Raw genomic sequence first — 54,411 nt, 5'->3', positions numbered from 1 at the left:
GTTGATATTAACCCTTAACTACACTTTCACCTAGGATGTGAAACCCCTAAGCGTTGATTTCAGTACGACTTCGTACTAGTAAGAGCGTTTAGGCTGCAACTTAAAGCTGTGAACACAGTAAACGATCTTCGTGAACGATCGCTGTGTCGAAGGCGGGAGACTCGTTGTTGCCGCCAGTTCTCAGAGGGGTAGCTGTGTTGGGGTATTGCAGCAAAAAGAACGAAGAGTTTTGTGGCACCTGAAAGACTAACAAATGTATTGTAGCATAAGCTTTCGTGGACTTTAGTCCACTTCATGCGTCTGATGCTAGAATACATGTTAATCGTGCCAGTGCCACAAGGCTCTTTGTCGCTGCTGCCGGTATCCACTGCCTTGTTGTGGCGAAGGGGCTTGCGTAACTCAGTGAAGCCATAAGCTATGCCGTGCAGGGCCACCCAAGACGGACAGGTCATGGCAGAGAGTTCTGACAAAATGTGGTCCACTGGAGAAGGAAATGGCAACCCACTCCAGTATTCTTGCCAAGAAAACCCCATGGAACGTATCACAAGGCTAAAAGATATGACGCCGGAAGATGAGCCCCTCAGGTCGGAAGGTGTCCAATATGCTACTGGGGAAGAGCAGAGGGTATTTCCAAGTAGCGCCAGAAAGAGTGAAGCGGCTGGGCCAAAGCCGAAAGGACACTCAGCTGTGGATGTGTCTGGTGGTGAAAAGAAAATCCGATGCTGTAAAGAACAATATTGTTTAGGAACCTGGAATGTCAGATCAATGAATCAAGGTAAGCTGGAGGTGGTCAAACATGAGATGGCAAGATTGAACATCGACATCTTGGGAATCAGCGAACTAAAATGGACAGGCATGGGCGAATTTAATTCAGGTGACCATCATATCTACTATTGTGGGCAAGAATCCCTTAGAAGAAATGGAGTAGCACTCATAGTCAACAAAAGGGTGGGAAAAGCAGTACTGGGGTACAATCTTAAAAATGATAGAATGATCTCAGTACGAATCCAAGGCAAACCATTCAACATCACAGTAATTCAAGTCTATGCCCCAACCACTGAGGCCGAAGAAGCTGAGGTTGATCAGTTCTATGAAGACCTACAACACCTTCTAGAACTAACACCAAAAAAAGACGTCCTCTTCATCATAGGGGATTGGAATGCTAAAGTAGGAAGTCAAGAAATCACCGGGATAACAGGCAGGCATGGCCTTGGTATACAAAATGAAGCAGGACAAAAGCTAATAGAGTTTTGCCAAGAGAACATGCTGATCATAGCAAACACTCTTTTCCAACAGCACAAGAGGCGACTCTACACATGGACATCACCAGATGGTCAATATCGAAATCAGATTGATTATGTCCTTTGCAGCCAAAGATGGAGAAGCTCCATACAGTCAGTAAAAACAAGACCTGGAGCTGACTGTGGCTCAGATCATGAGCTGCTTCTTGCAAAATTTCGGCTTAAATTGAAGAACGTCGGGAAAACCACTAAACCGTTCAGGTATGACCTAAATCATATCCCTGATGAATATACAGTGGAGGTGAGGAATAGATTTCAGGGATTAGACCTGATAGACAGAGTGCCTGAGGAACTATGGACGGAGGTCCGTAACATTGTTCAGGAGGCAGCAACGAAATCCATCCCAAAGAAAAAGAAATGCAAGAAAGCAAAGTGGCTGTCTGATGAGGCTTTACAAGTAGCTCACGAAAGAAGAAGCGAAAAGCAAGGGAGAAAGGGGAAGATATACCCAACTGAATGCAGAGTTCCAGAGAATAGCAAGGAGAGACAAGAAGGCCTTTTTAAATGAACAATGCAAAGAAATCGAGGAAAACAACAGAATGGGAAAGACTAGAGATCTCTTCAAGAAAATTGGAGATCTCAAGGGAACGTTTTGTGCAAAGACGGGCATGATAAAGGACAAAGAAGGCAGGGACCTAACAGAAGCAGATGAGATTAAGAAGAGGTGGCAAGAATACACAGAAGAACTATACAGGAAAGATCTGAATGTCCCTGATAGCCATGATAGTGCGGTCACTGAACTTGAGCCGGACATCCTCGAGAGTGAAGTCAAGTGGGCCTTAGGAAGCATTAGTAACAACAAAGCTAGCGGAGATGACAGTATTCCAGCCAAGCTATTTAAAATCCTAAAAGATGATGCTGTTAAAGTGCTGCATTCAATATGCCAACAAATCTGGAACACTCAACAGTGGCCACAAGACTGGAAAAGGTCAGTTTACATTCCAATTCCAAAGAAGGGCAACGCCAAAGAGTGTTCAAACTACCGCACAATTGCGCTCATTTCACATGCCAGCAAGGTGATGCTCAAAATCCTACAAGCTAGGCTTCAGCAGTATGCGAACCGAGAACTACCGGAAGTACAAGCTGGGTTTAGAAGAGGCAGAGGAACTAGAGATCAAATCGCCAACATTCGCTGCATCATGGAGAAAGCAAGAGAATTCCAGAAAAACGTCTATTTCTGCTTCATTGACTACGCTAAAGCCTTTGATTGTGTGGATCGCAACAAACTGTGGCAAATTCTGAAAGTGATGGGAGTACCAGACCACCTTACCTGTCTCCTGAGAAACCTGTACGAGGGTCAAGAAGCAACAGTAAGAACCAGACATGGAACAACTGAGTGGTTCAAAATTGGGAAAGGAGTACGACAAGGCTGCATATTGTCACCCTGCTTATTTAACTTATATGCAGAGTACATCATGAGAAATGCCGGGTTGGATGAATCAGAGGTCGGAATTAAGATTGCTGGGAGAATTATCAACAACCTCCGATATGCAGACGATACCACCCTAATGGCAGAAAGCGAAGAGGATCTAAAGAGCCTCTTGTTGAGGGTGAAAGAGGAGAGTGCAAAAGCTGGTTTGAAACTCAACATTAAAAAAACTAAGATCATGGCATCTGGCCCCATCACTTCCTGGCATATAGAAGGGGAAGAAATGGAAGCAGTGACAGATTTTACTTTCTTGGGCTCCAAGATCACCGCAGACGGTGACTGTAGCCATGAAATTAAAAGACGCTTGCTCCTTGGGAGGAAAGCTATGGCCAACCTAGACAGCATAGTAAGAAGCAGAGACATCACCTTGCCGACAAAGGTCCGTCTAATCAAAGCTATGGTTTTCCCAGTAGTAATGTATGGATGTGAGAGCTGGACTATAAGGAAGGCTGAGCGCCGAAGAATTGATGCTTTCGAACTGTGGTGCTGGAGAAGACTCCTACGAGTCCCCTGGACTGCAAGGAGGTCAAATCAGTCCATCCTAAAGGAAATCAACCCTGAGTGCTCATTGGAAGGACAGATAATGAAGGTGAAGCTCCAATATTTTGGCCACCTAATGCGAAGAGAAAACTCCCTGGAAAAGACCCTGATGCTGGGAAAGACTGAAGGCAAAAGAGGAAGGGGACGGCAGAGGATGAGATGGCTAGATAGCATCACGGATGCAATGAATATGAACTTAAGCATGCTCCGGGAGAGAGCGCAGGACAGGAAGGCCTGGCGTGCTATGGTCCATGGGGTCACGAAGAGTCGGACACGACTGAACGACTGAACAACAACAACAACAAAAGCCAATGACGGTGTTCAGTCACGCAGGCCACATGGCCACGGAAGCGTCTTTGGACAGCGCTGGCTCTTCGGCTTAGAAACGGGGATGAGCACCGCACCCTAGAGTCGGACACGACTGGGTGGGGACACCTTTACCTTTAAAAGCCAAAACTAGCTGCGTGCGCGTTTTGGTGCGGGATCTGACCAGCAATTCAGCCACCCGCATCACACTGGATGGCAGCACAGTTTTGGAACCGGTTTATTCTTTTGAATTCATGATGTGCATAACTCTCCATGCTTTCACATCACATACATGCAGTGCTTTAATGGGGGCAGGGGAGGAGACCATTAGGGCTGCAATCCTATACCTACTTACCTGGGAGTAAACCTCACTGAACTCAATGGGGCTTACTTCTGACTCGTGGCATACATAGGAGGGCAAAGTAAAGAGCTTTCTTCGTCCCACCCACCCCTTTCCTAAGTCACTGGAAGACGAACTTTCAAGATAACGTGTGACCACATGTGCAACTATAATTGCAAGTCGCTGTCATTTTGCATATAAGCTTTCCATCCTGTTAACAAGGGACCGAAAGCTGCTCGTAATTCATGTTAGTCAATTTCACCTCTCCATTGGTTCATATCGGAGTATGGGAAGCGGCTGGAACTGGAATAAGAACGAAGGCGAGAGAAAGTGTGTGTTCTGGTCCTACATCCGTTTACTGCTCCCACCCACCGCAGCCTTTTTTTAGGCGAACTGAGACAGGCAAGAGCCAGAAAATGGGGGCAATTGGAGGGTGTGCAAATAACTGGATGGAATCCAAGCAGTTTTTTTTTTCCCCCGGGTGAAAAAGCGCGGGGGAAGGGAGAGAGATTTTAATGGGGAAAGATTTAAGCAGCTCGGTTTGAATCCAGACTTCGCCCTCCTTCGAGTAGATCCACCGAAATCAATGGGACTTAAATCATGATTACAACCCCGTGCCTTCAATGGGTCTACTCGAAGCATGTCCAAGTCTGGGTCCGCAGACACAACCCCCATTTTCTCCCCCGTCGCAGCTTTTCATTTCAACCTACAGCCTTCCAGAAGCGCCTGTGACACGCGTTTGCCCTGGAAACGTCTCTTCGGCTCTAAGGCCTCTCTCCCTTACTTGGAAGGAAGCCCCGTTGGCTTCAGCGGGGCTTCCTTCCGAATACAGACACGCCTAGGACCGGGCCGCGCAAAGCGTGCGCACTAGGAAGAACGGGCTTGAGTAGCCCGGCACGACCGCTCCCCCGGCCACACGGCTCTCGGGCGGCCGCCGCCGTCCACACGCGCCGCGCCGCGCCGCGCCCCGCCCCCTCGTTCGCATGCAGCGGCGGGCGGGCGGCGGCGCGCGCTTAGCCAATCGGCGGCGGCATCTCATGGTTATGCAATGAGGGCTTGACCGGCCATTGCGAAGCCGCCCGGGTGACAGCGCCGAGCGCGCGGCCGAAGGGAGGGCGTTGGCTGGCGCGAGATGGCGGCGGCGGCCTTGTACCTGGAGCACTACCTGGACAGTGAGTGAGCGCGGCGTGGGCCGCAAGGGCGGGAGCGCAGCAGGCCCGGCCCGGCCCGGCCGGGCGGGGGCCACGCCGGCAATCGCGTCTGCGTCACAGTCCCGGGTGGGGGACTCCGCGGGCGAGGGCTCTTGCTGCGTCATTGCTGCGCGTGAGGAGAGGTCTCCGCGCCGGCTTCCGAGGCTGCAGGGGCCGCCCGTGACCGCCAGGGGCCGCTTCGACGCTGCCCTCGCTCGTGCCGCCTGCATGCCTGCAAGCCTGCGCGAACCTCCCGTGGCTTGCGCTGTGCGGCGGTCTCCGGGGTCATCGCCGCCTCTGTTTTCCCCTGCTGGCGGGGCTCCTCTCTTTCAGCAGCCACGTGGCCTGTAGCAGGTCAGCAGCCCACGCGCTGCGGTTCTGCCTTGTCAGCGCGGCCCTTTCACGTGGGAGCCTTGCCGAGCCCCCGCAGTGGCCACCTTGACGTTCTCTGGTGTTCGGCCCCACGGCTACTTGATTTAGTACTGCTAATCAAGTGGCAGTTCTCTCAACTGACTAAGTGGGGCTGCACCCTATTGATGGATTGCGTTTCTCTACTTTCCGGGGCCAACCGGGGGGGGGGGGGGGGGCGTGACAAAAAATTCAAAACATAAAAGCCAGAATTAAACATTTAAACAACACAAAAAAACATAACAACTTGAAAACCGTCATCGTGTCATTGTTACATAGAAAAACAATTATAATGATTTATATCTATCTCTAACATTGCATAAAAGGAGACCAAGACATTTAAAATTTTCTAATTGCTGCTTGCCGTCTTTCAAGTGGGCATATTCAGTTAGCTTAGACATCTCTGCAAATGTCCATATTTTCATTTACCACTATTTTAATGTTGAATGAGTTCACGCTATTTATTTGCAATTAAGATTTTTGCTGCTGTCAATAAATGTCATACAGGTTCTTGATTATCATGTGTTAACACATCCCCTCACGTAACCAATCAGTATCAGCCAAGGGCCCATTGGGATGGAATACCAAGTATTGAAGATACTGGGTAGAGAACAGTTTCTGAAAACATCTGGATTGTGGGACAAGTCCACCATATGTGCAGGAAATTTGCCCCGGCAACTCCCATCTCAAACACTGAAGTTGCCAGGGCCATGAATACTTGTGATAGGAAGGAGCTGGGTAACAATTTTTTTTCATATGTGCTGCTTTTGTTACCTGTAATAGTGTAAGAGAGCAGAAGAGCCCTTTTGTGGCCTCCAAGACCACCTGTGTATTCAGAGATTCGAGGCAGAGAAAATGTCTCTTAGGATCCATCAATATTTGTTTCCCAGACTCTGGCACTAGAACCAGTGGGATCAGCCAGCTCAGTATAACATGTGCAACAGGGAATAGATAAGAAACAAGATGTGATGGGAGCAGGTAATCATGGTAGCCAGCATGGTTTGTGAAGTTTTGTTTTTTGTTATATATAGTTCATCTGTGAGTAAACCTTTTGTATTAAGAGGCTTACAGTACAGAAGGAACCAGATTCTTTTTGTTTTTATATTTCAGGCATTGAAAACCTCCCTTGTGAGCTACAGAGGAACTTCCAGCTTATGCGTGAGCTGGATCAGAGAACTGAAGGTATGTTCAAGTATTCTGGTTCCCAGATCTTCTTGACTAAATTGTAAGTTGCCTTGGGGTGTCTTTTTGGGCTAAAAGGTGACTCAGAAATAATTTTATAAATAATAATGTTAGATTTGGGCACATCTGAGGATATAGGTGTGTGACTCAATTATGTTTTTTTCCCAAGTAAGGGCACAATCCTATGTATGTCTAGACAGAAAAAAGTCATACAATTCCCAGCATGCCCCAGCCAGCCATGCTGGCAGGAGGATGCTGGGAGTTGTAGGACTTTTCTGTCTAAACATGGATAGGATTACGCCCTAAAGGTCTGAAGCAGCCCTTAATAGTTTCCTCAGCTTTGGAATCCTAGCTATTTCAATGCAATGGTGCTGAATGAAAGGGTGGGGTGGTGGAGTCATAATATGACCACTTCCAGTGTTTCATTGTATGTTGCATCTGACAAAGCTTCTAAGAGCAGAATAATCTGGCAGAATCATGTTAAGGGCCCCAGGTGTGGATTGACAGGCCTTTCAAACAGAGATGGGCATCTGCCTAACAGTCCTACCTCTGTTATGCCCCACACCTTCTCCCATTGGGGAGACGATGTATAGGAGGTGCAGCATTTGGTCCACAGCAGGTGCATAAGGAGGATGATCGTCCTGGTATGCCTGCCAGGGACCAGCTTCACTCCGCATGGGTCTTCTCCCATCAGAGAAGGCCAGTGCACAGCTAAGCCACTTCACCTGCCCTGTGCTTTCCCCCTCTGGGGAGAGGATGCAGAGCAGGCCAAGCTGCCACTCACTCAAGGGGTTGTTATCTCTAATCTGTGATGAGAGGTAACAAGGGGATTTCCCTGCGCACTGCTCACTCTTCACTGAGAAGGGAATGGCATACAGGGGGATCCCCTTATTATATTTGATCACAGATTGGAAATAAGGGGATTTGTCCTTCCACCCCCTTGCAAAGCCAGGCCAAGGGGCAAAGCTTGAGGAGAGGGTGGGGCTTGCAGAGGGAGGGAGCCGAAACCTCCACAGGCCAGATGGACAGCCTCCACGGGCCAGAGGTTGCCCTCCTCTGTGCTATTGACTAGCACAAATCGTGGCACTGGAAGTAGTCTTGGGTTTCGGTCGTATGTGAGCATATGTGCATTACTTCTATCTGAATTAATGGGACTTCTTTCTGAGTAAATGTGCCCAGGATTCAGCCATTAAAGCAGTGATTTCAACCTGTAGTTGGCTCCCTGAGAAAGTTCCAATAAGAGGAACTTGAAATTGCAGGAAGGGAATAGAAAGCAGAGGCTGCATTGAGATGTCATGATAAACAGTTTATTGTGATGAGAACAAGCTGCAGCAAGCCTTGGGTTCCCCCCTCCCCTCTCCTCCAGTACGGCCACAAGGAGATTGGAAACTTTTGCTTCCATGTTTGATTAACTGCGGTTTAGCCTTACAGTCAAACCCTAAACCATGATTAATTTTAAATATAGTTAGTTGAAATAAGCCACCTTCATAGAATAAGGTTTGATGTTGACTTGTTTTGAACAAACTATAGTTAAGGTTCAGGTTCGGATGAAACAACAAGCTGCACTTAATTAAAAACAAAGGAGAACTTCTGAACTCCTTCAAGAAGCTGTGCCAGAGGAGGGGAAGGGGGACGTTTGTGAGCCTGAGACTCATTGCAACTTGTGTCTGTCATGATAAACTAGTTTACTGTGACATCAGAAAGGCTTCTTCCCAAGACCAGAAGCTTAGTGTTGCAATCATTAGAACAGCTATGCTAGCCACGGACACTGCAGAGAGTCGGGGAACATACAGCAGTTCCTCTCCAGTCAGCCTCTTTCCCTGGCTGGCTGGTTCTAGGAGGCAGTCTGAGGTTCCCTGTTCTAGTTCTCTTCTAATGCCAAGATCAGATTAGTGCCCCAAGCCACAGATCCTGATGTCCACAGCAGCAAGCTGCATCTATGCAACTGTGTGAGGATTTTGTGCATGCACTTGCTAAAGAGATGGCTGCCAGCAGTTAGGGAGCTTGGAACGTAGGGTAAATTTAGAAGAGATGCAAGTTCAAAAAGTCTCAGAAACCATATGTTAAAGTTGCTTTTTATTCCAATGTGTTCTACTGAGGTTGTGTGGTCTGTCCACACTGGAACTCTCAGAAGCTTAAGGATGTAATCGGCACATGTGCTTTGGTTTAGTTAAACTGTTAGAAAGTGTTGGATGGAGGGATGCGTCTTTCATGGTTTCTGAAAAGGTTTTCAATTGTGAAATGTACAGTTTCATTCTAAACATGTTTACTTGGAAGTAATCTAATTGAGTTCACTAGAGAATAGTAAATATGCTCAGGACTGCAGCCTCACAGTGCAATCCTATACATGTCTACTCAAAAGTAAGTCTCATTGAGTTCAATTAGGCTAACTCCCAGGTAAGTGAGTATTCACTTGCAGTCTCTATCTCATACACATCCTGTATCCCATTGCCCTTCAGACAAGAAAGCAGAAATTGACAGTCTTGCTGCCCAGTATATTTCAACAGTGAGGAGTCTGTCATCGGAGCAACGGGTAGAAATCCTGCAGAAGATCCAGAACGCTTATGCAAAATGCAAAGAGTACAGTGATGACAAAGTGCAGCTGGCCATGCAGACCTATGAGATGGTAAGATTTGATAGTTGGAGTACTTGTACTGCAGACAGAATAAGCCACCTATGTGTTTCTGATTTTAATATTTTGGGGTATCTAGTAGTTGTTGACTGACCAAGCAATGGAGGTTCCATGGTCCAGAGTTCAGTACGAGATAAAGAAAATAACAGGCAGGCTTACCTTATAAATTCTCCAATTCAAAAAAATCCTGACTTGGACTGGGATTGTGCACATACGAGGCTGAGAGCTTTCCCTGATTAATCTTTAACAGTCTGGGAGCAATAGGGCAAGAACTTGAAGTTTAGAGTGCTGAATACTGGCAAGTTACTGGATTTGTTAGCAGTGCATTTATCACAATTGTCTCTGGCTACATTTTCTAAAACAGGCTTATTTGGTGGAATATTACATTGGGGAGTAAGTTTAAGTGTTGTGAGGCAGCACAGGGATCCTCGCTGTGTTAAGATTCCACACTATGGGAATTGTAGTTCTGGAGGACCAATACAGTTCCATTCATGGAAAGGGCGTGAGGTGGTCAAGGACCTAGCACATTTTAGTAATCTTTTTATGGAGATGATCAAGATTGCAAATTGGGAGATGGTTGTACTCGATAAAAGAGGGTCCGTTGTGCTGGTAGAAGAATAGCAAGTGGAGGGAAACTGACTTCCTAATCTCCTGAAATAGTCTGCAATTAGCATATGTATAAATAGTCATGAGCTCTCAGGAAAGCTAGCCAGTAGCCAAGGCTAATGTGCATACTAACCACAGACCAACAGGTGAGGAAAGTGATGGGGTATATTGGGGAGTCTAATACAGGAAAAGGTGTGTTGTGAGTTGAATTACCCAGGACTCCACTCAACCGTGGATCCTACAACTGCTAGAGATACTAGTCAGGAATACTAGAGGGTTTTATTTTCTTCAGCTGTAAGCTCTCTCTCTAATGTAGGTAGATAAGCACATTCGACGGCTGGATGCTGACCTGGCACGGTTTGAAGCTGATCTGAAGGATAAGCTGGAAGGCAGTGACTTTGAAAACCCTGTGGTACAAAACCTAAAAAGTGCGTACATTAGGACCAGTGTGGTCTCACTGTGAGGAAGCTGTTTTGGCCTGAAATGTGTAAAATAAATAATAGAATTTGCCAGTTCATACACTCTGCCTTTCTTTCCCAGTGGAAACTTTTTCTCATGCATCAGGAAAGTCTGCTATAAAAAGTGCATTTGTGCCTGCAGCGAGAAACAAAGGGAGAAGTAATCAGGGAGGGAGCGGGATTGAGCTGGATTGCAACAGGCCACAGCTTTTATTAAATACAGCTTCCGTAATGCTGGCATAAAGCAGGCAGGGACTACAGTGTTAACAAGAAGAGCCCTGCTGGATCATATCAAAGGGCCAACTAATCCAGCATCCGGCCTCCCATAGTGGCCAACCAGTTGCCTGCAGGGCATAAAGTCAAGGATCCCCTCCTCTGTTCTTCCACAGCAACCTATTGTGGCCAGTAACTATTGATAGACACCTCCTTGGACTTGTCTAATCTCCTTTTAAAACCATCATAGCAAGTAGCTGTCACCAAATCTTGTGGCAGGGAATTCCCTTGTGGCAATAAAGGGATTATTGATTTATTTGTTAAATTATTTTTATTATATTTCTATACTGTCCAGTAGCTGAAGCTCTCTGGGTGGTTCACAGCAATTAAAACCACAAAATACAGCATAATATACATCATAAAAATGTCAAAGCTTAAAACTACAGTATAAAATACAAATAAAAACCAAAATAAAACCTAGCAGCAATGCAGAGATTTAAAATACAATAACAGAACAGCATTTTCAATATAAGATCATGTATAGAACAAGGCTTGCACTATAACCACTGTGCAACCAGGTCTGGCGCCGACAGATAACAGGAAAAAATGTATAGTCATTTTTTAAAAGATTCACCATTTAAACAGCCGAGGGTGCTTTGCCAGTGATCAGGGATCTGTGAGCTGTTTTTCACTTGTATTATTGGGGGCATGAGGCAAATTTCACAAACATTAGTTTACTAGGCTGCAATCCTAAAAAGACTTAAAAGGAAGTAAGTCTCATTGAACTTACTGGGACTTACTTCTGAGTAAACTTGTATAGGATTGCACTGTTAAGACACTTTTTGAATGTACATAGGAAAGTATATTTATTTGAATGTCCTGGAAGACAGCCAAGAACAAACACAAGCATACATTAAAATAGATACAATTATTGTTCAACTGGCAATACTTCAGAAAATTTGGGTAATTAGGAATTTTAGGGCACAACCCTGTGCATATTTAGACAGAAAGTCCTAGAACTCCCAGCATTCCCCAGCCAGCCATGGAATTTTTAGGACTTTTTTCTGTCTAAACATGCATAGGATTGTGCCCTTACATAAGTAAGGTTCAGATAATAGGGGTAGATTATGTGGTGTTGTGTAAAGTTCTAGGAGTTTTCTGTATGTAGTTCTGTGGGATTGTTTTCCTTGTGGGTTTCCAAATGATACCGAAATGGGAAATGGTTCTCTTTGTGTCATACTATTTGTCATTTTTTCCATAATGAGTAGAAGGAGTCTTGTGGATTCCTTGCCAAATTACGTGTGTGACTGCTCAATCCAGAGTGACACGGGGGATTGAGAGGAGGGCTGTATCAGAGGTGGAAATGACATGTGGCTTTTGAAAAACAATTGCTTTCCATTTTTTGAAGTCCCAGAGGGTGCAATCCTATCGGGATAGGTGGCCGCCTCTGAACTCAGAGGCGACCGTCTATCCAGTGTGGGGCAGAAGAAGCACGGAGGAGATCATCCCCTCTGCACTTCAGCTGCCCTGTATTTACGGCTAGACAGCCGATTTTGGCTGTCTAGCTGTAGGACCTTGGAGCATGGGAAGCAGCAGCTGGACGACATGTAAGATGTGTCGTACTGGCATTTCCGACTTCCCCGCCCCGACATGCCCCCAGGAACGCCCTGTTTTTGCTGCTTCATGCGCCTCTTCTGAGCACGGAGCCATTCCGCACTGCCTACAAGGCAGCACGAGAGTGGGTGGAGGTCAGTTCTCAGGGAACCAACCTCAGTGTACGGGCTCCGAGGTTGGTTCCCGGGAACTGACCTATGCTATGGTCGTCTAGCTGCTGACTAGTGGCCATAGGGTTGTGCCCTTAGTATAACCTCTGTTAGCACGCATGTCTAATGAAATATCTAAACAGTGTCCTTTTGGAATCACTAGTGATGTTTCAAAATAACAGTAGTATAAAAACACTAATGTTTTCTTCTTACTGTGTAGTTAACTAAGGGTGTAATCCTTTGGACTGCACTCCTGAGTTTGGAGGCCTCTGCCTATTCTACACCCTGCCGGCAACAGCCAGGCAGGTCAAGAGGAGGACAGAGGTGGTTTCGCCTTCATTTAAAATGCAAAAATTATTTAGATGGGCTTCTGAGCCCATCTAGCTGACCCCTTTCAGCAGGAGGGGAAGGGACTGGAGAGGCCATAGGATACTGCACAACCCGGCCTCTTCTCTCCTCTCCTCCCCTCCCCTCCCATCAGCACACCCCCTTTTCTCCCTCTCCAACTTCTCTTAAGAGAAGCTTTCTGCAGTGGCTGTGAGGGGCGAGGGATTGGGAGAGGGAAGACGCGCAATTGGATTTCCTCCATGCTTGTAGCTCTGTCTACAGACATGGAGGAGGAGATCTGCAGCATCCTATGGCACCCCGGGCACTATCTAGGGGCCATAGGATTGCTCTCTAAAAGTAACTTTCTTTCAGAGGGGCGAATTCCAAAAGAAAAGAAAAGCTCCCGGGGTCGAGGCCGGCGAACGTCTGAGGAAGATGCTCCAGTAAAAAAGAAACCAAAACGAAGGTAAGGATCAGGGCCTGCAATCTATAGGCAGTTTGCTCCAAACCTGCCTTGTAGTAGTTGCTACATGTTCATTGGGGGCTGTATGAAAGTCCTCTGGCGTGAGTGGTTTGTGGGTTGCGGCCAAAGAGCCCTTACATAAGTCATTAGTGGAAGTGCTGTGTAAGTTTTAAAGATACTAACCAAAACCCCATGGCTCTTTTGCAGCCTCTCCTAGATGTGTAACTTTAATTCCTAGAGTTGTTCTCCAAATGCAGTCTTCTGTCCCATCCCCTACTTTCTCCTAGCCATAATTACCACATATTCACATTCACTATTGCTTTTATTTATTTTTAGTTGAAGTATTTATATTGCTCCACTGTGTTAAAGGTGACAGCATGTTGCCTTCATGTTCTTTTGAATAAATTACTTATACTTGAGATACTTTTTGCATTTTACTAACAATGATGATTTCTCTTGATCTCTCTATTCTGAGGATATTGATGTTACATCACTTCCTGATAAATTGGACCCAGTGTCCGGGTCCTAGTATTATGATTTTGTTAATCATGAGCAATCTAAGGACACTTTATCCACGCCTTTGTGACAAGCACACAAAGCTGATCTGATTCTCCAGTCCACTGTTTATTCAGAGGACATTGCTAAAACATCGTATTTTTTTCTTGTTATGTGCGTACAGTTCAAAGTGTCTATTTTTATTTAAACGTAAGCATTCTTTATTAATACAATCTACTGGGAACTTCTCGAAATGAATACAAGAGACAGTATCCAATGTTAATCCTACTTAGAGTAGAGCCATTGAAATGAATGAGAATTAAATTAGTCATGACTAACTTAAATACCATTCATTTCAATAGGTCTGCTCTAAGTAGGACTAACATTGGATACTACCCAAGATGTACAACCCTACATCTGTGCTTTTTAGCTGCTCCTGTTTGTTTCAATGCAGTTTGTATAGCAAAGCCCTGATAGATGATAGCCATAAGTTTTAAACAATGGCCTGTGTGGCACCTTTTAAGCAACAGCGCTGATTGCATGCAGAGTGTCACCATTGCTCAATTTCATATGAATTGAAAAACTGTATCAACATTCTGTTCAGTTCTTGGAAGCACAGCATCTCTCAATTGCTTGTGGCTTGATCAGAAAGCTCAGTTTCTTAACAACCTCTCTCTAGAACAGGGATAGGCAGCCTGGAATCCTCCAGATATTTTGGGCTACAGCTCCCATAATCCATGACCATTAGTCATGCTGGCTGGGAGTTGTGGTAGAACATCTGGAGGGCCCCATGTTGCCTAGCCCTGCTCCAGACTATTCTGGTTAACTTCTGCATTCAGCAGCACCCACTGCCATGCCATCGTGAGATTGGTAGCAACCACACACTGGAGCTGTTCACACAACATGCTAACCCACACTCAGTGGTTGAGTGTGGGTTGTTCTGAAACGTGGGTTGTTTGTTGAAATGTGGGTTATTTATTGTGTTGTCTGAATGCAGCCAGGGTGGCTTGTTAACCATGCAGTGCAGCTTATTTGTCCTCGAACAAGCCACCTTGAGAACCATGGTTTGTTGGATTGTTCACTGCATAGTTAATAAGCCGCCCTGGCTGTGTTCAGACAGCACGATAACCCACCCTGCAGAAAATGTCCTGCGCTCAGACAGTACGATAACCCAAACAACCCATGGTTCAAAACAACCCACACTCAACCACTGAGTGTGAGTTAGTGTGTTGTGTGAACAGCCCACTGACTGCACTCTGCCCACCACTAAAGCAGCTTTGTGTGTGTTTGGTTTTGTTTAGAACACCATAGGTGGGGTGGGTGATGTCTCCATTTGCTAGAATTTCAGTAAGCCATGGAGTTCACCACAGTTTGTTGGAATTTCTGAACCCTCAAAAAAAGCACCCTGTATCTGCTGGATGGAGAGAATTGGAACTAGAGAGGTAGTCAGAGAATGCGGGGGGGGGGGGGGAGACAGTGAAAAGTTTTATGTTCCTCATTTGTCTTTAATCTGGTGATTACTGCTGCTCATTTTCCAAAGCATGGGTTGGGAGATACCCCTGTGAATAATTTACAGGTAGATTTTCTTTTCTATTTGAAAATTAGATGGAGGACAGTTATTTGAACAGAAGTAGCTCATTAACTTCCTTTAAAAAGAAACACCTTAAAACACCTTTCATTTGAGTTTTCCCAGTGTCCCGTAGTAACCAGATCCATTGGTATGCTTAGTTTCACATATTCAAGCTAAAGATGACCTCACAGTACATGAACATCTGACAGAAGATGCCCTTACAAAATCCAAAGTATTGAACTACCAAGAGCCACTGGCATACACTCGGTATTTGTTTGCATTGCTCCCATTGCAGATCTGAATTAGCTGATACCATCCTGTCGGTTCATCCTTCGGATGTCCTGGACATGCCAGTGGATCCCAACGAACCCACATATTGCTTGTGCCACCAAGTATCCTATGGAGAAATGATTGGCTGTGACAACCCTGATGTGAGTTATCTCAGTAAACCAAAAGTATGCGGAGGGCTGCACCTGCTGACCCCGCTTCAAAATCTGTCACAAAGTAATTCCTGTAGCCCAGGGGGACGGCATGCTGCACATAAAGCTGGGGACTCAGATGTGCTTTCCCTATGCTGACAGGGAGATGGAACTCCACCCTCTCAGTATGAAAAAAGGCAAAATGGGGTGGGGGGCATGACACCAATGGGTGTGGCCCTGCCCCTGACATCTTCTGGCCCATGTAGAGCCTGTTGGGGGGAAATTGGGCCTCCTAGCTGCAAGATACTTCTCACCCCGGCTTTGGAGGGTGAGGGGTGGGAATGGCTGTGTTTACATAAGAGCCAGATCCCATTAATCCCTGCTGTGGCACAGTGGCTTGCATTGGGGTATCTAAAGCAGACTCCTACGCTGGGAAAAGTATGTAGAGCTTTCCAACTTTGTTCTACCTGTCTGGCTTTACTATAGATCTCACCCTCATTAACAGGCACTTATTTGTGCCATCATTTAGCTCCTCTGGCCTTCAGATGCCATATATGGAGGTTGTCCCAGGTTCCCTCTGTGTCCTGCCTTATAAGTGCAACATCTTTAGTCTGCAGTAGAGAGAAACTGCCAGTGCAGTAGTTCAGGAACACAGTCAGGATCCAATGCAAGAGCACAAAATCCCAAGCCTATTCCAGGATTCTTAGCAGCCAGGTGCTGGAACATAGGATCAGGTTATACATTTCATAACTGGGAATGCAATATTTGAGTTTTTGAGAATGTGCAATTTATTTGGCAAGAATGTGTATCTGAATAAAGTGGAAGAAGGGGCAGTGCAATAGTTGTGTGAGGGCACTGGGATTTGGAGGTGTAGAGGAGAGAAAGGGTGCAAGACAAAAAAAACCCATACAAGTGACCACTAGAAGGTGCCTCTAGACTTTTTCTGGTTTCTAAAGCTTTCATAGTATACTTGGAAGCACTTTTCTACAACAAAAAAGTTGTATAACTATAGTTTAGTTTTTGTTTAATAAAAAGGGAGATCTGGATCCAGGGATTCACTGGATTTCATACTTTGTTCCGGATTCCATGCTGTTTGTGCAGTTCACACATACACAAAGAATACACACAATCCTGAAGTCATGCCTGCACTGCAAACTAACTTGCTTCTTTTTTGTTACCTGCCTCACAGTGCTTTGTCTGAAGAAATACATCTTGTGTGAGCAGAATTTGGGCACTTTGCAAGGAAGAAGGGGCTGTTGAGGCTTCATGTTACATGGACTGTACTGTGACATGCTGTTTGTCCCTTTCACTATCAAGGGCCAGGGACTTGTGCACCAACCAACCTCCTGTTGCTAATAAGTCAGATAAGAAAAATCAGTATTGTCAAGCTCTCTCACAAAAATAGTTACCATCTTATTTTCCCTCCCCAATATATAGTGTCCCATTGAATGGTTTCATTTTGCTTGTGTGGACCTCACCACCAAACCCAAAGGGAAATGGTAGGTGCCATGAATAATTGCTTTCTGCTCTTCTATTTTATTCACAAATTAAATACTCTTGTTGAGTGCTATGTCTTGATTTAGGATTCTTTTTCTTATTAACATGCATCTATATCTTGAAAATTGAGGTTATAACCTAAGGCTACAATTCTAAGCATGTTTACTAGGAAATAAATCCCATTGAATGCAATCAGACTTACTGTTAACATCTTTAAGATCAGGCTGGAGTTTCAAGTACATTTATCTGGAAGTAAGTTTCATTGAAATCAGTAAGACTTTTAAAAATAAAGATGGTTAAGACTGAGGTATAATTTGTTTTTGCAGAAGAAATCTTTTAATTGGCAAAAGTCCGCTACCAAAGCTGAAACACAGTGATATCTTATGCCAGCAGAACATCTACACTGCATTCTTGTGCAATATTACATTTTTGTTTTAAATATATATTTCAGGTAGGATAGCATGAAAGCGCATTTTAAGCTTCTGCCTACAGTGGCACTTCTATCTTTAAAATCCTTGGTGTCAGGAAGTTACCTGAAATTTCTTGTATTCCACATTGACAATCATACAGTAAATTTGTGCAGTTTGGCACCTATGACATGTATCTATATTGTACCAAACTGATGTATCACTTGATTTGCTGCCTAATTTTAAGCCATATTCTGAACAGATAAAAACAAGGTGTGTTTAATTCCCAGGCATATCTTGTTTATTTATTAAAATACTTCTATACCGCTTAATGTATTAAAATCCCTAAGCAGTTCACATTCAAATACAACATAATATAACAGCCAAGATCAAATAATAAACATTTAAAAAACATTCCATTACTATAACAATAACAACAGGGTAGTAACAGAGTCCCTCACAAGTCAAGGAAAGCCTGTGTGAATAGGAGTTTAAAACATGCCACTGTTTCTGCTTCACAAACTACATATGGGACAGTGTCCCAGAGGGTGGACGCCACCGCTGAGAAGGCCCACTTACACACCGCTAACTGGCAACATTCCGTTGACTGTGGAATGGCCATTAAGGGGTCAACTGGGTATATTTAAGGGAAGATGGTTGGCTAAGTATACTGGTCCCAAGTCGATTAGGGCTTTGTATGTCAGCAGCAAAACCTTGCACATGACTTGGTAGCTAATAGGCATCTTAAACGAGATAGAATAGCAATGAAGTGGCATATGCCTTTGGGATCCTTTTGGATTAACTAGTGAAGAAGCTAGAGAGAATTGCTGGCCACACATCACTTATGCTCATCTCTTTAGAAGATTATTGGCTGAAGTTGAAGCACTGAAAGAAGGAGCCAGTTTCCTTAAGAATATTAATTGTGATGTGTTGGAATGCAGCTAATAAACAAAGCTCTAGTTCTAGAGTAGTAAGATTTGGGTAGATTAATGTTTCTGACATAAGCTTCGTCACTTACGTTTACTGATTTTACAGCAGCAGCATAAGAAAGTATATCTACAGTTGGTTATTTCCATCTTAAACCTTGGGTGGTTCCAGATAGATGGCACCTAGCTCTAATAAATAATTGCTCTTCTGCTGTAACCTATAAATGGAATTGCAATTGACTTTCCACATTATTGGGAGATACTGTGCTTTTCTGTGTGTATACACCTGATCTTCTGTCCAGACCAATGCCCTTACCATGACTTTTCTGTGGTAGGCGGCAGTATTGCAACTGAAACTCTCCCCACGACCTGAGTTCGATCCCAGCAGAAGCTGGGTCTCGGGTGGCCGGCTCAGGTTGACTCAGCCTTCCATCCTTCCGAGGTTGGTAAAATGAGTACCCAGCTTGCTGGGGGAAAGGTAGGCACGACTGGGGAAGGCAATGGCAAACCACCCCGCTATAGTCTGCCATGAAAACGCCAGCGCAAGCGGCATCCCTCTAGGGGTCAGTAATGACCCGGTGCTTGCACAGTTCTGATGCAGGTTGTGATTTATTGAGTGACTCAGCTTAGCACAGCTCAGCACATATTCACTACACCCTTGGCAGTGGGTGCCATTTTTATCATCTATTTTATTTATTAATCTTTTGAGTAGCATTACAACATTTTTCTGGTTACATAGATTTTTAGAATATTGAAATAATAACAAGATACCACTTATACCACAAAGTGTTATAGTGCTATACCCCTATAATGCTTTAAAAAGATGGGGAAGCCAGCCATCTACTGGCTGTAGATTATGGGAGTTGTAGTCCAACACATCTGGAGGGCACATCTGTTTGGGAAAGCTGATCTATAATCTTGGGGGTACAAAACGTAATTGGGAGGTAAAGAGAACTATTTTTGGGAATTCAGACACTAGACTCAGGCCAGCTAGGTAAGCAGTCTGATGAAGTCCTATTGATTTGCTCTTTCTGAGTGAAGCACTTCTTAACTCTTCCAATAAAATCAGTGTAACTTACATGTGCTTAATGTTGGCTGCATCATGCCCATTAATTTTTTTAAAGGTACAACTATTTTCCATTGTTTGTTGATTGTCTTGATGTATTTTATTTATCATAATACCTTATATGTAGGCACTTTACAATTTCCAGCAACCTTTACAATTACCTGACTAAAGGCCTTCAATCTAAAAGAGATGATAAAGGAGAGTGAAAGGGGAAGGGACAGGGAGTTAAAGGCGCAATTGTTCAGTCATGTTAATACTTTCCCATATGTGAAACACTCCTGAAGTACTGTACTGAGCTAAATGTTGTGCTTTGCTGCCCTTAGGTTTTGTCCTCGCTGTGCTCAGGAGAAGAAGAAGAAGTAGAAATGACGGGACTGTGTAGTCTGAAAGAAGAAGTTTAATATATTTGTACATGTTGAAATATTTTAACTTTTTTTGGTCACCAACCTATTTTGTTTAACCTGATCTGTAATAGCGGCCAGTTATAGTTCTCCTTATCACAGAGGGAGCCATCCTAATGAGAAAAGGGGGATGTGGAGGATGTTCACTGGTGATGTTTACCTGGGTTACACTTCCGTGGCACCGTAATCAATGTTATGAAATACTAAGAGTAGCCCTGCACTGGAATTTCCGCTCACATACTGAAGTCTGTGAAATTGCCTATGAGCTTGCACGTGAAGAAGATACCATTTTTTGTTATGAAAAGCGTAGTCATTCTATTCTGCACAATATTTATGAAGGATTTTAAATCTGACTGCACCTTTCTAAAATCTTATAAATGCTGACAAGGAGGGGGGTTCTATTTTTGAATGTGCAGTTCTGCTCCTTTGGAAGCAAGTTGCAAAGCAATGAATGCTTTCTTACAAAAGCAGAAGAAAAGTAGTATGTATTCTTTAGATAAGGTGTGTTCCGTGAGTAAAGTTCAGGAGTTATACACCTGTACTCATTGTTTCTGATTTGTCCACTACTGCCTTCGGGTTTCATTCTGGTCTCACTGAAATCATACGTCCACTCCCGATGGTAAGCAATACAGGCTTAACAAAGGCACGTGTTGTCGAGAAGACGAGTATGATATCAGCATAGTCTGATTCACTTATGAAAAAAGTTTATTTTTAGCTATTAGGTGTTGAACATTAACAAATAATCAGGAAAAGTAGCTTTAAGAGAACAACAGTTTTAAGAAAGGAGAGTTTCCTGAGACTATATAGCAGCTGAGCTATTTGATGTAATTTTATACTGTACAGTGTGAAATGTTTCTGCTCTGATTTCTCTGAGATGCTTTCCAGTATATAATGTAAATGTCAGTATCGCCAAGTATCTCAGGTTGGAGTCAGACAATAGTTGTTTTTCAGAAATTGGAAAGTTGCTTGATAGAGCCACCAATACCTATAACATGTGCACTCATATGACTGTTTGTAGATTTATTGTGCTTCAAAAACCTGCAAATTCTGTTTGACCACTGTTTTGACCAGTGGGACAAAAGATAGAAGTGTATACACCATAGATAATGAAGGGGTATCATACCACCTTCAGCTCTTGAACATGATCATCTGTCTCCAACCATACATTTCTCAGCTAAAGGCGTAAAAAGAGGGCTGTTCAGTGGGGAAGAATGAATAATATTCTGTACAAATGGCCAGTTCTCTCATTTGTCTTAACTGTGCTTGTATTGTAAAGATGGTGGTTTGCATATAGGGATTTAAAAACAGCCAGAGTATAGCACACACAGCTATGCTAGCTACTGCAGTAGTGTGAAGTTTAAGAATTACCCTTATTCCTCCAAATTACAGTGATGGGTTATGCACGCTTTGAACAACTGGCACTACTGAATGTCTGCAATATCACAGTGAATCTCACTTTCATTCTGGAAAATAAAGGGAAGATTAATCGCAAACTAAACACATAAAAAACATTTTAGCTTTAAATTAAGGAAAACTGTGTTACTGAAAGAACTTAGTTTGCTTTTTGTTAGGAAAGAATGTAACTTCTAGCTGCTTATTTCACATCATATTTCTTTAGTTTACAACTTTGTAGACAATGCAATTCAATGACAGTATTCTTTATATCATATTAGGTTTTCTATAGCTGCATTTACTTTTTGATGTTCATATGCACATTTGCATTATCTTTATAAGATGTAGGGAGGGAAATGATGTTGGACTTCTGGTGCCCAGCTGTAATAACTTGCTCCCAGAACGTTGCATACTGCATAACGTTCTGCTGTTGTCAGGCTTAAATATTTTCAGGAGAACTGTCATTCTCGAACAGTTATCCCCTACATATCGTGTGCACAAGTGTGGAACAATGCAAAAAAGGGTAAGGGGATTAGATCCTATAAATCATGGTAAATTACATAAGGGAGAGCATTTTCATATAAAGCTGAAGTTGGGGATAAACTAATCCCCTTTTAATGTAAAGTAAGCCTGCACAAATTGTGACCCACCAATCTGAATACAGCCTACCAGACTTTTATTATGGTTTCCTAGATGCTTGACAATCACCTCAGTTTTTGCAATCCTAGTTGGACTGCAAAAATAGGAGATTAATTGATCACATGATGGGTTTTATTGAGCAGCCATACATAATGGTTTGCATGTGAGTGACAGCTTTTGCAGCGTACATTAAAGCTTTCTTAGTAGATCTGCTTTTCCATAGAGAGCAAACTTCGTGTATTTCAGCAATTAATGAGTAATGCTCATGGCTTTAACCTGTTACTCTGGACCATAAGGCAAGGTGGCATTAGTTTCTACTATAATAGCAATGTCAAGATCTGTTTTCCCTTCTTTCCAGTTATGTTGTATCTTAGATAACAAAGGAATAATGCTATAGGTTGACATAAATTTTGGAAGCCCTTAAGATGTTTCTGGATAGGCAATTAATGCTGCTATATAGCTGTTGAAGCAAACTAGGCTGTTACTTTACCATAAACTAAATTCTTCATCAGTCCCAAGGAATTAGTCATTTTTCTTAGCGAGTTCCAGAACAGTAATGAACATAAATACACCCCCATACATATATACATCTTTCACAACCTAGTTTCTGGAATATCGCCTTGGACTGAGCAATAAAGGCATGTAAACATTGCTGTTTTGAAGAGAGGCTCAATGCTGATTGTCAGTTTGTTCAAGGTTTTTAAGTCCATATTGATACTGATCTGTGGAGAATGTATTCTTTTGAATTTTGAATGTATCCTGTTTCATAATTGTTACCTTTGATTGTCAGGATTTAGAGCACAGGAAAATTTGAAGATGACTCAGTCTTCTTCCTCCACCCCCAATAACCTACATATTTTGTGGTGGTCACCTTTTCCCCATAGAAACAACTGTCACAGCCTACATTTTCTTGTCAAGGAATTAGATTTATGTTTCCTTTGTAAATGGAAGAGAATGTTAGAAAACTTTTTATTACAATGTGAAAATGTATATCTGTATTTTTGATCATGTTATAGATATAATAGGTATATTGTTATAAATAAAGTATTTTTGGGAACAAACATCTGAACTGCATGTTTTGTTTGTTTCTGAGGTAGAACATAGCACACAAATGACATTCAAATACTGCCAACAAAATTTACTTATACATACATCTAGTATAATTTGGTCTTGTGGAAAACACTGTTTGTTTCATTGCTGACTCCAATCTGGGTATGTGGGAAAAGAAGTAGTATGGCATGGGTAAAAACCTAGATCATATAAAATGTCAAACCAAAGTAAAAGCACACTAGGGCAACATGTAGTAATGAAAGAACATTGCAATAATTTAGTTGATCTATTATTCTGAACCAAGAAAAAAGAATTGAAATGGAAATATATCCCAAAATCCACTGCTGGGCAATGCCATTAGTAGGCCTAACCAAAGTGACACAAAATTGAGAGCAGGCTTTCAAGTTTCCAAGAACTCTTAATTAGATTGGATGTTAAGCAAAATGCAGGCAGTGGATTGGGGCGGGGAGGGGGGAGAAAGAAGCTGGTTTGATGCTAAAGCCACAATACAGCTTCGTTCCTCTGCTTTTAAGGGAATTCTGTTACTCCGGGGCAAACATTGGCACCAAGCTGCGAAAATCTAGTATGTCACCACCATCGAGCTAGGGCAAATGCATTACACTAGAACCTTATGAGCAAAAAGGTGTCCAGTTCTAGGCGTTCAGTACTCACCTGTGCGCAGAGTTCCTGTCGCTGGGCGGTGGTCTGTGGTGCTGTCATTACGTCTGACAGGGCTAATCACCCTTTTAGGGCGAGGTTGGGGTAGATCCCATTCGCCCTCCTCCTGTAGGCAGGAGCCGGTGGTGGGTGGGGCAGGTAGGCTTGGCTTTCAGGTGCATCCTCCATCCCAAACAGATGATCAGCTGTGTCAAAGCTGTCGGCAGCACCGGTAGTCTGCGGGAGGCGCCCGGGCGAGTCTATCTAGATTGCCGCCACTATTTTAATCCGCGAGGCGGACACTCTGGAAAGGTGGAACTACTACACCTGAGGGCTGGCGGAAGGAGCAGCCCGACCTCCGTGGGAAAGGCCGCCAGCGCGGGATTTGACGCGCCCGGCTGGGATCCTCTCCCCATTCTCCGCACGAAGACGCCGGGCGCAGCCTAGCCCAGGCGGCGAGCCTTCCGCGCCGCTTGGCTACGCCCACAGCCCGCCTCGCTCTCTCGCTCTCTCTTTCTCTCTCTCAGCTGCTTGGTTCGGGAAAGACGGGGAGGAGCTATCGGCGGACCGCCTGGATCTGCCCGAGGAGGAGCGAAGCGCAGGAAATCTTGTCGGCCCCCGTCAAAGGTGAGTGCGCACAGGAGGGCCACTGCGGGCCCGGGGCGCGCGCGCGGCGGAGACGTCTCCGCGACGTGTTTGCGCGCGTTCCTTCCCAGCCCTGCTGACGGGCGACGCTATCGCCTCTGCTGCCTGGCATTGCTCCCCGCTCCTCTGGCCCTAATCTTCCCTCCCGCCCCAGAGAGAAGCAAAAAGAGTCAAGTTCCGCCCATATCTCTCGGGCTAACACTAGTGGTGCAGCGAGGTCATTTTAGACCTTGGACTTAATGGTCGGCGGGAGGCTGTTGGTGGCCACAAAAAATCTATTTGCCAACTCTGTTTAAAAAAAAAAAAGGAAGGAAGGAAGAAAGAAAGACTCGAGCACGTGCAGTTTCGCATTGCAAACTCACTGAAATCATAGCACCCTCATGACTACAGGAATAAAACGGATTTTGCTTCTGTTGCTAAACACGTTTAGGGCGCAATCGTATGCAGGTTTAGACAAAATAAGTCCCGCAACTCCTACAACAAAAGCCCTACATGCATAGGATCACACCCTTCCTTTGGAAGAAGCACCATTTCGTTGCAGGAAAGGATAATAGGTATTTAAAATAATAATAATTTAAAAAATTAGCATCTGTAGCCCTGTTGGCTGCCCCCTGAGTATAAAATGTTTTTTTTTAAAAAACACACAAAGTATGGTGAGGTGAGCAGTGTCAGCCCCGTGGGCCCCAGCATGCCCTTGCCAGCCCAGGGTTTGATGCCAGGCCTGTTTGCTGCTGTCCCCATCATGCTGCTCTCTGGGTGGTCATTTGGGGTGGGGGCAGCTGGTCTGCGGCCCCTGGACTTCAGCCCTGAAGTCCAGCCCTGGCTGCACCACTCCCGGTCTCTCATCTTCAGTGCTTAGTGTTGCACCCCAAAAATGCCTAGACTGGAAGCTCCTCCCCGCAGTGCCCCTCTACGGAGATATTGCTGGGCAAGGCCGTGTCTAACATAACTTCAAAAGGAGTAGCCATGTTAATTTGTTGCAACTTGCAATAAAATCAACAAAGTCCCTTGTGGCACCTTAAATTCTCTATAATAATAAAAGATTATTTATGTCTATCTGTCCATCCATTGGCACCATAGTGCCAAGACCATGAAACCTCGATACCTGCAACTTGACATGCATACTAAGGGGCCCCTGGGGTGTGCACCTTGAGGTTATTTTGTTTTTAGAATTCATTCATGAAGCCAGGTCCATTTCCTAGTTATTTATATCGTGCTATCAGTGTACATGATGTTTTACAGAGTACAAGAAGGCAGGTCCCCACCCCTAGGCGCTTACAATCAAAAGTTTGACACAGGGAAATTAAAAGAGGAAGGGGAGGGGAGGCAGGGTGAAATGGGGGGAAATGCATCAGTTATATATGCTTAGATTAAGTGATAGGGCCAAAACAGGCATTACTTGTCTGTGCCTAGATCTGTGCCTAGTAGCTACACTTCCCTCCCCCATGTTTACTCTAGAATAGGTGCAGAGGGCCCAGTCTGGAACAACTTCACGATGCCACCTCTTACTGCATTAGAATCCCAGCCCCAAACCCACCTTTTCCATGACGCCTTTTGGCACAATCCTCTAGTTTCCATGCCTTAATTCCCTGTACCACAGGTTTCCAGACAAGGCTTTTATTGGGACTCTAGTGTGAAGGGTAGGGGCTTTTAAGACCCAGATTGGGGCCCTGTGCCTACTCTAGAGTAAAAATGAAGGTGGAAAATGTAATTGCTAGACACCGTTTTAAAATAATGTCTGTTTTGACCCATGGACTGATGATGGTTCAGATGACATCGTGCAGCTATTCTGTCCTTCCCTCCTTAACAGACTTCTGTGGGTGCATCTGGATGAGGCTTTTATCATGCCATCGCCCTGCTTCGTTCATGGGATTTTACAGGGGATCCAAATGATATCATCTTCCACTCATAACCCTCCTGTGTTTTTCCACTCTTCTGTCCTTTTTCTTACCGTGGAAAATCTGTTAAGGAAAAAAGGACAGAGTAGCTGTGCAATGCCTTCTGACTGTTAGTGCAAAGAGCCTTTCATCTGGAAGCATCCCATGGTAAGAAAAAAGTCAGAAGAACTGATGGGAAGACAACAGAGGATTACAAATGAAAGATGATGTCATCTGGACCCCCATCAAATTCCATGAATGAGGCAGTGCCATTGCACAATAAAAGCCTTGTCTGGAAACCTGTGGTACAGGGAATTAAGGCATGGAAACTAGAGGATTGTGCCAAAAGACGTCATGGAAAAGGTGGGTTTGGGGCTGGGATTCTAATGAAGTAAGAGGTGGCATCGTGGAGTTGTTCTGGAAGGCAGGTCCAAGCCTACTGCTGGATTCAGAGTAGCACTTTGCAGAGTTCCGCTCATGCTGGAGGAAGGGGGCAGGGAGGCGAGGCAATCTTCATGAGGCACCAGCTGAGTTGCACACCAGCTTCATTTGCCGCTCACTTTCCCAATCAGGATGACAAGGCGTAGGCAAAGTGGACAAAGTCAGCACCTCACAGAGCCACTCCTGGAGGCACTGGCTGAGTCCCAAGCCAGCTTCACTTACCCCTTCCCTTCCCTAATTGTGGAAGGTGAGGGAGAAGTTAAACTGACTGAACCATAGCTTCAAGGCACACTCCTTGAGGGTGCTGCTCAGTCACTCTCCAGCCCCTTCCCCCTTCTCAGTGGGGCCTCACCCAAGGCCTCCGTGGGCCAGATGGGGCAGCCTGGTGGGCCTAATTCAGCCCACAGGCTGGAGGTTCCCTGTTCCTGCTTTCCTGCTTTTAAAAAATACTGAAAAGAAAAATCTGTAGTCGAGTGCCTTTTGCGGGGAGAGAATCAAAACTGGATGTTTATCTTACTTTTGGACTTCAGGTTAATCATGGCTGTTTCCAGCCTTATCCGACATTGCCCATTTGGACTCCTTTGGACCTTACCAAGGTGGCAGATCAGATGCCAGAGAAAAGCCTTGAGTGTGTGGATCAGAGCGGCCCCCCAGTCTAAGATTAAGAAGAAAGTAACAGAACCACTGAAGAGACGAGCGCTACTGCCATCCACCCAATGGAGCATCAGGAGAAGTCTGCATGCTACCCAGCTTCACCTTCAGGAAGTGATGCTCACCAGTGAACGATATGGGGTGCAGAGATTGCCCTTTGCACATGTTTCTGATGCAGACATGTCTTTCTTTCAACAACTTATGCCTGACAGGGTGATCACAGATTTAGACGAACTGAAATTCTTTAATGTGGACTGGCTGAAGTCGGTGAGAGGTAGGTTATCTTAATGATACCCACTCTAGTAGCTACCATTATCGCAGGGCACCACTGTAAATTGCATAGTGCAAGCCTTCTTTTCAAAACTGCACTCCCAGTGATAAATCTGCAATCGACATTTCTATACCTGCATATCAGTGGAAGCTGGTGACTCTGATGTCAGTGGGGTATTGAATCTGCTCCAGATTTCAGTCAGAACTCTAAAGGAGCTATTCAAGGTGTGAAGCCTCTGCTGCTGCATATGATGTCTTATCTTTCTTATTTCTAGCTAATTCCAAGGTCCAGCATGGGTGTTTTGAGGGGAAAGGGAAGTGTGGGCCAGCCACAATATGAGCTTTGAATAGATATTCTCACATATTGTTTACATGACAGGCTGCAGTAAAGTGTTGCTGAAGCCACGGACAACAGCGGAAGTCTCTGAGATTCTCAGGTAAGATAAACTGTGTTTACATAAACTCAACAGTGTTAGCGACTTCGGTATACAGGAGAAAATGCTTTACTTCTGTACTGTTCACACACATTTTAAGAATAGGAATACATGGTGCTGTTTTTCCCAGTGATAACCCAGAGTTCTTCTTTCCTCTGTGGTCAGAGGGACCTGGGAAGGGGAAGAAAGCGCGAATGCTTGTTACAGTCACATGAAGAAACAGTGCAAGAGTTAGGAGTCTGTCTCTCGTTCCTCTGTGGTGCTGGAGAAGACTCTTACGAGTCCCCTGGACTGCAAGGAGGTCAAATCAGTCAATCCTAAAGGAAATCAACCCTGAGTGCTCATTGGAAGGACAGATACTGAAGCTGAAGCTCAAATATTTTGGCCACCTAATGCGAAGAGAAAACTCCCTGGAAAAGACCCTGATGCTGGGAAAGACTGAAGGCAAAAGGAGAAGGGGACGGCAGAGGATGAGATGGCTAGATAGCATCACTGATGCAATGAATATGGACTTGAGCACACTCCGGGAGAGAGCGCAGGACAGTAAGGCCTGGCGTGCTATGGTCCATGGGATCACAAAGAGTCGGACATGACTGAACGACTGAACAACAACTCTCGTTCCTAACTTTGCTCTCACTGTGAGCAACAGCTAAAGAGCATTTAGCATTAAGGGTTTAAAGTGCATTAATTAAACTGAAAAACTGTCTATGTAAACATGGCCTTGAGTTTTTAATACTGAAGAATTAATTGATGTTAGGTGCGACGGGTTTCAAATAGAAGAAGGTTCCTAATGTGGTGGACATAGTGTGAATCTGAAATATATGAGTTATTTTTCAGTTCTCCCTTCTGGGGGCCCTATGAAAAACTCCTAGGGGATGAGATGTAGGAACACAGTGAAATCCTGTGTACTTTTCAGCTGAATCAGTCAGGAAGGAAAAGCCTTCAGAAGCACTAAGAAGACCCCAGGAAGTTTTTGTATTAGTCGTGCACTTATACAAAGAAACATCTGAAACTGAAGCGCAGCCCTTAGAGGGGGCTAAAAGGAAACTCTGCCATCAAAATTCTGCCTGCAGGTATGTGACCTTCCAGTCCAAGGGTGCTTCCAGACAAGGTTTTTTATTGTGCAATTACTCTGCCTCAAAAATTGAATTTTACGAGGGGTCCAGCTGATGATGTCTTCCACTGGTAACCCCACTCTATGTTTTCCCCACTGTTTCGTCCATCTTTTTAATTACATCTTAATTTTCTGTCTGGAAGCACCCCAAGTCAGACCATTCTGTATACTAGTACCCCCATTAAAGAGATGCATGGCATCTCAGGATCCATTCACACATGCACAAATATAGGTACATAACTATGTGGGGAAACAGTGAGAACTGAAAGCACTGACAGCTGAACTGAGAGCTGGCACCCACTTTTGAGATTGTGACTGCACTTTTCCCCATCACTGCTACCATAGCAATCACTGTGACTGCAATAACAGGAATCGCACTGGGTAAGTTAATAGGCTAGATTCAGGAGAAGCTGTCAAGTTCACCCTGATCCAATCTAGAACTTAGGGTGGCCTTTATATCTTAAACCGTTTTTAGTTTTGCAAGTACAACATTTTCAGAGGCATAGCATGTGCTGTTAGGAGCAAGATCCCCATGGGCAAAATGTGTTCCCTTTCAGGTACTGCAGTGAGAAGAACTTGGCTGTGAACCCTCAGGGGGGTAACACGGGCCTCGTTGGGGGCAGCGTCCCTGTCTTTGATGAGATCATTCTGTCCACAGCTCTTATGAACCAGATCATCAGCTTCGACCATATTTCTGGTAAATATATTTTCCTAGGAAAAAAGTGGCTCATGTAGTAACCCTCTAAAGCAGGGATGAGTAGAAAGTAGATCTCCAGATGTTTTGGACTTCAACTCCCAGCATTCCTGACCATTGGCCCTGTGGCTTCTGGGAGCTGAAGTTCAAAGCATCTGGAGATCTACCATCTGCCCACCTCTGCTCTAAAGCTTAGCATCCTCATTAGTGTTCTTACAGGGAGGACAACATGGAAGGTTCATGGATCCAGAAAGCTTGGCAAAGTTGTTCTCCCCCCACCCCCATAGCAGTAGGAGGCAAGCCTAAAACAAAGTTGGGGGGGAGAGGAGAATGCTGTTTGTTCTGTAGTGTTAGTAGGACACTGCCTAATGCAAAGCACAAGGCATAAACAACATCTGCATTGCAAAAAGCAATACAGCAGGGCCAGCCCTACCTGTAGGTAGAGTGAGGTAGCTGCCTCAGGCAGCAGATGCCTGGGTGTGGGGAGCAATAACCAGATGTTGGAGGACACAGCTGTATGGGCCATGTGACTTGCCCTGCACTCCTAAGCCACCAGGTGCAGTGCAGCACAGTCCCCTTGCCAGTGCTGAAGTAAAATCCAGCTTCTAGTTCAGTCATCTTTTGCACAAGGAATGGGTCCTTCTTGTCCATCTTGTCCTTCACCTCAAGCAGCAAAAGGCCATCTTGTCCTTCACCTCAGGCAGCAAAAGGCTATCTTGTCCTTCGCCTCAGGCAGCAAAATGTCAGGGGTTGGCCCTGAGCATCTCTACTTCTGGGTATGTTGCTGGCAGTAAATGAGGAACAAATTCAACAATGGTGCCACTGAGGGATAAATATGGGAAACAAGGAAACCTCTCAGGTTCTTGAATATCCTCCTGAGGCTGCTTTAAGGGAGATAAACGTTTAATATTACTTTGTGGTCAAGCATCTGATCCTCCTCTGAGAGAAGGAAGGGGAAAGGACAGACCCCAACATCCTAAACTGATTTCTTCTTCTTACTTATTTCTGTTATATCCTACCTTTCTTCCAAGGAGCTCAAGATGGTGTCCATCAGGGTCACTGAACCTCTTTTTACCCGAGGGCCAAATTCAGTTTCAGAGAAGCTCTTGAGAGCCACATGCCACTAGTGGGCAGGGCCAAAGGGAAAATGGGGCAGGGCCAAAATACAAAAAATGCCATCATCTTGTAGCTTAATGCTCTCACTGCCAGTAAGTAAGCCTTAGGAGAGTCATTTCAATCTTTTAGAATGGGGGAAAACACCAGAAAACCAACAAACTATTGGTGGTTCAGAGAAGGAGGCAGGGCCAGGGGAGGGGTGTGGCCATCTGAGGAACCCTGGAGATCTGGATTGTGACCTCAGGCAAGCTGGATTCAGCCCGTGTGCTTGCGGTTCAACACCCTTCGCGTACATGGTTCTCTCCCCCACCCCCATTTCATCTTCTCGACAACTGTACAAGGTATGTTAGGGTGACTGATAAGTGACAGGCCAGAAGTTAGCCAGTGAGCCTCATAGCTGAAGCTGGGGAGCATTCCACTATCGAAAAGGAAGTTTGCATTCAAGTGTCAGACTGTGACTTGATGCTTATGTCTCAGGAATCCTGGTTTGCCAGGCTGGCTGCATTTTAGAGAACCTCAACCAGTATCTGGAGCAGCTGGATTTCATCATGCCTCTTGACCTAGGAGCAAAAGGCAGTTGTCACATTGGAGGGAATGTAGCTACAAATGCTGGGGGCTTGCGACTTCTGCGATATGGCTCTCTCCGAGGGACAGTCCTGGGACTAGAAGTGGTAAGATCAAACTCTGAAAGCTGCTCCCTATGTTTAACTTTTTGTTTGTTTTTTGAGGCTTTTTAAAATATACACACATGGATTTGTATATATCATAGCAATGAATACATATAAAATGTGCATGTGTGCGTATGTGTGTGTGTGTGTGTGTGTGTGTATATATATATATATATATGAGAAAATACAACTTCCTAGTAATTATACATAAAGGTAAAGGTGTCCCCAACCAGTCGTGTCCGACTCTAGGGTGCGGTGCTCATCCCCGTTTCTAAGCCGAAGAGCCAGCGCTGTCCGAAGACGCTTCCGTGGTCATGTGGCCGGCATGACTGAACACCGAGGTGCACAGAACGCTGTTACCTTTCCCGCCAAGGCGGTACCTATTTATCTACTTGCAATTTCTTGCTTTCGAACTGCTAGGTTGGCAGAAGCTGGGACTGAAGACGGGAGCTCACTCCGTCACGCAGCACTCGGGTCTCGAACTGCTGACCTGCCAACCTTCCAGTCTGCAGTTCAGCGTCTTAACCACTAAGCCACCGCGGCCCCTAATTATACATAGGCTTCAACAAAAGCAGACCAGATATCCAAATAAGTATCCATTTGAAGGTGGTATTTGCATACTACCTGTTCAGATGTTGAAAATATTGTAAGGTCCTCAATCCATTGCATTATAGGAGGTGAGTGTTTCTCCTTCCAGTTTTTATCCTTCCAGTCAGTCTTTTAGCTGTCAAAAGAGCACGGAGAATCCATTTACACTGACCATTCATTAATTTCCATGAAGCAGGCAAATAATTTAAAAGAGCATGTACATCAGCAAATATTAAAGACTGTTCTAGTACAAAATTTATTTATGCAAGTTCCCCACTTCTGTCCTAAAGAAAGAAAAAAAACCTCCATTGGCGTTAATGGAGGGGTTTTTTTGTTTTCTTTAGTTCTTGCACAGGGGGCAGTGTATTTAAGCAGGGGAAGCAGCTGGGTGGGAAAATGTAACCCTCGGTACCTGCATATAGTAGTTCTGATCCAGATCAGGGCCCCAGAGGCTAACATGAGTTTTTTTTTTTAAATGTTAGGGTAGGCTACATGCCATTTATTTAATGTATATAGCTTAGCCCTACGTTTGTCCTCTTCCAGGTGCTGGCTGGTGGCTCCGTTCTGAACTGTTTGGCATCTCTGCGTAAGGACAATACCGGCTATGATTTGAAGCAGCTTTTCATTGGATCAGAGGGGACCTTGGGGATCGTTACTGCTGTGTCCATCCTCTGCCCACGGAAACCCAAGGCTGTGAACCTGGCATTTCTTGGTAAGAGCCATTCTCATCTTTTCTTTCTAGGTATGGTGTTTGTGACTGCTAGTGATATACAGCAAGAATGATCTTGGATGAACAGTGCTCGAGGCAAAACTGTTATGGTCCTCCAAGGCCGTTTTGATTCACTTTTGCTTGTGTTACCACTTAATGTGGTGAGTGGTTCTATTAAGAAAGAAGTTGAGGTGAGAGCAGAGAAAGCATTTCACACAACTAGAAGATCACTTTTCATTATCACCTTGAAAACTACATTTGTATGGAATCGTTCTGGGCTCTTCATTAAAACAATAATTCAGTGTGCAAAGGAACTGCAAATAATGTAACGTAGTTGATGGGTATCATTCTTAAAGCTGCTGATACTGGCGTATCACAGCATTGTCATGGAATGGAACAGACATATCCTCCTGCCTGAAGAATGTGTGGGAAGGAGAGCTCAGTAATTAGCTAGGACACATCAAGTACAACCTGCCACTTCCTTCCTGTACATATGATCAAGTGGTGCTTTGAGCACTGCTGCACATGTGGTCTTCTTCATAGAAGACCTTTTGGACATTAATAGGTGTGGCAGTTTTTTGATGGTCATAAGGACATTTTGCAGAAATATCTGATTGTTTTGGAAGACCAGTCAATAGTGCTCCATTGGACAATGGTATCAAAGAGTTTTGTTCAATGGGTGGTGTCCAATGTTAGGTTCCATTATTTTCAATGGTTCTGCTATAAGTAAAGCTAACTTGCACACAGCCGGAAGACTGTGGACCTTGGCATTAATAGAAAAACTCACACACAGAATTCATTTGATGAAGGACCTAGTTAAACAGGAGTCCTTTTTTCCTACTTGGCATCCTTTTATTACTTTGGTGACTCAAAATAGACAAGATAAGCACCTGGCTCCTCAGCATTGATAAGAACATAGTGTTGGCTTCATAGAATATGGCTCCTCCTATGTTCACATAGTGGCCAACCAGCTGCCTATGGGAAACCCACCAGCAGGACACAAGTGCCATTATTTTGGAAAGACCAACCTTGTTGAAATATGGATAAATGACATGTCTCATGAACTTCCTTTAATACATACAATTGGACCTCTGAGGTCTATTTTTTGATATCATTTTGATCACCTTGTTATGGTTTGTTAGAAATGTGTTTGTGTCTGTCACTGTTTCCCAACCTAGCATGCTCCAGATGTGTTAGACTGCAATAACCTTCATCCCTAGCCAGTGTGGACTGTGGCCATACTTACTGGGAATGATGAGCATTCTAGTCTAGCACATATGGAGGGTACCAGTTTGGGTGAGCTGGCATATGTTGTCTTCTTCTGTTACATTTATGATGATAACTCAAAGTCTGTAAACTGGATGAAGATACCTTAATAAGAGTTTAAAAGAAAAGATGTCACAGCTTGTTACATTGCTTCATTCAGCAGTTTTCTATTTTTTCTACTTCCTTATTTATTTTCTTTATAGTATTTGTTTTTTCTGTTAAGGTTGTCCAAGTTTCTCTCATGTCCTGAGAACCTACACCACCTGCAAGGGTATGCTAGGAGAGATCCTGTCTGCCTATGAGTTCATGGATAATGAATGCATGCAGGTGGTTGAGAGACACCTCAAGCTAGCCAACCCAGTGGCAGGTACCAAGCTGTTCCACGTACAAAATCCACAGAAGGGTTTCCATCACCAGTTCTATTTGCCAAAGCTTCCATCAAAAATCTAATGGCTGAATTGAAATTTATTGGTTCCTTAGATGTTTTCTTAGTTTGCTGCTACTTGATTGTCCAATGTAATCTAGGCCTTGAATGCATTTCTGCTCATGGTCACACTGCATCATGGGTTTTGTAGTCTTAGGGTGCATGCTTGGAGTTGTAGGCCTTTTCCTGTCTAAATGTGCATAGCATTGCACCTTAAAGGATACACAGGACCTTTGCACACATATTTCCCATATTGCACACATATTGCTTTGAATCAAGATATTGGTATTTCTTTAAAAACTTACTCAACATTTTACACATGTTTACAAGTATTCTGAAATATGAATTTTTATACAATATGAAATGGTAAGTTCTCTGCCATTTTCACTCATTTATAGTCTAAATTACTATGAAATACTTGAGGACCATAGAAAGGGATTTGTAGTCTTAAAACTGAGATATCACTGACAGTGGTGCAATGTGGTAATTTTGGACTCTGGACGTGGCCTTATAAGGGTGGGTTCTTTAGATGGTAAGGGCACTTTTCCAACTTCTGCCTGTTGTAGTTGGAGTCATTCCAGTGAATATAGTTTGATTTTTAGCTATAGCAACTGAGGCTTATATTTGTGCATTTCTGCTGATTGCACCTGTCTGCTTTCTGATTCTACTTTTACAATTCCAGAAAGTCCTTTCTATGTGCTAATTGAGACCTCAGGCTCCAATTCTGCCCATGATGAGGAAAAACTGAGCCATTTCCTGGAACATGTCATGGCCTCTGGTTTGGTGGTAGAGGGAACTCTGGCCTCAGAAGATAAAAAAATTAAGGTAATTTCCCCTTTTCCTCAAATTTGCTTGGCTTAGGACTCTGATTTGAATCTGAACTGTGTACTGATTGGAGGTGCAACTACTTCCTCATGTGGCATAGAACAGTGATCCCAAATTACCTGACAATTCAGAAGAAATGCTGTAGCTGTTGTTTAGGTCTGTTTTGCAATATTTCCATTCATCATCTTTTTATTATTACTAGTATTACTACTGTTGCCTCCTTTCACATATTATTAGACAATCTTAGATTGTTAATTAGAAATATTTAATGACAATGTAGTTTAACTTCAATAAAGCAGCATGGAAATGTTCTTACTGAGTATTCCAAATTCAAAAAGCAGTTTGATGATGAAGCTCAAGAGCTGTTCGAAGGGGAGGAAACATGCGCTTCAGCAGTTTGTTCCCTTTGAAAAGCTGTAGCATGTCATGGCTGTTGTTCTTTGAACTCACAGGAGGTCAATGAGCTGTTTGAGATTTCTGGAATCATGCCAGAAATCATGCCTTTTTTAAAAAGGTAGTTGAGGGGAGAATAATTAGGTGTGGATATAAGGCCAGCATGTGCACAGCCCTTTGGATCTCCGCCGCAGCAATGTATAAATCCACATGTATTTGGAAGAAAGATTTCTATTGCACAGAGTCATTTTTTGTCTGGTATGTCAGATGGTAGAACTACTACAACATACATGATGTTAGTATACTATTAGCTTTGCTGAATAGCCTATTGCAGCCTGTGATGCTCTCCAGATGTTTTGAACCACAACTCCAATCAGCCCAACCAGCATGATCAATGGTCAGGGATGATGGGAGTTGTAGTACAAAACATCTGGAGGACACTGCTGGGGAAAGTTGGCCTAATTCATTGGTTACAAGTTTGGTTGTTTATTGGCAGAAACATAGCATTTAAATATGACTAAATACGATGCAATTTTGTCTGTTTTCTCTGTCTACTGCAGTAGTAAAGCAGGGTAAGGATTCTGTATTTTAAAAGACAGAAATTGTTGCATGTTAAGATTTGGCTTAAGCAGTTTGTGACTAGTATGGGGCTAGAGTAGCAGGAATGCTGCAAAGAAAAACTTAAGGTGCAATCCTATGCATGTTTAGACAGAAAAAAAGACCTACTATTCCCAGCATGCCCCAGCCAGCCAGCATAGCTGCTGGAGGGATGCTGGGAGTTGTAGGACATTTTTCTATCTTAACATGCATAGGATTGCGCCCTTAAGCTGCATTAGGAGCACTCATTGCAATGGAAAATAATTTGAGCCTGCACTGAATTAATTTTGGTAACCCACTGAATTTAGAGTAAGTTCACTGCCCAAGTAGCAGAGAAGGCATATCCAGTGGATTCAAATAGCAGGTGACTTTTGTATAACCATCCATGTGGAAGGAAAATGGAAGCATTTTGTTTCCATCCAAAACACTGCTTTCGTCAATTGCAGGCACTCTGGGCTTTACGGGAACGGATCACAGAGGCCCTGACGTGTGATGGTTTCGTTTACAAGTATGACATTTCGCTTGCTGTGGAAAGACTCTATGATCTTGTGACTGACATGCGGGCACGGCTGGGCAAGAGTGCCAAGACTGTGGTGGGCTATGGCCATCTAGGTAAGCTGAAGCATGCTTAAAAACAAATAGTCTTCCTTTGGATTGAGAGTTATTGTAGCAAAGTGTCTGACTGAGCTGTGAACCAGGATGTCCTTGGCTGAAATCTCATCTCAGCTTTGAACTGCTAGATAGCTTCAGGTCAGCCTCTGCCTCTCAACCTCAATCCACATTGGAGGGCAGGGGGCATATGTAATAGGAGTATAATAATACTGGCCTACTTTACAGAGTTGTTGTAAGGATTGGTGAGGCAACGTATGTGAAGCACTTTGAACAGTCAGAAAACACTGTATAAACATCAAAGTATTTTATTCTTGCTCGTCCTGTCCATTGATGTTGTTCAGTAGTTCCCATGGAATTCCCTAGAGCTGCTAAAGCAGTCTTCCCCAACTGGGGCCCCTCCGGATGTGTTGGACTACAACTCCCAGCATCCCCTACCAGCCATGCTGGCAGGGGTGCTGGGAGTTGTAGTCCAACACATCTGGAGGGCCCCTGGCTGGGGAAGGCCTCTGAGCTAAAGCATGATGCATGGAATTATCCAAATGCATAAAATTCAACTGGAGTTGATTAACTGAGAATGAGGCTGAAACGGGGTTAGTGAAGGGACAGAGGGTGTTACCTAAACTCCCTGCAGTGTAGGTAAGGACAAACACTTACCCAGGTAGACTGCTACCACCCCTTATGTCCACCTCAGCCTGCGCCAAGGGGCTCTCAGACCTTTCAGGACACACATGGTTCAGAAATAAGGGCACAAGCCAGGACCCTCTATTTCAAGCCCCAAGCCTGACACTTTACGCAGGAGCAAATAACCAACCACAAAGCTCTGGAATTTGTACTGAGATCTACCTGGAAGAAAGCACACTCAGCTCTAGAGGCAGAGATTAAGTTTATTTACATAGGGAAAAGGGAAAGGGATAAAAGGGTATACAAGAATCAGAGAAAACCTTTGGAACAATGCTTCAGGAAAAAATAACAAAGCAGTACCTAAACCTATCGTATATGTTACCAAAGTACAAGTCTTCTAATAGGACAGGGCCCAATCCAGGTTCCAGAAGCTCTCAAGCCCAGAAGCCAGTTAAAGCATGATGATGAAGACAAATGGGCAGTTCTAGGTCTCCCCCTTTTATGCTCTGACCCCTGACAACTCAAAAGAAGTTTCTGAGGAGCCAATCACTGGTTGACTATCGCAGCTTCCTGAACCCTGTAAGGGAGGTGGGGAAGTTCCCATTAGAATGCAGCTGAGATAATTCAATCTCAGTGAATTGAGTCTTGTTCTGGCGATGAAGGCTAGAGCTATCTCGAGATAACAGACCCACAAATGGCTACATCACTATGTGCCATTTCAGCTTAGCCAAATTGGGGGATACGTGGCTCAACCACACTACGAGCGAGAAGGATCTTGGAATTGTCGTCGATCACAAGCTGAATATGAGCCAACAATGTGATGTGGCTGCAAAAAAGGCAAATGCTATTTTGGGCTGCATTCATAGAAGCATCGCTTCCAGATCCCGGGAAGTACTAGTTCCCCTCTACTCAGCACTGGTTAGGCCTCATCTGGAGTACTGTGTCCAGTTCTGGGCACCACACTTTAAGAAGGATGCAGACAAGCTGGAGAGGGTTCAAAGGAGGGCAACAAAGATGATCAGGGGACTGGAAACAAAGCCCTATGAAGAGAGACTGAAAGAACTGGGCATGTTTAGCCTTGAGAAGAGAAGACTGAGGGGAGATATGATAGCGCTCTTCAAGTACTTGAAGGGTTGTCACAGAGAAGAAGGCCAGGATCTCTTCTTGATCATCCCAGAGTGCAGGACACGGAATAATGGGCTCAAGTTACAGGAAGCCAGATTCCGACTGAACATCAGGAAAAACTTCCTGAGTGTCAGAGCAATACGGCAATGGAACCAATTACCTGGGGAGGTGGTGGGCTCTCCCACACTGGAGGCCTTCAAGACGAGGCTGGACAGCCATTTGTCAGGGATGCTCTGACTTGGATTCCTGCATTGAGCAGGGGGTTGGACTCGATGGCCTTGTAGGCCCCTTCCAACCCTACTATTCTATGATTCTGTAAATGGAGTTGTCACACAGAGCATAAAAAGAAAACGGGGCTCTTCAGTTAGGGCACAGAGCGAGAATGGAATCCTTGGCAGGGTTCGTGATGAGCTATTTCAAGACTGAATACACCCTATTAAGGAACTGTTTGAGCCTGCTACAAATTGCTGTCCGTGGGAAAGCCGCACATAGCAACTCGCTATGCAGAGACAATTATTTTTCCCCATGTTATTGCAGCCTTTTTCTTTGGCAGTTTGTGGCGGTGTGCAGGAAAGCATTGCATCAGACCTGTGAGCCACAGCACACAAATTGCTTGTCTCTTAGAACAGCTGCCGCCAGGAGCCATTTAAAAGTGTTCTCTGAGTGGCCTCTTGTTTGTGTGCCTCGAGCCTCGGACGTCTCGTGGTGAAAAATAGCCCAGGTATACAGCACGAGAATTGGGCAGAGGGACAAAATTAGGTGTATGTGATGCTAAAAGAAAGGGGCTTTTAAGGACATCAGAAGTTCGAGAATGATGAAAGAACACATAGTGTAGAGGAGTTAATCATCGACTGCAAAAAAAAATATGGCGCTTTTAGTTCTTACCATGCTTTGGTCCTTACACAAGAAGAATGCTTTGCCGCTAATCAGCATAATTGATTAATTGCATTTGTATCCCAGGGTGGCATACATGGTCCTTCCCTGCCCACCCATTTTATCTTTACAATAAGGTAGGCTAGGCTGAGAGATAGTGACTGGCCCAAGGCCACCCATCAAGCTTCAGAGCTGAGTGAGGATTTGAACCCAGGCCTCCACAGTTGTTTGTCTCCTAGAAGAGCTGCTGCTACGAGCCATTTTAAAGTGTTCTGTGCATGGCCTCTTGTTTATGTGCCAAGGCAGCAAGGCCTGATGAAGCTAAGACTGGCTTTCCATGATACATGAAAGGAGGGGGAGGCAAAGCTGACAAGTTGTGCTTCCTTTAACTGTGTTTCCAGTGTAATGTACAAAAGCAACATGGAGGAGGCAAAATGCACAACTACCTTTTTGTGCATTATAACGGTAGCACATTAAGGAAACTCTCATTTGTACCGTGCTGCTTCATTGAAGCATGTGCCCATAATCACAAACCAATAAACTGAAACAATTTTGGACCACTGATTTCTCTTTCTAAACCAGGGGCGGGCAACCAAAAAATAACAGCCCAGAATAAAACCAAGATAAAAACCAGCAGCAAAGAATAAAACCATCTCAGCACTTAAACCCAAATTAAAACCAGCAGCAGAATAAAATACTAGATGACTAAAAACAGTTCTTAAAATGTCTGGGAGAATAAAAAAGATATTCACCTGGTGTCAGAGAGACCATAATGTACATGAAGCAGGGTGCCGCCACTGGAAAAGTCCTCTCTCTCATGGCCACCTGCCTCACCTTCTTTGGCAGGGTCATCTGCGGGAGGGTCTCAGCCAATGATGCAATGTCCAGGTGGGTAAGTATGGGAGGAGACGTTTCTTCAGGTAGTCTAACCCCAAGCCATTTAGGTCTTTAAAGGTTTAAAGCAACATTTTGAATTGGGCCCAGAAACAGACTGGCAGGCAGTGCAGATGGAGAACTACTGGCATAATTGATCACATTGGCTCTGATAGAGGGCTTTTAAAATTAGGCCGAGGGATACAGGTTGCCCATCCCTGTGCTAAACTAATGGAAGGGAGATCCCTGGGGATTGGGAAAAGGCCTGCTCCCACATGAGCCTGCACCAGACAGTGTGATTGTCATCTGGAGTCCTCTTCCAGATCTCATCAGCTGTAATTAAGTGGGTGCACACTGGGGAGAGGGGTCTTTTGGCCATCGCACCTCACCTATGGAATGCCCCAGGGTGACTCATCCGACATCAACCAGTGCCAGCTCCAGGTTTTTGAGGCATGGCCCTTTCAGTGCCCCCGCTCCCTCAGCAAGTCTACCTTCTCACCACCATTGTCACCAACTGCTATTTCCCTTCCTCCTCCTCCTCCTCCTCTCATCAGTGCTACCACTCGCTTGCTTGATAGGAGAGAGCCAGTGAGCAAGCAGGCAGTGGCATGTACTGCTCCTTCTTCTCACCACCTGGGCCAGAGAAGGAGCAGCTCAACAGGCATGTTGCATTGGTGAAGTGAAGGAGCAGGTCCAGGGGCCCTTGACATTGGACCCCTGCTGCAGTGTGTGCTCTCGGCAGATGCCCAACCCTGCCTACCTTGATCCTGGCCCTGATGTTAGTTCTGATGTCATTTCAGCAATAGCCAAAGACATTGTTATTCACCTGGGCATCCCTGCACATAATGCGAGCTCGTTGTATCTGCTCTGCTGAATTTCTATGTCTGTTTTGATTTATTCTGTGTTTTGTTTTCATTGTGATTCTTAAAATCTATTACTGTTGTATAATTTTTACTGCAGGCTGTCCTGAAGGGTGGCCTAGAAATCCCTTAGACCATGAGTGGGGAACATGTAGCTCTCCAGATATTGTTGCATTGCAACTCCCGTCAGACCCAGCCAGCATAGCCAATGCTGAGGGATGATGCAGTCCAACAACATCTGGGGGACACACATTCCCCCTGCCTGCCTCAGGTACATAAAATTAGGGATGGGCAGAACACTTACCTCTGGGTTCGGGGGGTGTCCGCGGGGGGGGGGTAGGCGATCTGTCCGTGCCCCCCCCCCCCCCCCCCGGAATCCTAGCCGGCCGTACCCACTCCACGGCGATTCTGCAGAGCCACCGGCCGGCTCCAGAACACCAGCGATACGGCTGCGATTGCCATATCGCTGGCTGGGCTGATTGACTGCAGACGCAAATGGCGTCCACTACGCCATTTGCAGCTGTAAAGGTCTTAGTTTAAGCTAAATGCAGCCATAAATGGCTGCATTTAGCTTAAACTAAGACCTTTACAGCCGCAAATGGCGTAGTGGACGCCATTTGCGTCTGCAGTCAATCAGCCCAGCCAGCAATACGGCAATGGCAGCCGTATCACTGGAGCTCTGGAGCTGGTCGGTGTGGAGGATCCAGCCAGCAAGGATTCCTCCAGGAGGCAGAGGTAAGTCTTCCGATCCTCCACGGACTCTTTTGAATCCGGCCTCACTGGGGTCTGTGGAGGATTTCTCCCCCACTCCTACATAAAGTACATAAAACCTCTTTTCAAGAATAGAGGAAATACAGAGAAGCATTGCACATCACAACCAGTGAATGGATGCATTGCCCATTTTCTTCTTTTGAAACCAACTCCCAGCTCTTGTTTGCTTTGGCAGGAGATGGAAACCTGCACCTGAACATCACAGCAGAGTCCTATAGCTATTCTCTGTTGGAAGCTATTGAACCATATGTGTATGAGTGGACTTCTCAGTATCATGGAAGCATCAGCGCAGAGCATGGCCTGGGCTTCAAGAAGAAGGATTATATCCACTACAGTAAGCCACAGGAGGCAGTCCTTCTCATGCAGCAGTTCAAGGCCATGTTGGACCCCAAAGGGATTCTAAACCCTTACAAGACTTTACCAGTCAAGTCCGTCTGATTGTGCCTATGGAGAAAGTGATCTCACAACTTGTGAAGCTGCAGCTGGAAATGGAGGTTTCCTTCTTTCTTTTAAGAGTGAAGTAGTAGTAAAGGACTTGGATTCTCTTCCCGGTATCGTCAACTAGCTCATACACTCTGAACTGTTTGGAAAGCAAAGGGTATTTGTAGCTTTAGCAATCCAGTTGTCTAAGGATTTTACCTTCAAGGCTTCAGACCTCTCCTGATTTTCAGGGCTTTGTTCTTATCTGTACACCAGGGCTGGGGAACCTGTGACCCTCTAGATGTTGTATTCCAACACCCATCAGCCCCAGCCAGCATGGCCAATGAGCAGGGATGATGGGAGCTGTGGTCCAGCATTTGGAAGGCCACAAGTTCTCCACCCCTGCTGTACACAAATGATAGGAGCAGAACTCCATCAGATGACCCAGTGGGTATGGCGTGGTAGGAAACATCATTTACAGGAGAAAATCACAGACTTTGGCATGACAGCTTCTCTTGGCATCCGTCGCAATGACCACATATATTCAAAATACAGCCAAGAGCAGCAAGAGTGTGCAAGATCCTTGAAGAAGAGAAGTATTTATTTTTTGCTTCGAACTGAAGGGGGGAAATAGTTTAATTTTCCATGGAAAAATAAAAGATGTACAGCAAATATTCTCTGCATTTATGTCTTTGTTGCTCTATGTTTCATTACAGACTTTCTTTGTAAATTCCTCATCCTTATTTTACAAAATCTTAAATGATGCATTGTCTAACCCCAGGATAAAACTAGACATCATGCTGGAACGACCCAAGTATTAGACTCAACGTGCCGGTTTCCCATAAAGGGAAATCGCTGGGGTGATTTACAGCGAGGCTAGGCTGTAGCCATGGGAGGGTCCTGTGCACTGTGGTATAGCAGAATTGTCAAATCCACTGAGGTTTCATGTCACCATTCACAAAACTACGAAAGTTTCGTCATTACAGAAAAAAACACGGTTATAATGGTTGCAAAGCACAAGAGAGGCCCTGGAAGATGACAATGTCATGTAAAGCACCTGCAAACTACCATGAGTGAGGTAGTGCACAATAACAGCTCTTAAGTTTCTAGACCAGCCTTCCCTAACCTGGTTCCCTCCAGGTGTGTTGGACTACAAGTCCCAGCAGCTCCTAGGCAATAATGCTCGCTTGGGATACTGCGAGTTGTAGTCCAGCACATCTGGAGGGTTCCAGGTTGGGGAGTGCTGCTCTAGACCTTTAATTTGTGGAAATAGAAGGAAAAGCATAGAGCCAATATTATACTGAATTGACTGCTAAGAACGTGTAAATCTCCTGTCTTGCTTTGTTTTGGCCAATTGTGTAAAAAAGCATCGGTATCACTGGCAAGCACCAGGCACATGCATTTAAGTGTTTATAAAATTAACATGTCACTGTATTTATATTTAATACTACTAAATAACTTCAAACATATTACACTTCTGGTATTTGAGTTCTGGCTGTTCTTTGCACACATTCTTGTGTACACTTCAGCCCTCTCACCACAACATTTCTGGCTGGGGCCTGAGGTGTGAGGGACAGGGGTGCTGAACCTTCACTCTCCCTGCACATTTCCCCTTGAAACTATTTCTTCTCCGCCATTTTTGTCCTGAAGTGGCTCCAAGACCAGAAACAACCCTCGCTGGGAGGAAAAGAAATGGTTAAAAGGAGTTTTGGGAGGGAAAAGCACGGATAGATGAAGGGGAGCCTATCGTGCCTACGCTGTGCTTTAAAGAAATCAGCATGAGCCATAATGTGACAACATATCATGCCATATACCGTCTAGTTACAGCCTCAGACTTTCCAGGAAATGTCATTAGAAAACATCTTGTCATTTCTGATTTCCCATACTTCCAATAAGCAGCTATAAACAGTGGGTACATCAGTTTTAAATTTATCAATTTAAGTAAATGATGTCAGCAGTGATACGGTCAGACTAATTTTTCTTTTATGTCTCATACAACAAGTAATGCTATAATACAGGGATTGATTTTTTAAAATGATGGCATCTTGTATATGCCCAAGGTGCTTATCTCAGTTGAATTGTTGCCAATTCTTTAACATGGTTTTATTAATGTTGTCCTACCATTTACTATTTGTCTCCAAATGTATTGCATAATAGTAATAGATTACATTAGGGAATTTAAGACTTCCTTTTTCATATGGTTTTTTGTAATGACACTAAAAGACTCCAGCTTTTTGGATTAACCATAACAAGACACCAGCGTTTTTTTAAATTTTTTTTGCTATCACTGAAGAGAGCAATTTTTTAAAAAAAATTATTGAGATTCCAAAAATGTCATTTCCAATAGTCGTAAAAAGATACCTCATCTTGACAGTAGCATTAAATAAGTAGGATCTAGAACCAAATGTTCAAATGTGGAATGTTCCATCCATCCCCTTTTCCAGAATACTCTATTTTGCCCCACATCCTGTCTTCCAACTCCTTCACCACAGCACTGCCCACTGAGCATGTTCCATCCTCATTTTTTAGAGTTTCCCCCACCCCACCCTATCGGTTATCATCTAAAAAAAAATTCGTACTTTTGCAATCCCCATTCTGCCAATGCCTCCTCTTTTGCATGGCTCATTTAATTTTGGCTACATAAGGATCCACTCAAGAGAATGGGTTTGCTGTTAGTATTTTTTATTTATTTATTAAATGTATTGATTGCCCATCTGGCTGGTCGCCCAGCCACTCTGGGCGATGTACAATAATAGAAACAATTTAAAACAAAATTCTAAATTAAAAACATATTTCTAAAAACACCCTAACCCACCCCAAATGCCTGCCACAACAACCACGTTTTTAATGCACGGCAGAAGCTAATTAAAGGGGGGGCATGGCAGAGTTCCATAGGGAGGGAGTTCCATGGGGGGGGCACCACAGAGAAGGCCCTCTCCGTCGTCCTCACCAGTGTAGCTGTCCTGGCTGACGGGACAGAGAGAAGGCCATCCGAGGCTGATCTTGTGAAGCGGCGTGTCTGGTGTTGCTGGAGGCACTCCTTAAGATAGGCTGGGCCAGAACTATATAGGATATAGTTATTTAGTAGATTGTAAGAATGTTTATTAGACAATGAGGTTTATTTGTGGGGAGGAACCACGGACGAGTGGTAGAACACAGTTTGCATGCAGAAGGCTCCAGGTTCAATCTCTGCATATCCAGTTAAAAAGATCAGATGGCAGTTGATGGGAGAGACCCCCCTCTGCCCGAGACCTCAGGAGAACTGCTGCCAGGTAGAGTAGACTGTCAGGTTATTTCAGAGAAGCCAGTTCAAAGTGGATGCCTAGCAGAATTACAACTTTATTACCAAGAACAATCTAAAACAGCAGCATATAGCTGACTGCCTCCATTTGGGTGTAGTGCCACCTATAGTTAGAACAGCACTATAACAGTTAAACCCCCCTATTGCATATAGACAACAGGGGGGCTAGATGGACAGAACTTCTAACCTGGAATAAGGCAGCTTCCTATGTTCTTCTATTGTCATGCAACCACTTCCGTCTTGCGGTGGGTCAGAGGAAGAAGAGCACACTGTGCTGAGGGCCTGCTCTGGCTGGGTGAGTCTCTAAGCCAGGGGTGTCATTACGAGAGACCACCTGGGCATGGGCTCTGGATCTTTTTTTATGAGCTGTGCCCCAGATCTTTTGAGCTGTCTTAATTGCCATTTTTAAAAAACATTTTCCCATTGACTTGCATTGGAAAACAGAAACGGCCATAACTTTTTTAGTTTGTAGGATAAATAAATGAAATTTGGGGACCTGGTAGCCCCGATGGAGCTGACTGAACCTACCTTATTTCAGACAGTTAGATCCAGTGGCTTTTGTGCTAATCACAGGTAAAATTAGCTATTTTCAAGAAAATCTGTCAAAGCAAAGAGCTATAATTTTTTTGTGCTTCCACATAAGTACATAGAATTTGGGGAACTGGCAGCCCCTATAGAGCTGACAGAGCCTGCCAAAGTTCAGAAAGTTAGGTCTAGTGGCTTTTGTGCTAGCCATGGGTAAAATTGGTTTTCAAGAAAATCTGTCAAAGAGCTATAATTTTTTTGTGCTTCCACATAAATTCATGGAATTTGGGGACCTGGAAGCCCCTATGGAACTGACTGAACCTGCCAAATTTCAGACAGTTGGGTCCAGCAACTTTTGTGCTAGCCATGCATAAAGTTTCATTTTCTCAAAGTCTAAAGCAAAAAGTTAAAAACTGTCAAGCCACACAGGGGATTAGAGATCCTAATCAGAAGGTGTTTAAGGTGACCATTATGAAGGTACTATCCCTAATCTCTGGTGTAGGGTTTGGGGGGGGGGGGGTTGGTGCAAAAAAACTCTCTCTCCCTAGTTATCTGCTCTTACATGCCCACTGTTGGGAGCTTGCTTGCAATGAAATTTTGAAGAGGGAGGAGGAAGGGAAGAAAGAGCTCCATGTGAAATACTGGTAGTTCACACAGCATATGATTTTACTACCCCAAACTGGAACCTTTGGCTTCTGCAGAAGTTTAGTGGCTTCAGTATAGCAAAGGATCCAATCAGCCTCCACAAACTTCTTTCTCCCCCTCCACTTTAATTTCTCCTAAATAGCTGTAGGACTCAAATAATCCAAAAGGAAGGGTTAGGACTATGTGGTGTCATGACAGAGAAACTGCTGGGGCTTTTAAATAGGTTCTACAGTTTTTAAAAAGCTAGAAAAAGCCCTCAGCCACCTCACCTCATAAAGTTAAGTATGTGCAATCCTTACAAACCCTCCACAGCCTCTGAAATTCTGAAAGGAGCCATTTGGCTTAGGGAATTCTCTCTTACTCCCAGCCCCGCCACATGGTGCATTTCCAATCACCATTCTTTTCTTCCCTCCCCTCCCCTCCCCTGTTCTTTCTCTTCTTTATTCCAACCCAGAGCATATCTTGGGGAATTCTTAAAGAGAATTCTCTTTGGCGGGCAAGAGAAGTTCTGAACTGTATTTGACTGTATACAAACAGACAAGAGGGTTGGTTTTTCTCCTCACTCAAGCCTTTGAGAAAAGTGGGTTCACATGGTTGCAGAGAAACAAATCTGGGGCTGTTTTGTTCATCAGTTGCCATTATCCAGCAGTAGGAAGGGCTGTAGCTCAGTGGTAGAGCACATGCTTGGCATGCAGAAGGTCCCAGGTTCAATCCCCAGCATCTCCAGGTAGGGCTAGGAAAAAATCCTGCCTGAAACTCTTCTGGAGAGCTGCTGCTGCCAGTCAGTGTCAACAGTACTGCGCTAGATGGACCCAGGGTCTGACTCAGTATAAGGCAGCTTCCTGTGTTCCCATGAACAGAAAGCTTTAATAAAAATAGGAGTTATGGGTTTATTTTTTATGTGGAGGGGAGATAAATATTGCTAATTTATGCAATCCTATGTATGCCTACTGAGAAGTCCCAGTATGTTTAATGAGGATCACCCTCAGGAAAGCGTGCATAGGATTCCAGCACAGGTTACTTTTGCAGGGAGGTTTGCACCTTGATGTTCTGCATGTTTACTCAGAAATAAGTCCTGAGTTGTGAGCATGGTACTGCAGGCTTAATACAGTGCCTACCCAATTCCATCTAATGAATTGACTACCCTTTCAGCTCAGTCCTATGCATGTTTTGTCATGTGTGGGTTGGGGGTTTTGGTGAGGGAAAGGCACTTAGTACATGCTCAGAGTTTCGCCATAACTGAGCCCTAGTTTTAAAAACAGACTCATTGGCTGAATCCTGATGAAGTCTTGGCACACATGAAGTTATGGGGAGGAAGAGAGCTTGTGCATAGAGATGAGTTGCACAAAACAAGACACAGGACAGGACATAAAAACTTTTCTGTTTTTATGAAAAGTTGCTGAAGGATGGTAGGATGAGGAGGGATGGTTGCATGGAGGGGAATAGAATTGGTAGGGGGAGAATGCAAGTGCTCAGTGGTGAAAGAAGAACATTCTGCACATGCTTAGAGGCAATCTCTATTTAAGAACATAAGAAGAGCCATGCTGCATCAGACCAAGGTCCACCTAGTCCACCATTCTGTTCACACAGTGGCAACCAGATGCCCATTGAAAACCCACAAGCAGGACATGAGTGCAATAGCACCTTCCCACCCATGTTCCCCTGATGCTAACATTGGTGAAATGTAAATACATTCTAGTCATTCTAAATTAGGGATGTACGAAACGACTTACCTGGTTCGTTTCGTACATCCATGGGGAGGGGGGGAGGCGCTCCGTCCCTCCCCCCGAAATCCTCGGCGGCTGGCTGCGCTCCGTGGCGACTCCGCAGAGCCGCCAGCCGGGGCAGCCGGCAGCAACATCTAGCCACTGCTGGGCTGCGCAGGGACGCAAATGGCGGCCGCTGTAGCTGCTGCCATTTGCATCCCCCTTTTTTTGTTTTGCTGTGATAGGCTACGTAAATACTTACGTAGCCTATCACGGATAATGCAGGGACGCCATTTGCGTTCCTGCGGAGGCTGTGATAGGCTACGTAAATATTTACGTAGCTTATCATGGCAAAAAAAACTTTTCTGTTTTTATGAAAAGTTGCTCAGTGATGAAAGAAAAGCATTCTGCACATGCTCAGAGGCACTGTATATTTAAGAACATAAGAAGAGCCACGCTGCATCAGTCCAAGGTCCATCTAGTCCAGCATTCTGTTCACACAGTGGCCACCAGATGCCCATAGGAAACCCACAAGCAGGACATGAGTGCAATAGCACCTTCCCACCCATGTTCCCCTGCTGCTAACATTGGTGAAATGTAAATACATTCTAGTCATTCTAAATTTGCATGCATGTATATCCTTCAGAAACTTGGCAAGTTTCTTGCCTGGGGACACCTCCAATTACCTCTGCATTTTCATACAAATTTACCCAAAAACTGTTGAGGAAGGGGTGAAGGGAAGGGAAAGCAAATCACTCCCTCCCCCAAATTGGAGAATTCCCCTTCCTCATGAACTGCTGAACCTATCCTTCTGAAACTTTGCTGCTTTCTTACTTAGGGACAACTCTAGGCTGTCTGTATTTTTAGAACAATGGTCAGCAAGGAAGATAGGGTGAGAAGTATGTCCTCTTTTGGAGACCTCAAAATGCCAAGGCCACCCTTGCACAAAAACCCTTGTGGCTATCATTCTGAAATTTGGCAGGCAAGATCTTCTCTGATGGGGCAATGAATCCTGAAAATTTCATCCAATTCTTCCAAGGAATAGAAAATGTTATTGGCAGTTCCCTTTAAAGGAAAATCAAAATATAAACCCTGCACCTATTTTTCTGACATTGGGGAGATGTAATCTCCTTCTAGGGGGCTACTATGCCTGAAATTATCATCCAGTTCTGACCAAGAGAAAAAAAGCTACAGTTTTTTTTCTAATTTCCCATGGTAGTCAACAGAAAGCATAAAGACTCATTTTTTCTGAGCTGAAGTGGTCCAACTACTAATTGGCCAGAGCAGAAGTGGGATGTTTTCCAAAATGCTGAATCGGGGGTCTGAGTTGAAGTGGGGTGGGGGCTCAGTGCACACTTATGCATGTACATACACATGCAAGCATGCCACATGCACGTGCACGCACACACACACACTATATGTATATATATATATATATATATGGTGTGTGCTTAGACTTGGATATATATATATAAGTGCAAATTTGTGTTATGGGCCTGTGCCCCAGATCTCTTAAGAACCTAGCAACACCCTTATTTTAAGCCAGGCAAATACAGGGACAAATCCAATAGGCTAGTCAGTTAAGCAGGCAAATGGTCAAGCATAGCAGGCAACTAGGTGGTTTCCAGAAGAGAGGTCTGAGATCCAGCCAAGGTCAAAACACAGATAAGCAGTCAGGTGAAATACATGGTCCAAGAAGCTGAGTCAGGCAAGAGTCCAAGGGTCAGTAGCACAGAGGTTCAATCACAAGACAAGGTCATGGATACAAGGCACAAGCTGGTAGAACAACGTTGTCCCAGTACTGGCTATGCTGAAACTGAAGGCTTATATAGTCAGAACTTCCTGAGCCCCACCCTGAGCTCAGCTGCAATTTGTTATAGCTCTCTGACAAAAGTCTTTATCAAAGGAGCCCTACTGGCCTGTCTCTTGAGGCAATGACGCTCTTAGGGACCAAGGGGTCACTCAGCCTCTGCCTCAGAGGCAGAGTCCTCTGCCACTTGTGGGGATGGACCTGTGGGCATCTCCCCTGAGGGACCACACTCATCCTGGACTTCTGAATGGGCTGTTCTGAGGTGCTCTTCATCTCTGGGAGCTTTAGCTCCTCCTCTGAGGAAGATTCCTCCAATGGGGGCATGACATCTGACTTCCAGCCATGTCAGCCAGTGGCAAAGCAGCTGTGCATGCTGCTTCTCAGGTACTGTGTTTGAGCCCCAGGTTGATTTTTTGGCTCAAATTGTGGTTGAGGTGAAAAATGGCAATACTTGTTTGAGCAGAATGGAGTTGTTATTTGGGTATCATTAATTATGTCCTGTATTATGCTAAATTGGAGCCTGTGGTCCTCACAAAACCATGTTCCATGCTGCAGTTACAAAGGAAAGGGGTTCTACTATCTGGGAGAAGTATTGCATTTCTCTAGGCACAAAATACAGCACTTTGCTCACAAACATTTTGTGACAAGTGTTTGACAACACTTGTAGTAGTAGGCTACAACTAAGAAACATGTGCCTTTTTAATAGGTAAAGAAAGATGGATCAGAGCAGCAAGTCTTGACTTTTGCCACTTGGAGGTGCTGTGACTGTACTGTGTAAGGCAGCAATCCTAGAGGAATAGGCCACATTTAACACAACAGGACTTACTTTTGAGTAAACATGAATATTCTTGTGCTGTAAAATCACATTTGGGGGGAAATTATTTGGCAATAATAAAATGTACATCACTGACGTTGCCGAGGAGAGTTGCTAGAGAGAAAGTGTTGTACCCTTCCCATTACCACACTAATAGAAACAAAATACTGTGCAATGTACTATTGTATTATATTCGTTGTACCAGTGTTTAGGTGCCCAGTCCAAGATTGAGATTTCAGTACAGAAACTATAGAGTGATCTTGTTGGAAGTGGAGAGATTTTAGGGGAGTTGTCAGAGTTTGCATTAAAAGCACACGTGAGGCACTGCAGAGCTGTGCAAGGTAGACCTGTCACCAACTCACTTGCTAGCCATACACCTCTTCAGTTTTACATTTGGCAACTGCAAGAAGGGGGCCTGCAGATGTACTAATGTACATGCATAAAGCTCCTCCATGCAGATCCCGCTCTTGTGTGCAGAGCTCTAGAGGCATACATTGGTATGTGTGTAGAGCCTCTTCTCACAGTCATAAAACATGCGGCCAGGCAGGAGTATGGCTGGTGGGCACATGGTGGCACAGGTGGGGCTAAACTGCATGGCCATGTGCCCTCCTCATATGAGCTTTTAAACATGACTGGGTGGGGGAGTCTTCTGAACCCCCCTCTAGATGATACTCCTCACAACGATACAGATGGCTATTTGCGTGCATTTACAAGGGAATGCTGGCCCTAACATGCAAAAAACAAACCTTCAAACTAAAGTATAATACAGCATCATAATGGATAACATTAGTTCTCCTTGGAACAACGGGTAATATGTCAATATAGTTAGTGACTATGAGATTAGATTTCAAGATATGATAAATGATTGGATTATTTATTTATTTGCTATTACTTTTATAACCTTTTTTTTCTTCTTGCAAAGAACCCAAGGCGGCTTACATGGCCGTTCTTCTCTGTATATTATCCTTATAACAACCCTGTGAGGTAGGCTAGGCTGAGAGTCAGTGGGTTAGTTCACATGACACGACAGACCATTGAGGGTTAATTTAACCTAGAGGAACTGCGGCATTTTCTGGCCACCATTATGAATATGCAACCCCCAATGAGGGGTTGCAGTGGCTTGTCATGTTGTGCGAACCCAGATGGCAGGGGTTATTTGATGATTAAACAATGGTCATATAACCCTACAACTGTCAGGGTTTCCTCTGAGCATACAGAGTCAGTGTAGCTCAGATTCTGAGGAAGAGCTGCAACATGTGGGGGAAGAACTTTCCCAGGCTTCAGAGGCACAGCTGCATGGAGAGCCCTCCCCCCCTTTACACATCCCTAAGAGTGATAGCGGACAGGGGGAGGCGAGGGAAGAACAACCTGAATTTTTAGATGCAAGACGCAGATGCAGGCACAAGCGGGAAGTCACAGGGCTGAACTTTGGCACTCTGGAAGAGCCAAAGAACAGCCAGCATGACTTGCTGGGGAATGCTGGGAGTTGTAGGACTTTCTTCTGTCTAAACATGCATAGGGTTGTGCCCTTAGGGAGCAATCCTGTGGCCACTAGACACTGTCTAGTTTCTCTAAATCAGAGGCCTCTCTCAAAGCCATTTTTTTCAGCTATGGCTGATAGGGAGTATCACCCTCCCTCGGCCTGCAATCAGATGGAAGGCTAGGCTGAGCTGGGCTCCCAGGCCCCAAGCTTCCCATAACTGTCCTGGGTTCTAAATCATTGTTTTCTAACTCTGAATTAGACTCTGGCTCCGAAGCTGTCAGGCTCACAGCAATGCTTGGGCAAGGCCCGACGATCTGCTGCATATCACAAATGTGAGTACAGTACCGCCACCCGCTCTGAAATTTGTCTTCAGCTTTGATGACATGTCTGCCTGTTATTCACCTAATTCTAGACATAAAATCAACAGTAATATGTGCTGGAAGTGGAGATGTGTTATGAGACATTAGTCCTGGATTTATAGTCTTTTCTCCAGTTCTGATAATAGCATGTGTTTAGCTGGTTTTGTTGTCAAATGAAATGTTGTTAGGCAATATATCAAACTTCAGAATATCTGGAAGTGATTCTCCTTTTGCTGTTACTGTGTCAATTATTTTCTGAGCGCTTAGGGTGTTCTTCAGATCTATTTTGCTTGAAATTTTCTTAACAAGTTAATTGAGTGATGCAATGGTAGAGTCAAACACAGTGACACTTTTAAAGGCTTTTCTTTGACTGATCTCATGAGTCAGAAACCGTGCTCCCCTCCCCTGCCCCCTCATAGCTGGTGCAGTTCTTGCTGCGCCAGCAATGTGTCCGTGCTGGGAAATGGAGCACGGAGATGGGGAAAAGGGGGTGGTCCCAGGGGCAGGGAAGGGAGGAGACCACAGAAGCTGCTTTATGCAGCTTCCTATTGGGTCTCCAGGCCCCTTCCCTCCCCCTCCCCGAAGTTGCATCTAGATGGGTGAAATCGCCCATCTAGGCAAAAATGCAGGGCAGCCAGAGCACGGAGGAGAAGATCCCACAAAGGGGCATCCTCTCCTCCATCGGATCCTCTCCAGCCGCCCTGCATAGGATAGTCAGCAGCCTCTGATTTCGGAGGCTGGCAACTATTTGGATAGGATTGCGCCCTTAATGGTTAATTTAACTGACTGACTGAATGTTGCAGACCTAGCTAAAATCATTTGAAGCATTGCATATTACTCATGTTCACTGTTATTATTAATTTGTTTAAATCACTTATTTGTATGGTAGATATCACACCAATTGTACTCCCTTAGTTTACCAATTGCCTATTACCTATTTTGACTGTGTGCTTGCACTGTTGTCATGTATATTCTTGCTACACAGAGGGTTTTTTTTGCCATTAATTGTATGGTCACCAAACCTGGCTGTATTTTTCTGATATGTTGGTCCTTTGGCTCTTTGCTTGGTGTTCATGTTTTTATATTTGTAATATTTTTCAATTGTATTTTAATTCTGAGTTTTCTTTGCCATATTGAGGGTCCATTGATTCCTTTGGTGCACTGCAGTTGCTATTACACCTGCTCAGAGAGTGAGAGAATACTTTTCATCGCTGATCCTTCCTT

General features: G+C 44.5%; 2 protein-coding genes across 5 annotated transcripts; both read left to right on the top strand.

The window, feature by feature from the left end:
• Positions 1–4,987: 4,987 nt before the first annotated feature.
• Positions 4,988–23,031, top strand: ING5 (inhibitor of growth family member 5). 2 transcript variants are annotated; one of them, XM_084847002.1, is made up of 8 exons: positions 4,988–5,088; positions 6,625–6,696; positions 9,156–9,322; positions 10,251–10,362; positions 13,068–13,161; positions 15,519–15,654; positions 17,080–17,141; positions 19,862–23,031. In XM_084847002.1, the coding sequence occupies exons 1-8, from the start codon at positions 5,049–5,051 to the stop codon at positions 19,899–19,901; spliced, it is 723 nt and encodes a 240-aa protein (XP_084703128.1). In that variant the 5' UTR covers positions 4,988–5,048; the 3' UTR covers positions 19,902–23,031. The 2 variants fall into 2 exon arrangements, with proteins under 2 accessions (XP_084703128.1, XP_084703129.1); XM_084847003.1 differs by lacking the exon at positions 17,080–17,141.
• Positions 23,032–24,250: 1,219 nt separating this feature from the next.
• Positions 24,251–44,015, top strand: D2HGDH (D-2-hydroxyglutarate dehydrogenase). Of its 3 annotated transcripts, none has more exons than XR_014789567.1 (11): positions 24,251–24,304; positions 27,171–27,565; positions 27,941–27,998; positions 29,667–29,806; positions 31,397–31,590; positions 32,719–32,887; positions 34,374–34,517; positions 35,257–35,399; positions 36,836–37,001; positions 42,300–42,821; positions 42,937–43,235. XR_014789567.1 is itself a non-coding variant. In XM_084846995.1 (10 exons), the coding sequence occupies exons 2-10, from the start codon at positions 27,178–27,180 to the stop codon at positions 42,560–42,562; spliced, it is 1,665 nt and encodes a 554-aa protein (XP_084703121.1). In that variant the 5' UTR covers positions 24,251–24,304; positions 27,171–27,177; the 3' UTR covers positions 42,563–44,015. The 3 variants fall into 3 exon arrangements, 1 of the variants encoding a protein (XP_084703121.1); XR_014789566.1 differs by having other exon boundaries at positions 42,300–42,811; positions 42,929–43,213; XM_084846995.1 differs by having other exon boundaries at positions 42,300–44,015.
• The last annotated feature ends 10,396 nt before the right edge of the window (positions 44,016–54,411 follow it).

This window comes from Heloderma suspectum, chromosome 3 (genome assembly GCF_057233095.1).
Source record: "Heloderma suspectum isolate Gila_16-S chromosome 3, 16-S_ref, whole genome shotgun sequence".
Lineage (NCBI taxonomy): Eukaryota > Metazoa > Chordata > Lepidosauria > Squamata > Helodermatidae > Heloderma > Heloderma suspectum.
The sequence above is the reverse complement of the archived record's forward strand: the minus strand, read 5'-3'. Positions and strand labels throughout refer to the sequence as shown.

Bases quoted from the DNA above. Each gene is read 5' to 3' on its own strand.
- ING5 (XM_084847002.1), top strand. From the start codon at position 5,049: ATGGCGGCGGCGGCCTTGTACCTGGAGCACTACCTGGACA. The intron at 10,363-13,067 runs GTGCGTACATTA...ACTTTCTTTCAG, and splicing joins TGTGGTACAAAACCTAAAAA to AGGGGCGAATTCCAAAAGAA. The intron at 17,142-19,861 runs GTAGGTGCCATG...TGCTGCCCTTAG, and splicing joins ACCAAACCCAAAGGGAAATG to GTTTTGTCCTCGCTGTGCTC.
- D2HGDH (XM_084846995.1), top strand. From the start codon at position 27,178: ATGGCTGTTTCCAGCCTTATCCGACATTGCCCATTTGGACTCCTTTGG. The intron at 27,566-27,940 runs GTAGGTTATCTT...TTTACATGACAG, and splicing joins CTGGCTGAAGTCGGTGAGAG to GCTGCAGTAAAGTGTTGCTG. The intron at 32,888-34,373 runs GTAAGAGCCATT...TTTTCTGTTAAG, and splicing joins TGTGAACCTGGCATTTCTTG to GTTGTCCAAGTTTCTCTCAT.